This window comes from Nicotiana tomentosiformis, chromosome 7 (assembly GCF_000390325.3).
Source record: "Nicotiana tomentosiformis chromosome 7, ASM39032v3, whole genome shotgun sequence".
NCBI classification, from domain to species: domain Eukaryota; kingdom Viridiplantae; phylum Streptophyta; class Magnoliopsida; order Solanales; family Solanaceae; genus Nicotiana; species Nicotiana tomentosiformis.
Window position 1 is genome coordinate 56,118,797 of NC_090818.1, and position 72,089 is coordinate 56,190,885.

The 72,089-nt window shown below is 37.9% G+C and overlaps 3 protein-coding genes across 5 annotated transcripts; 1 reads left to right on the forward strand and 2 right to left on the reverse strand.

Moving 5' to 3' along the window:
- Nucleotides 1-2,930: 2,930 nt before the first annotated feature.
- LOC104114030 (uncharacterized) lies at nt 2,931-7,189 on the forward strand. The gene is made up of 4 exons (XM_009624372.4): nt 2,931-3,282; nt 3,404-3,518; nt 4,259-4,442; nt 6,686-7,189. Exons 1-4 carry the CDS (start codon nt 3,088-3,090, stop codon nt 6,903-6,905), a joined length of 714 nt encoding a protein of 237 aa, XP_009622667.1. The 5' UTR covers nt 2,931-3,087; the 3' UTR covers nt 6,906-7,189.
- A 1,307-nt stretch (nt 7,190-8,496) lies between these two features.
- On the reverse strand, nt 8,497-16,339 carry LOC104114029 (protein LNK1-like). Of its 3 annotated transcripts, XM_070181559.1 has the most exons (9): nt 16,197-16,337; nt 14,293-14,869; nt 13,838-14,174; nt 12,719-13,324; nt 11,957-12,105; nt 11,657-11,851; nt 9,796-9,930; nt 9,528-9,715; nt 8,497-8,910 (listed from the first exon to the last, which is right to left on the reverse strand). In XM_070181559.1, exons 2-6 carry the CDS (start codon nt 14,628-14,630, stop codon nt 11,746-11,748), a joined length of 1,536 nt encoding a protein of 511 aa, XP_070037660.1. In that variant the 5' UTR covers nt 14,631-14,869; nt 16,197-16,337; the 3' UTR covers nt 8,497-8,910; nt 9,528-9,715; nt 9,796-9,930; nt 11,657-11,745. The 3 variants fall into 3 exon arrangements, with proteins under 3 accessions (XP_070037660.1, XP_009622666.1, XP_009622664.1); XM_009624371.4 differs by lacking the exon at nt 11,657-11,851 and having other exon boundaries at nt 13,838-14,171; nt 16,197-16,339; XM_009624369.4 differs by lacking the exon at nt 11,657-11,851.
- A 14,511-nt stretch (nt 16,340-30,850) lies between these two features.
- On the reverse strand, nt 30,851-31,734 carry LOC138895632 (uncharacterized). The gene is made up of 2 exons (XM_070180342.1): nt 31,513-31,734; nt 30,851-31,396 (listed from the first exon to the last, which is right to left on the reverse strand). Exons 1-2 carry the CDS (start codon nt 31,732-31,734, stop codon nt 30,851-30,853), a joined length of 768 nt encoding a protein of 255 aa, XP_070036443.1.
- Nucleotides 31,735-72,089: the final 40,355 nt, after the last annotated feature.

Sequence of the window (72,089 nt, forward strand, 5' to 3'; positions counted from 1 at the left end):
TATCGTGTTATCACATGCTTACACTTTGTTGCCATTTATTGATTATATTTTTCGTTGTTAGTTTTATATTTATATTCTGCACAGGTTATATGTCTAGTGAGTATCTTAGCTTGAACCCTGTCACTACTCCATCGATGTTAGTCTTGATACTTACTGGGTACTCTTTGTTGTGTACTCATACTACGCTTTTGCATATTTTGTGCAGATTCAGGTACCTCCGATCGTGTCGATCGCTAGTGAGTTGAGCCAGATATTGTGGAGACTTCAAGGTATACCTATTGTTCTCACTCACAGGCCTCGGAGTCACCTTCTGTTGATTTTTCCTTACTACTATCTACTTTATTCCAAAACAGTGTGTATTTGAGATTTCTAGTGTACTCTCAGTAAAGCTTAAGACTCTATACTACCGATTTTAGGATGTATGACTGTTGATCATTTTTCGGCTATGTTATGTCTTTTGTTAGTTTTTAGTTAATAACTGAGTTGTTTTATTTTGTTAATCTCATTATGTGTTAGGCTTACCTAGTCTTGGAGACTAGGTGCCATCACGATCCTAAAAGTGGGATTTTGTGCCGTAACAGTTATCATCTACATCATACAGTAAATCCGACTCTCAAGATTCCTGATCAATATAAGATTCTGATGTTTGAAGGTTATAGGATGAGAAGTTATTACCTTCACCTCATCTTGTTCTTCTATATCTCTATTTATAGTTGTCTTCTTACCTTTATCTTCGTCATTATTAGTCTTATTTATATCATTGGTGTGAGGTGACACATCAGCCCTAGCATTTAACCCACTTGCATGCTCATGTGTTTGTAGAGTGGGGTACACCAATTAAGTTATGTCCTCAACAAGAATATGATTACTAATTACATGGACAATACAAACATTAACAAAGTCACCACTCTCAATGTGTTAAGAAACTTTAACACATCAGCATCTGTTTTTAAGATATAATAGCCACCCTTTTTGTTAATTTTCCATCCAAAAAAATCAACTTCTAAAAAACCTAAGTCCCTAGCAAACTTGTGAAATAATATAATATGAAGCTCATGAACATCAACTGTAGCCAAATGAGGACAAGTTAGTCCATTAGCATATCTTAGCTCAGAGTCTGAAACAAAATTATCGTTGTGGTAAACTTGTAGCTTAACTATGCTTGAAGCCATTTTCTTATCATACTTGCAAAGTGGCAAAAAACAGTATTAGCAACGAATATTGGTTGTCAAAATTTTTACCTTTACATAACTCCATAAACAAACCAACAAAAAATAATAATTTTTTGAGTAAAGAAGCTTCCAAAATTTCTTTTTCTTCTCCAAAATACCCTATAATATTCAGATAGACACTAGTGGACCATTAACAAGAACGAGACCCAACAAACTTCACAAAAAATGCATAAATTTTAGATAAAATTTGATTTACAAAAGAACCTAGAAATTAAATGGAATAACCAAATATGCCATTGTATGCATGACACTGCATCAAAGGGGTTTTACACTTCAAAAGGTAACAAAATAGAGCAAAAGCCCCATATATTCAAGAAAATTAAACAAAAAATGCAACCTAATGCAGCCTTTCCATAAACCCTAAATCAAAGAGAAAAATAAAGATAAATAAGAAAAATAATTTATGAACAGATGAAGGAACTTACCCCAGAAATTTAGGTGACACAATTGATGATCGCAAATGCCGGCAACGACGACGGAGAAGAGAGACAGATAAAAGAGGTTCGAGAAGTTTCAAGCCCTAATCTAATCGGCAAAGTATAAAATGATGGGAAATATTGGGTTTGGGTGGTCAGTCCTATTTTTCAATCTTTTATTTTCCTATGTGGTACTAGTAATGACATAGAGTCCTACGTGTAGCCGACTGTATTACACGCATCCTCAGCCTCTAGTCATAAGCATTTATTATACAGGGTTTGAACGAGTGTAAGTATTCACTTGGAAAAATCACAAAGTACGGGGACTAAGATGACAAAATAAAACAAGTAGAAGTGCCACTTAGGCTGTTGTACCTATTTTTATATGTCTTTTTTTCATCTGTTTTTATATGTTTATAAATGTATAAAGTTTACTAAATTTTTTATTATAGTCATACATAAAAACTTAGATAATAAATCTGATATTTCAAAAAGGAGTTAATCTTAACAACATTAAAATTATTGACTATTGCTATTATCACCAATCCCTTTTCATTAACTAAAAATTTCGGGTTTGAGCTATGAATGAATTCACTTTTGGTACGAAACCCTTATCCCCGAAAAGGGAGGCGTTTGGCCATTAGATTTTGTCAAAATAAACTTAAATTTTATTTGGCAAACACATGTTTGGCCATAGATTTTGCCTACATTTTGGCCAAATCCCAAATCACAAATCCCAATGGGCCAAAATATCACTATTATATTTTTTAAAAATTGCCCCAAATTTTTATATTTTATAAAAGAGCCCACCATTTATTATTTTGTAATGATATTGCTTCGTCTTCTCGGTCATCTGATAGTATATAGTGTAGTTCATTATAAAAATGATAATTTTGTATCAAATTTATTTATGTTCAGGACTATGATTTGCGATAATATAATGAATGTTATTGATAATGGTACTGTTGGGTATTTGTGATAGTTTTTAGAACTTGTGAGTATAAGTCATATTTCATGTTTTTTTCCAAATCAAACTTTACCCAAAACAGATGTCCAAACATATTTTATCTTCAAACCAAACTTCACCAAAATCAGATTTTTCAGAATAAATTTGAAAATCTATGGCCAAACGCTAGCTAAATTAATGAGATTCTAAAATGGATACCAAAAAACTTGGAAAACCAAAAAATAAAATAAAAAAGAAATACATTATTGAACAATGTTTTAAGCAAAACTAGCTTGGTACAAAAACAGCTTTGATTATAGTTTGAGGACAATTTTGCAAATTTATTCGTACTTTCTGTGACTTTTGAAGGGGCAAAACGATAATTGGCAGCTACTGCAGCCTCCTACCAGTGTCTCAACTCAAAACTCAAAACTCGAAGCTCGAGTTCGGGTCTGTAGTTCGGATCTTTTTCGGATCCTGCCGACCGGTAACGATGAGTTTGTCTCTCATACAAGGCTACTCCTCGGCGGCGGAGGAAGAAGAACAAGAAGAACCTCAGTACCAGAAATCATCCTCCGACGAGGAAAACGACGACGTTGTTCCACACAAAAATCGATACAAACCCATATTTGACCCTAACCCTGTTTCATCTTCTTCGCTTCCTTCAGCTCTTGCTGCCTTTTCCGAAGTAAAATTTCCTTAAATTCCTTTTATTATTATTACTATTACTATTAGTATTATCTTTTTTATGTTATTTTGTTGTAATGTGAAGTGCGGTGTGAAACATTTATGTTTGGAAATTATTGGAGATTTCAGGGCCGCCGCAGTTTTTGAACAACAGTGTTGAAGAAGCTGGAAAGGAGGTGGAGGGGCAGCGACACGGTCGCCGTAAGTACAGCAGAAACAAGAATGATTTACCAGCTGGTACTTTTCTAGCTCCTAACACTTCTTTTTATTCTATATATGATGGTATTTATTGGTGCTGTAATTATACAATGTCCCTTGAACAATTTATCATTTAACATCAGCTATTAGTATGGCTTGGTAACAAAGGGTGTAGCCTAATGATCAATGAGGTGGGTGAAAACCTAAAAAATCGGGGTTCACATTCCAGCGGAGATAAGAAACCCTAGGTAATTTCTTTCCATCTATCTAAGCCTTGTCGGGGAGAGTTATCCGGTAGCTATAACATAGGTAACCCAAAGTGAATGCAACTTAAATAGCTTATAGATATAGTCTGCAGTCCAATGTTTCTACTTTTTCACGAACACGGCGTTTAATAATCTAAGATAGAGAAACAAATCCTATCTCTAAAGGGGTTCAACTCAATATGTGTATCCTTTGGCCACCAATATAGCCTTCAAGTCGTCGACTGCTCCATCAACTTTTGTTGACTTTATAGACCCACTTGTAGCCCACTATTGATTTCCCTAGAGGCAAGAAAAGCTCTGTTTCTCTGATAGTGATATGCTGACAATCTTTTCTTTAAAATGGGGCATGTCAATTTTTTGCACTAGGAAGTATCTTTAATTGAACAATTGTGTCGACTACCACCACGCTATTTGTTCCTATTCTTTTGTTTAGTCATCTTTGTGACAATAAAGGAGAATCTCTAATGGTCAGACGGTTTGTACATTTTCCTTTTTTATCTTTCACCCTTATAGGTGCTGTAGTGGAGTCAAAGGCTCAGTTAGTAGGGATACATGAGAGGGTCAGAAGTGATGTTGATGGGAGCATCCCAAGGACAGCCACTGGTCAAGCAAATGTTTCTGTTGGCACTGTACAAGGAGGCAAACCTGTGCCAACTGCGAGCTATCCTGGTGCAGAAGATGCGGCAGAGCTTCTGAGGTAGGGATTATCATTTCGATTGAGCGGTCCATTATCTGAATCTCAACTTTGTGAGCTGGATTAATGTCAGTATTATCGTAAATTGAATGCTAGAATTAGTTATATATGTTTGGTATTTTTAATTTTCTGTATCTTGTGCGGTTCACTTTAGTGAAGCGTGGGCTTCACCTCTTGTTTTACACTTCAAACTCCATGGACCTTGTCATTTTGGCGGTTTTCACTTTTAAAAACAACAATTTATTTTTAAGAATGTCATTAATATTTGAAATACGTGTACGACTAGATAATTTTGATAGTTGACACCCTACTAAAGGTTTTAATATTTCATACGCCTTTCACTATCTCGAGATTTCAAATGCATTTAACGCTTAAGTTTGAATTACAATGTCATGTGTTTTCCTTTCCTAACCTTATAAACAAGCTCTAGTACTTAATTTTATACTTTTATACTATTACTAACACATTGTATAAGTATAAGTCAAACTAAGTTATTAAGCCGTGCGATGGTGAAAATTAAAGACATAAAAGGCAATGGAGGGGGTTTACTAAATAAGATAAACAATCCTACCATAGAGACCAGATTTATAGCTGCTGTATCCATTTGAATCATAAGTAAAAAAAAGATGCTTTTTACAAAGGCGCAGCTGTTGGATCCAGTGAGGAGCATGGTTTGTTTTTGGTTGGTTTATTGTTGTGAACCTTTGAAGTAGATGCAGAAGATATTGGACATAACATATTGGTGAAGATTTAGAGACCACCTTTTATTAGCTTGACTGCCTGAGAAGGATGAACATAAAAATAGTAGATTTGAAAAAATAGCATCCATGTAAAACTTCCTGCATGCATTTTCATGTATAGTATGTGGTTGCAGAAGTGTTTAGTATTGATATCCTTTGAATCTCAGTTTTGTCAATCTAGCTATTAAAAACTCTCGCCTATGTTTTTCCTGTGGCTGACCCCACCTGCCTGTAAAGAAGGGCAGGAAGGGGACTGAGAACGATTGAAGTCAAGCTCTAAAGTCCAGACAATTTTTTTTGCTGTCTGGAATAATCACTTCGCACTAACGTTAATCATTTGCTTTGTTAGTTGTACTAAGTTCACATTTTGCTTTAACGCTGTGACGAGACTAATTTATGATGCAATTTCTGTTATCATTGAAAGAGAACATCGCTGCTGTTTAATTATTTTCCTTGATTCAGCTTTTAATGTATCTCTCCTTTTATTAAGTGGTGATGACTTGTGAGATTTTATCTTTGTGTTGTTAAGCTGAAAACTTCCCTCTTGTTTTCAATTTGGACTCTTGGCGCCAAGAGAAATCAGCAAAAAGGAAAAAGAAAAGGATCATGCTTGATGGTTGGACTGGATCTGTTAAACCAATACTCAGTTCATTTGTTTAATTCTATAGTTGTTGATAAGTTTGGAACCAAAGTTAGGTTGACAACTTATAGAGGAGCAGCTACTGATTCTGCAAGAAGTATTTTTTGTTTTTTTTCATCGGTGGTGTATATAAGATTATCAATTGCTAGCATGCAGAGAGTGTTCGGGAAAACATAAATACATAACCATTGGATACATAATATCCTATCCTAGCATGATTATATCCTGCAAAGTAATTATTTTTTTTTTGGGATAGGTTATCCTGCAAGTAAGTTTTTGCTTTTCAACACTTCTATTTATCTCGAATCCTCTGAGAGGTGATAGATTTTAGTGATTAATATGGCTATTCCTATATGTGGTACCTGCAATTCAAGCGTCATGAGTTCAGGCCTCCCATCTTGGCTACCGTACTTATGTTTCCCTAACCAAAAATGGCATAGAAAATATGTCAAGGAGTGGGCTCATTCTTTTCTCATCCTGCTTCACCCTTTGTTGGGTTGCACTAGTGATGAATTTAATTGTAGACGCCTAGATGCATTAGCTTGAATTTTTCTAGAAGTGTTCATTGCCATGGCAACACTGTGAACCCCACTATAATTTCTGTTCCCTCCAGGGTAGGGCAGTCCCTGCAAAGTAAGAACCGCACCTCTATTTAACCTAGTACGTATTAGTTCTTTTTCTAGAGACTGCTGAATGAACTTTCTTTTTCTTTTTTCTATTGGATGAAGTATATGCCGCATTAGGATGTGATTAGGATTATATATCATTATATGACAATGTGACTATGTGTGCTAGTTCTTTTATTGAGAGTATTGATTGCAGTTTCATTTATATACTATCTTTTGATGAAATGCATCTTGTATTAGGATGTGCTTGAGGTGTGGAATTCCCAAAACATACACGCACGCAAGAGGGATGGTGTGCCCAGCTTGCAGTGATCGGCCTGTAGACACTGATGAAGAGCCAGTCAAGAAGAAGGGCTCTACCATCAAAGACAAGGAGAAGAATAAGAGGATGAAGGGGCAGTCGTCCCATGCATCATGGAAAAGCGAGACAGAAATGCATCTCCGCCAGCAATTTGACTAGTCAAGTCTACAACAAGTGGGTCGAATTATATGTAGGTCCTCCAGTGGCATAATCAATCAACTCTGTACTTTTAACAGATCTACCCGGCTGAAGTGAATTTAGGAATTGTGCATAACCTGTGATGTAGATTCTGGTTGGTGTTAAAGCTAAAGTGCCACCACTTTGTTCTTTTTTGGCCTCTTTGTTCGTTTTCCTCAAGATGTATCACATTTCAACTGAAATTGGGTTTTAGATACTTTTTGTTTGGAAGAAGTCGTGCAGTCAACAAGTGCTTCAGATAGAAAGGATTGCGTCTGTTAATGATCACTTGTTTTAGTTTCGATATAGCTAATGATTGTTTGGCCTTTTATTCCATCATATCCAACGTATGCATTAGTGTCTAAGCAGACAACAGTGCCAGTGATTTCTTGGCAGTGTTAAATGATGATATAAGCTTAACGAAAAACCGTTTAATTTATCTAAGGTAACTCATGATATGGTGAGGTGACATACCTCTGTTCTACAGTTATCAAGAAAAAACAGCTGCTTAGAAAAGACTCTTTCTTTCAATAATACATAAAGTAGGCCAGTTTCTCTCCGAGGGATCAAGTGAGAAATCCAGATATCTTATGATTAAATGCAAATAGTTCATTGTATTAGTGGGAGGTGGCAATGCTCGATGGAATTGTAGAAGTGCATTAAAGCTAATCCAGACACCTGGATCACCTCCATCGTAAGAATAAAAATGACAAATAAATCACAAAGCATAAGAAAGAAGGGTAGTTGGGGTTGAGAAAATTCTATGCACAATTACAAATAAAAGTTTGTTTTTTAAATGGTTTGCGGAGATTTAGGAAAGGGGTAAAAATGGTTTCAGAGAAAAGTGGTCGAAGGGAGTTAAGAGTTTTGATGCACAAAAACCAAAGAAAATTTTCTTCTTGGGAAAACTTGACCAGACACTCATTTAGAGGGTTTAGAGTTTGGTCCTACTGTTGACTTCATCATACATCACGTAGATCAATTTCTCGACTTAATGAGGTTTGTTTATGATCATGGGACATTGTTGCCACAGATCCAAGTTTACGACTGAAAATTGGTGAGGGTCAACCAATGCCTTGTAAGATTGTCTAATATTTACCTTTCTTTGTCGGAACCTGATTCACTGGCTGGAAAGCTAATAAGAAATGAGTGTTATGCAGAAGTCCTATTGTAAATTCACCAACGGTCATCACATTTTTAGTTTACTGTACCAAAATCACTAAAAGTTTTTGTCACTTAAAAAATAAATAAACTTTTTCTACACTGCTCAGAAAATCAAAATGCTAGAAAAACACATCAACCGACATAAAAAAACAAATAGACATGCCAAAATACCACCATGCGAATTTCAATTAGTCCCTAAACTTAGGATTTAATGCAGTATACTCATAAAATTCCATAAATTATTTTTTCATTGTAAAAAGTTACCGCCTCCCCTATCTATCCGATAAATTTCTAGCGAAAATATTTTATCGAGTAAGTTTTGCTAGATAAATATTAGTACATTACAAAAATGTATCTCATATGATGGCATGGCATAGACATATATATTAAAAACAATTGTAAATGATAATAGGAAAAAAGAATTTACATATCACATAAATTCTTTTACATGTTACGACAATGTTTCTTTCTCATATAATGACAAAACATAGCCATATACACAAAAAATAAAAATTATCGTGTAAGTTATATCAGGCAAATGTATTGATAACATCATTTTACCCTAACAATGTTTCTCATAGGCCAATTATAACCCCCAAGATCCTATCACTAGACTGTTCAAGAGAGTATACTCTAAGCCATCAATCGAGTAGAATTTACAATTGTTTGAGTCGCGGTTGCCAAGTATATTCAACCCTTTATTTCTCCACCCCTACCTGACCCAAAAAGGAAAGACGTAGAACCACTGTTTAGGTCGACTCCACTATGCTGTCACTCTTTGATATGTTGGCAATTGTCCTTTGTACATTCATACTCTTATTCACTGCAGAAAGAAAAGAAACACATTCACCTATTAGAACCAATAAAGCATGTTCAGCAGCTTCCCCAGCTACATTATCTTCTTCCTGAATCCTGATGAAACAGCTACTGAGCTCACTATCTACGTGGAAATTAATATAAGCCCACCAATAGAAGAGGAAGGATAAAAACAAGCAATCTTGGATTTCGCTTGCAGGTTGCAGAATTTGCACAATCAAATACTTCAACAATTTTCAGCAAACAATGTCTAAATCTGTTTGTTGTTTTCATGTAAGCAAAATCACATCCCCAATTTAAAGAAGGAAAAAGAAAAGAGGAACTATTTATATAAAAGCCCCGCCTACACTCCAGAAAAAGGAAAGGCATGTAATGAACTAATTCAAGGCTTGAAGATATCAGAATTATAGAAAATGCTCAGTTCTCAGATGGAATTAGGTGTTCAAAATCTGCATACAGAAGAATGGATTATTGTGCATGGATCCTGTGAGTTAAAGTGGTAGTCACAAAGATGGATTGCAAAGTGAAGATAAAAAGAAACTGATTGTGAAAGCCCATTCAAAGAGATGCAACAAAATGGACTGGAAACATCTCCAATAAAACATCCAAAAACATGTAAAATACCTTGTAACATATTGTTGATAGGCCCTATACATGGCCAGCATAATGATTGAATGTAGACACCACCATCGGTCTTGAAGTAAGTATTTAAGGTCAGTTATCGGCAACTTTTCGCTCTCGTTTAGCTGCATTTCTCCACGACAAATCAAGTTCTCAGACATCACCAGCTGGCAACTCAGAGAACCATGGATCTGTTCATTGATTTATCAGGATAAGGTCTGATCCGCCAGAATGTCAAACATGAATGTTGTTTAATATTAGAAAAGCTTACTGTGGAAGGGGACCTCAAGCCAAGGAATCAGGGGCAGGTGTTACAGATGAGCCTGAAGACCGAAGGAAGAGCAAATGTGCAATAGATCGATCTAAAGAATTGGTGTCTCTTTCCATGTCCATATACCCTTGCCATCTGCAATACAAGCCATTAGAATCTAGGAAAAATTACGCGACACAACAAACATATACACTGTATTTATCATTCGTAGCTTTACTTTCAGAAAATTACCATTCTTAGCTATATTTGAATTTTATAGCAAATACAGGTAGATCAATCGTTTTAAACTGAAACAAGAGCACAACAAGCTCTTGTAGCTCAATTGGTTCGAGCACCTGTTTAGTAAGCGGAGGTCTTGAGTTCGACTCTCTACGAGTGCATTGTAATTTTCTGTATTATTGTATTTCGCCTTGGTTGTAATCGTTTGTGCGACGAATACAGTCGATACATATTGTATTCTTTGTATACACCCATGTATTTCGATGAAGTAATGAGTTTTATAGAAAAAGGCATCAAGAAGATGCAAGAAGTACCCATGTATTTCGCCTCAGTTGTGTTCATTGCGCGAACGAATACAATTGATACAACTTATATTCGTTACGCGAACAAATACAATTGACACATGTTGTATTCGTTGCGCGTCTAAATACAAGTGATACAAGCTGGTAAGAATTGAACAGTAGCTAAGAACATTAATTAGGCAAACTATAGTTACGTATGGTAATTAGGCTTTAAGTTGTAATGCTTTATAAAAATTTCACCTCTGATGTCCGCCAACTGACCCTCAACCTCCCCACTTCCCCCTCCCCCCATCCAGCCAAACAGAAAAAATGAAGACCCCCTAACTTGCTGGCTTAGTTTTTCACTAACTTGACCACCTACCTCCCCCTTCTCTTTCTGAAACCCCCCTCCCCCTAAAGAGGAATGTCTAATTTCCGCAATCGCCACTAACATAACCTAACAGTCCTATTCCTTCGCCTGGTAAGATTGAGCATAATACTATGATTTGGTCGTCAACCAAACAAGCACAAATGTGATCTACCAACATTATTTGGCAGAAAAAACATGCTCCTACAGTACCATCCTGTCCATTGAGATGCCTTGCTAAACTTGTGAACATGAGGTTTCTTAAGATACCAGAAACAGGAAAAAGGGGAAAACAAAAAAGATCAGGAACTGCATTCTAAGGATTTAGAAAGACACTCGTTACCTCGAGAGAAATGTAAAATGATCAAATTTTGAAAAAGAATGATGGAAGATTAGAGATATATTGGAAACTTGATAATTTGAAAATACAAGACATACCTATTAAAGGTGTCAAACACTAAACGTGATATCTTTCCAATAAACAGCAGTATCTTAATAAGAACTTAACAATTCTAGACTCCTAATTCCAACGACATGTATATTAATTTCAACAATCGATAAGCTTTCGAGGTTCTAACTGTCTATCCTTTTCTTTTTCCCCAAGCAATAACTTCTTGCACAGAAAACCCTGCTTCAGTCATCTTAGGATGGGGAGGGGTAGTGGAGACTTGAGAGCACTGTCTACTTATCAACCATAGGGTGCAATCTTTGGAAACTAGAAACGGTAATTTAAAATCCACCTTCCTGCTTATTTCTCTAGATTGTTGTGCACAGTTTAATGTTTATAATAGAACCTGAACAGTTCTACTCTGTACTATTGGGCTCCTTAATCACAAGACTTAGTACTGTACGTACTGTCTATCGTCCTGAAGAAGCCCAGGGGTGACCAGCCAATGGCAAACCTGGTACAAACTCTGTTTTCTAGCAAAATGCATAAATGATCAACGAGAAACCCTAATGGATAAAAAGAAATTGAGCAGAGTTCTGAACTTACACTACTAAACAGATGCCACTTTAAATTCGGGATACTATTCAGGCATTCACACAAAAGACCTCGCATCTGTGAGGTAAGCTAAATTAAGCTCAAGCATGATGCCAAAATACACATTTAACTGGCTGCTCACAGAAAGCTTGTAGTACTAAATGCATTAGAACTTGTGCAATGCAAGAACCAAGATCACGCGCTATCCTGAGAAAATATTATGCATGCACATTAAAACAATTGTAATACGAGAGTCAAGATTATGAGATGTTTTGAGAAGAATGGCCCTTAGCGCTCAAGAAATACTCATACTTGTTTGTCCTTTTGAAAGTCAATGCTTGGCTTCTATCTCTATCATCTCCAGAGTCATTAATGACATTAGCATCTCTATGCCTTTGTTCAGCACTCCGAGCCAACCGGTACAAGCTATCCCTTATGCATAGCTTTGTCCTTATATCCAACTAAACCAACAAAGTAAAACATAATTAGTTTTATAAAAACGAAAATACCGCGAATCAGTCAATTTTTCAGCAGGACTGCTAACTGCTACACCTCAACCATTCAGATTTGAATAATCAAGCAAGCAAAAAACAAAATTTCAAAAAATAAAACAAAAGCTTTTAAGGTGTTACCCCATAAAGAAGCAACATATGTGTGCAACTAGATGATGAGAAATGAAACAGTTTAGCTTTAGTAGATCTCCAACAGTAACATGCCCATAAGTGTGTATAACTGCAAGCCTATAATATACTATATCCATCTAAACCACAGCAACATGTAAAATATTTCTAGCACATAATATGATGCTAGAGCAATAAATATATTTGCTTCAGATTCGAACCATCAAATCTAAGGTCGGTTGGACATGTAAGGTTAAATAAAATATTCCAGCTTAAAGTAATGAACTCGCATCAAACAAGTTTGAACACATACTACTTCCATAGAGGGACACTCGGACCAAAAAAATAAGGCTTGCTTGACATGTAATTTTGAATTAATTTTCCAACTCAATTAAATAAATTCATCACCAAACAAGATTGAAACACATGTGAATTTTGTAGAGATTCTGTTTACCTGTTCTGTGACATGTTGAAGCTGATGAAATCCAGCAGTTTCTTCTGCTACTTCATCCAACCCAGAACTAATGGAAGTGCTCTCTGCTATAATTGAGGAACCTAATTCTGGTGGAATTCTCGTGCTAATGCCTTCAGGATCACTGCTATTTTCAAACTTAATTCCAGAATGCTGAAGTAGCTTCTCCTCCTCCTTTTCACTTGTTGTGATAGTACCCATCTGAAAAGAAGGATCAGGAGAGCTCTGCCTACACTGCAGATGATTTGGTGCATAGCAGTCCTTGGGAGAAAGGGACATGGAACCATTATTTCCAGATTTGGTAATCGATGAAGTTGGGTGATGGACAATTTGATCTGAACAACTGTAATCAGACATGTAAGAAACACTACTATGTAAGTAACCAGTCTCATGTTCATGAGCTTCATTTTGCTGAGGAATACCCGATGATATCAAATTGCCTTTAGGTCCAGTGGCCTCAGTAGAATGTCTTCTCTCTTCTGAAAGGCCATCAATATTACGCAAGGCATCACCATTTTCTATAAAAACACATTTTCTCTTTCCTTCCGATTGGTTCTGGTGATTTGCGTGCTTCTTATTTATATTATTCTGTGGAGAACCACACAAGCAAAATTAATAAAAAGAGGGGGAATCATTGTTGACTATCTTTATGCAACAGCAGTCAAGATGAATACACCCAATTCTTTTTGACAAGATGACTCAACAATCAACCTAATTTACAATTAGAAAGTCCACGTATCACAAATTAAGTAACGAAGAATGATATAAATTTTCAAAACAAGTTACCACACCCTAGGAAGAATTTAAATTAATATTGGTATCGCACTTTCAGGATGAACTGAGCCCATGCTAAGGTTATGAGATCTCATTTTACATTAACGCGCGCACGCAGAGAAAGATCATGAATCGTGGAACTACCATCATTTTTAAAATTTACCATTACACTACCGCTGATCCTCGGTTGACTGTTATTCAACATCTCAACTTGGAGTCTATCAAAAAATTCTACTTTCTCCAAACGCCCACCTCAGAAATAACCCAACACGGAACGCAAAGTAAGAGAGAAGAATTTGAAGTACACCAAGACAGAATTATACTTACTTTCTTTTGAGGTACTAGTTTGCACTCTGAATTACTTGATCCATTCACAAAAGACAGATGGCTCAGATTGGCCAATTCATCTTTCTGTGAGGGCCACAAATTTCTGTTATAGCAAACTGGTTGACTTTTAATGCCAGAATCACTAATTGAACTGCCCATTTCCTCTGTTCTTGAAACTTCAAGACTGCCGTTATTTTTCAGTGCACTGGATGTTGAGTTTTGACACTGAATATCTGACCTCAATCGATCTCTAGATCCTTCAATAGCATCTGATGATGCAAACCAACCAAGGCCATCCTCATTGCTGGCTCCAAGTCCAAATGTCGAATCACAACTGCTGGAGAACATCACAATAGTGAGTACTAGTTTAACTAGAATTCCTCCATTTAAACATGAAAAAAAAAACATAGGACAATTGAAAGCTTCACCTCACTGAATATGAAGAAAGCAATTACCTGAACATCATGTCAATATCCTCAAAGTTCCCCATCTCAGACCAGTTATAATACAAGAGATCATTAGTGTCTTTATCCACCCGGTTGTTGTCAAAACAACTCAGATCATTATCTACCAGAGAAATGGGACCAAGTGGAAAGCTACATGAGTTTTCCCCAATGGCAGCTTTCTTGTTGTCCAAAATGGGGCCATTTTGGCAGAAGTCACTGTCAATGGAGTCTACGTTTTTACGTTTGAAGCAATGATGCAATGTCCCAACATTTAATGAGCTTTTTCCACAGGTATTAGGCAACACAAAATCAGGTGCATCCGCCCATAAGTCCTCTTCTAACATCATGCTGCTGCTACTATTTAGTGGAGGAACTTATTCTTGCTCCTATCGCTGACTAGAATATTTAACTGTAGATTAATTTCCCACAATACTTGATTAAACCACCTCCTTGCACAGTTATCACTCTTGGAAGGAATTCACCAACACATCCACAATAGGATATTGCACTATATGATTATCACTATCGCAAAACTTGTCCCCCTCTTTAGCTTCTAGCTGTAATACCTGAATTTTAGCTGTAGAAACTGCAGAGAACATTTGTCAAAATGAGTTCACCAAGAGTAGAATTTAATAAAGTTCAATTTGAAAAATGAAAAAAGCCAGATGAAAGTAGAATGATGATCCATGCCAATCTAGAAGATACTAAAAGTCTAACCCGTAAGTCCTGAGAGATTATGAGTAGTCACAGCTACTGAAAGACAATTTCATGGTATATTAACCTATTTTCAAAAATAAAATAAAAAAATTACTGTATATTAACTAGGCCTCCATACCAATTTGGCAAAGAACATTTACTGTATTGAGAGAAAATCAAGAAATTAAAACTAAAGAATAAATTTAGGGGGGGGGGGGTGCAAGTTGTAAAAGGAGAAGGTGAAATAATTCAGATTCCAGAAACCACAACAACATCAATCCAGTATAGTCCCACAAGTTGGGTCTGGAGAGGATAGATAGTATGTAGACCTTGCCCCTATAGAGAGGTTGTTTCTAGTAGACCCGTGACACGAGAAAAAATGAGAAAAGAGCAGTAGCAACAAGCATGTCAAGCAATAACGGGAACAAAACAAAAGAAAACAAGGCGAAAGGAACAACATGAAGATAGAAATCTACAATATTAGAATACAAGACTGCCACTAATAATGAGATTCCAGACACAATGGTCTCTTTTTCTCATTTGGTCTCTCTTTTGGCTGGAGGGAAAAGAATAAATGTGAGTTTCACAGTATCTATTATCTTAAAAACACGCAGACATAATATAAAAGATGGTTGAACAAACAGAAAAATAAGCAAATATCAGCTTAACAAGAAAAAGAGCAAACAGTGTTCATAAATCACTGGTATTTGCTAACTCAATTGACGAGTAGTAACGGGACGTGGATATGAAGTTGGTAACGCTACCCTTTTTTATTTATTAATTAGAGGTACGCCTCTTTATTATGGACAAAAAACTAGCTAAATTATCACAATAAGATTAACAAAAGAATCTAGTATACAGTAATTAATCGTTTATTATCTTCATAAAAATTATCATTTCTTTTACACTGAGAACTTGTTATACGAGCCAAATTTCCTTTTTTCTTTCTTTTTTGGGGCCAATCCGTGTAGAAAGGGAAACTATATATATATATATAGGTAACGCATGTTATTAGTATTTCTCAATCAAGTGCTAAATCGGGTTCAACTAAGTGAAATCATCAGTTAAAGAGGTATCACACAGAAACATTCAAAACAATAATTTCCAGATTAAAAAATTTCGCAATCTTTTCAGCAACAAATCAATTCACAAGCTGGAAACACTGAAAATACAGCAAAATTAAAAGGGTAAGATAATTTTACTGTCGGAAAGCTCACCAGACAACCGATAAATCTCCAAAAGAACGAACTTTGCCGGAAAATCAATACTGTAATTCCAGAAACCCTAATTTGATTCTCAGGAAACACAGATCTTGGAAGTTCTGTATAGGGAGAGAGGAAAGAAGCTTTTTGTTTGCTTTGAAATTTTCTCGTATTTTTAAATATAAGTACGTGGAAAGCCAAGTGGGCAATGAGATCAAATTTGTGGCCTTAAAACTTCTAGGGGTTTTTGGGGTATCAAAATTCGTGGACGAGAGGAGAGGGCTAAGAAACGATCTGTTTTCAGTAGTTCATTGGTCCACGTAAGAGGAACAGACACGTGTCAGCTGCTTGCCATTATGAACAGTTGAACAACGTGAGACGCGTACATTTCAGTCAATATAAAGTTGATTTCTTTTTCACATTTATTCTCTCTCTCTCTCTCTCTCTCTGAATAGAAGAAATAAATCAATATAATAATGCTAAGTATCACAACAAAAATTAACAAGTATCAAATTTTAGAGCAAAATTAGTTAGGTTAGTTAATATTTAGTTATTCCTTTTTTAATGAATAAAAAATAATTAAATATCTATATATTTTAAAGAAAACTATTATAAAAAAGAAGAAAAAAATATAGATAAATAACTTGAATGTAAAGATATATAAAATGATAAAGACTAATGTAACGATTCGACCGGTCGTTTTGAGAATTAGCGTCCCGTTCAGTGACCTAAGGTCCCGAGCAGTTTCGTAACGTGTATTATAACTTGCGTGTGTGGTCGAGATTGATTTTCAGATGATTCGGGATTAAATTGAAAGAACAATTCTTATTTTTGAAGTTTAAATGAAAAGAGTTGATCGGAATTTGACCTTTGAGCAAACGACTCCGAAATGGCATTTTGATGATTCCAACGGCTTCGTATGGTAATTTTGGACTTAGGCGTGCGTCCGGATTTGGATTTGGAGGCCCGTAGGGTAATTTGAAGCATTTCGTCGAAAATTGGAAAGTTGAAGTTTTGGAAGGTTAAGAGGTTTGGCCGAGAGTTGACTTTGGTGATATCGGGGTCGGAATGCGATTCCGAGAGTTTGACTAGCTCCGTTATGTCATTTGGAACTGGCATGCAAAATTTGACGTCATTCCGAGTTGATTTGGTATGTTTCGGCACGAGTTTCGGAAGTTGAAAGATTTGAAAGTTCATGAGTTCTATTCATGGTGTAATTCGTAGTTTCGACGTTGTTTGATGTGATTTGAGATCTCGAGTGGGTCCGTGTTATGTTATGAAACTTGTTGGCATGTTTCGACGGGGTCCCGGGGGTCTCGATCGTGTTTCGAATGGTCTACGGGCCATTTCTCCATGTTGTTGGACCATTGTGTTGCTGGTATCTAATGTTCTTCATCGCGTTCGCGAGGAGACAGCCGCATTCGCGTAGTGTAATTTGGAGGCAGGCAGAAAATGTTCTTCGCGTTCGCAGCTAAGGCTTCGCGATCGCGAAAGTGGGAGTTCTGCTTCATCGCGTTCGCATTCGTTGCTTCGCAATCGCGTAGTGGGCGACCAGGCTAGGGAAGGCCATGGGTGTTAGCCTTCGCGTTCGCGGGAGTGCCATCGCGTTCGCGTAGCTTTAGATCCTTAGTGCACCGTGTTTGCACCTCTCTATTCGCATTTGCGTAGCACAATTTTTGGCAGGTGATATTTTTCTTCTTCGCGATCGCATATTCGCGATCGCGATTCATGTTACCTCGGCATAACATAAAATTACTCTAAGTCGAGGGTTTGGCCATTTTCTTCATATTTTGGGTTGTAGACCTCAGATTTGAGCGATTCTTCGTGGGTTTTTCAAGCAAATCAGTGGGGTACGTGTTCTTCACCCGAAATTTATTATATTCCATGATTCTATCTTTATTTTTATCTTATAATTAGTGTTTTGAGTTTGAAAAAAATGGGAATTTTTGAAGAAATCGTTTAAAATGTAAAATGATAATTTGAAGGATGAATTGATGTCGGAAATTGATAATTTTGGTATGGTTGAACTCGTATCGGAATGGGTGTTCGGGTTTTATAAATTTTATCGGGTTCTGATGTGCGGGCCCATAAGTTGACTTTTGGGTTGACTTTTTAGTTCTTGTTAAATATTGAAGTTTTATTATCCGGAAATGTTTTCGACGGGTTTTATTTATGAATTGAAGTTATTTTGGCTTGATTTGAGCCGTTCGGAGGTTGTTTCACTCGAGAAGTTTATTTTAGAGTAACGGTCTAGCTTCCTTGAGGTAAGTATCTTGCCTAACTTTGTGGGGGAACTACCCATTAAGATTTGAGTCTTTGGTGCTAATTGTGTCATGTGAATCTCGTGTACGCGAGGTGACGAGTATGTGCTCGGGCTTATTTGGGGAATTTGACTGTTTAGGGCTCTTAGATTCTTATGTTCATTAGGTATGAAGTTGTTTTGTTATGTTAAATCCCCCATTCACTAAATTCACCTTACGTGTCTTAATTGGAATTAATTACTCCATGTTTTACCCTTATTGTCGATTAAACTCTTATGTGCCTTAACTGAAGTAGTTGCTTCTTTTATTGCTATGCTATCATTTCCGTAATTGCTTATCCTTGATTGAAGTTATTATTATCCTCCCCATAATCTGCTATCCTTAATTGAGTTTGTTGAATCTCTTCCGTAATTGCTCAACCCTAATTGAAGTTTTGTTATCCCCTATCATTGTTGACTTACCCTTAATTGGAGTCATTGATTCACGTTATCCCTCTTATCGTTGAATTGTACTTATGCGGAATCTTTGCTACACAGTATCTCTTCCTTGTTGAGTTATTGCTATGTTGTACCATTATTTCCTGTTGTGTCTTTCCTTGTGAGCTCGTTCTTCCGTCTCTTTGTATTTTGGAGTTTCTGAGTTGATTTACTTGTCGTATTCTTGTGTTGTATTCAGGGTTGTGTTATTGTGGCACGAGGTTTCTGCCATGCGGTTGCTATTGTGGCACGAGGTTTCTACCGTGTGGTTGTTGTTGTGGCACGAGATTTCTACCATGCGGTTGTTATTGTGGCACGAAGTTTCTGTCGTGCGGTTGTTATTGTGGCACGAGGTCTTTGCCGTGCGATTGTTATTGTTGCACGAGATTTCTGTCGTGCCGTTGTGATTCATTTACGATTTGAGACTACGATGCGGTACCTCGGGAGGGCTCAGTTGTCATTTCCCCTTTTCTGTGCACTTGTCCTTGATTGTTGTTTTCCTTAGCATACTACTAATTGATTTCCTCCGTGTTGCTCTATTTGCTCTATTTTATGTAGCTAATTTTGTTATGCTTGTCATAAATTCCATTTAATTGTTGTCTTATTTACACTGTACATTTCGTGGTGATCGTTTTATATGTGTCATTCCTTATCTCCACTCTTAATTGTGGACTTGAATTGTGGTAGAACACTTGCACAAGTATACACGTAAATGAATCATCCATATCGGTTTAAGGAGATGAGTTCTGACGTTATTGACCATTACATGTACTCTTGTCTACTTGCCTTCTGTGTGAGAGTTTTCCTCTTCGCATGTGAGTCGTCCATGATGTTATGGATTGAAATGAGGGCACAAGGTGCTAAGTGATTAGGGTTCAAGAATTGGGATCCGTGAGTTGTGATTATGAGGTTTGGTACCTCGTGAAAATGCTTGAACAAATCTGGTGTGAGAGTGGTGGTTCTTATTGAGTTGTTGCTGTTTTTCTTTTATTTGGTTTCACTGACTTAGACTGTTCAGTTTAGTCTATAACATTATTACATGACTGTTTTCTATTAAATATTGTTGTTATTAATGTATCATTGCAAGTATTAATTTGTGTCCCTTATCCTCCTTAGTTTTATATTAATATTATTTCCTATGTTAGTTCACCTTCACACTTGTTCAGGTTGTTTAGTCCGGTAGGTGTCTTGGTTGTCCCTACTGTCCCTGGTCACTACTTCACCGAGGTTAGTCTTGATATTTACTGGGTACCGCTGTGGTGTACTCATACTACGCTTCTGCACATTTTCGTGCAGATCCAGGTGCCACGGTTGTTGTTGATTATTAGCTGGCTGGTCGAGTTGTGGAGACTCAAGGTAAACTTGTCGTCGCGTTCGCAGGCCTTGGAGTCACCCTCTGATTTTGTATTTGTATTGTTTAACATCCATTTCAAACAGTTGTATTTAGGTATTTTTCTAGTAAACTCAGTAGAGCTTATGATTTGTACTACCGGTTTTGGGGATTGTAATTTGTATAAGATTTTATCTCGTATTTTTCATCTAATAGTCGAATTCTTCTGTTTATTTAGTAAGTGTTAGGCTTACCTAGTTTTAAAGACTAGGTGCCATCACGACATCCTACGGAGCATCGTGACAACTAAACTACAGGTGCCAAGTGCATGTGTGCTATGTGACTCAGGATTGGAGGAAACTGCTGACCATCTGTTCTTCTCTTGTGCCGACTCCAAATGCTTATGGACATCTCTACTAATGTGGTTAGGTGAAAAGAGACAACTAGGAATATGGGATGATGAAGTTCACTGGATGACCAAGCGAACAAAGAATAGCCAAGCTAGAGATGGAATTCACAGCTTCTTATTTGCGGCTCCTGTCTACCACATATGGCAGGACAGAAATGCGAGACGATTTCAAAGCCACAAAAGAGAAATAGCTCATCGAATATTGTATTACAGCTACACATTAGAGGACAACAAAATCATCACTGGAGCAAGCTGTTAAGTAGTTTAAATAGTTTCCCTATCTTCATGTAAATCGATACAAGGCTTAGTTTGGCTTTATAGATAGATAGATAGGCAAGAAAGAGTTGTTTTTTTGGAGCGCTAGTTCGAGTGTTAAAAAGAATTGATGTACATAATTATACTCGATTGAATAAAAATTTTCAGTACGACCAAAAAAAGATAAGACTAATTTATTTTTTGAGATGAGAATTGAATAACAATAATTCATATGGCCATGCTATATGGATAAGATCATGTAACTAAAAAATATTATAATAGATAATACAAACGGGAAGAAGAATTCAATTTCATTTCTTATTGAAAATAATACAGAAATAATAATTATTACAATTATTAGTAGATTTATGACAAATCCACACTTTAAAAATATATATACAAAATTAAGTAAATAAATAATACTCGAAAATATTATTGCTAAATTTAAATTTCAACATAATTAGAGAAAGTCATACATGATAAAGTCAAGTTAAATTTCAAGAGTAATACAAAAAATAAATATTGTATTATATTAAACTGGTAATTTATCAAAAATTCATATGTAAATTTAATAATAATAAGTAACGGATAATACAAATAGATAGTCAAGGAACAAAAAAAAATAAAAAAAATATAAATTTATGAAAAAAATAAAAATATAAGACTTATAATTAGAATTATGCTAAGAAAAGTCGTATATATACACATAACTAATATCATAATAAACAAATAGTCATAAAGGAAGAATACTAATAAAAAAATCAAGCGATAATGTAAAAATATATATACTAATTAAATTTCTCATTTAGGAAATTTTAGTTAATAAATAGAACTCATAATTTCATAATGAAAAATACAAAACAATTATAAAGATATTATTAGGATATTATACATAAGATAAATATATTATACATAAGATAAATATATTATACATACATATATACATACATATATATATATATATATATATATATATATATATATATATATATATTGGTAGGTCTTTTATAAAAATAATAAAAGACTTATCTCTTTATACTTTTGATAAATTAAAAATTATAAGTTAGTAAAAAATATTACATTATTTACATTTTCAATAAATAAAAATTCATATGCCAATTTAATAATATTAAGTACTGGATAATACAATTAGATAAGAAAGGAAAAAAAAACAGAAATAAAATATAAATTTGTGAGAAAATATAAAAATATAAGACTTATAATTAGAATTATGATGAGAAAAGTCTTACATATATGCATAACTAAAATTATAATAAACAAATAGTCATAAAGGAAGAATACTAAAAAAAAAAAAATCAAGCGATAGCGTAAAAATATATATTCTAATAAATTTCTCATGTAGGAAATTTTAGTTAATAAATAGAACTCATAACTTTATAATAAATAATAATAAAATATAAAGATACTATTACGATATTATGCATAAGATAAGTGTGTGTGTATATATAACACAAATTAATAATTACTAAAACTATTGGTATGTTTTTTATAAAAATAATGAAAGGCTAATCTCTTTATACTTTTGATGAATTCAAAATTATAATTTAGTTAAAAAAATTACATTATTTAAATTTTCAGTAACATACAAAATGAGAAAACTAATCAAATATTACCGTAATAAAGAATGTACGAAAATAGAGGGATAACGATAATTTTATGATATTTATATTTTGAATTAATTAATAAATACAAGATAAATAAATAACACTCAAAAAAAGTATTGATAAATTTAGACAACAACAACTCAGTATAATCCCACTAGTGGGGTCTGAGGAAAGTAGTTTGTATGCAGGCCTTACCCCTACCCTAGAGTAGATAGGCTGTTTCCGATAGACCCTAGGCTCCCTCCCTCCAAGAACTCCCCATCTTGCTCTTGGGGTGACTCGAACTCACAATCTCTTGGTTGGAAGTGGAGGGTGCTCACCACTAGAGCAAACCACTCTTGTCCATAAATTTAGACAATTGAAACTTTTTAAACAGAATAACATAAGTTAAAAATAAATAAATATATATTCAGAGTAAGAAATACATATCTATATTATATTAAAAGAGAAATAATAACAAAATATTAAGCCAATTGACAAGTTAATAAAAAGTTATAAGTAAATGTATAGTACTAAGTACTTGATAATTTAATAATAATAAAGAATAAATAAGGAACAAATAATTTATTTGATTACTATATAATGTGTATCTCTTTTGACTTTGTATGGATTATGTTATATTTCTATATGCTATATTAAATAATAAAATAATAACTAATATTTATTAAAATAATATAATATATTAAATCATAATTTAATAAGATTAATACTAATATATTAAATCCGGGTTTTAACACTAATATAAAGAATAGAGAACTTCAATTAAGAATGATTATCTAGATCATCGAGTAGTCTCTTGTAGTCATTTTTTCAATATGTAATTTATCACATGTTGTCCTAAAAAACATAAAAAATTGTACCCGACACTAGTAATACACCAAAAATAGCAGAAAACGCACCTGAAAAATTACATTGAATATCATAAATAAATCAAATCTTAGTTATTGTTTAAAAAAATTCTCTCATTTTTTTGCTAAATCTAGCAACCAAAGTTTTTATTATCCTTGATTAATGACCCTCTTCCCAATCGAACAACAGCAAAAAGACACAACAGTCGCGAAAATATTCTAAACCCCACAGCAAGCAACTAGATGTTTCTTTAGTCTAGCCTAATTTGATTCTTTATTATAAATATACATTTCTGTGTTCGCAAACTTAGCCCACTATCCGGTGATAAGCTACGATTATAACATCACTTGTCTTCCCTCTAGTTGTTATATATATACTGGCTACTGCAGTGTCATTATCACATCACGAATATAATGAACCTTTCAGGTTTGGTCTTCAACTTTTCTACTTTACCGCTGTTGGATACCACAATCCCTCTTAATATAGTGTGTATATATATATATATATATATATTTTCTCAGTGAATTTAGCAGAAGCTGTTGAAGTAACGCATATTTAATGCAAGGAGAAATGTGTGAGCTTTGCGATAGGTAGAAGACAGAAGGAGATGAGTTTTACACCACAACCTTTATTTTAATGTGTTAGCGTCGTCACGCAAAGGAAAACAAAAAACTAATAAAAACACAATATATCAAAAATAGTACTCTTGACGTCTGTGTGTAGTTAAAAGCCGTTCTTTATCCGATTTTATTGATTTCTGTACATGCTAGTGTACAAACGCGTAATATATCATATCTTGAACAAAGCAACCTGCTACTGAGATATTACATCACCTAGGGAGACGATATCCTAATTGGTATGTAGTTGCCAAAATTTTGACCACCGCAAAACACAATTTTAAATTTATACTCGCTAATCAAAAATATTATAGTATAATATTATTTCATGACGATTCAATTTAAATAATTTTTGATTAATTTCAGGTTTAATTGCTATTCAGGAGGATCAACACTTGAATTAAATAATTATAAACTAATATTAACTACTAAAATAAAGCAATTGACAATTGACAATAAGAAATTAGAAATTCGCAAAGCTGGGTTATTATCAATGTGAGGAATAACGGTTTGACATGATAGGTGCAAGATAGCTATTTGGGATGTAACTCTAGTTTAATTCACTTTAATGCTCTAATGATTCTCACGAATTCACTAGATGATTAGTTCAAACGTGTAGTCAAAACTCCTCTCTTGATTAAATCTTAACTCTATGAGGTGAACTAATATAAGCATTGTGAAGTATGCAAGCATGTGTTAATAGATTGGTCCTTAGAAAAACGTCTCTCGAATATTCTTTTAACTCGATTTAATCAACTATTCAACAAGCTCTTTCGATTACTCAAGAGAATCAATGAATTAAATAAAACAAAACAATGCAAAGATAATCACGAAGATTGTCACGACCACAAAATTACCAACCATCGTGATGGCGCCTATCGTGGAACTAGGCAAGCCAACTACTCAACCAGATCACCAAGTAAAAACTTTGAAAATAAAACGGAAATAATTAATATTTAGGAAAACCATTTAAAAACCGAAATAAAACAACAACGCAATACAAATCTCTCCCAAAAATTGGGGTGTCACCGAGTAAATGAGCATCTATACAAGAATATAGTCTACTACAATGTCTGAGGAAATAAGAACTGAAATACAGATAAGGAAAATGAAGGAGAGTCAAGGCCTGCGAACGCCATGCAGCTACCTCGATAGTCTCCGAGATCTCGACTCCTCACTCAGCAGCCGCCGTAACCAGAAGTACCTGGATCTGCACACGAGGTGCAGGGTGTAGCGTGAGTACAACCAACTCAGTAAGTAACAAGCCCAAACTGTGGGCTGAAAGTAGTGACGAACTCAACCGGCACAACATAATATAGAAATAATAGTGCAAAAACGTAGGCATGCTTCCAAGTTAATTAGATAGCTCAAAACAGGAAAAAATAGACCAAATCTGAACGATATGAAGCATAAAAATTCCTCTACTTCTATATGTCAATGCACATGCTGTATGTGATGCACCATACTGACAACCTTATGTGCTCACGCTCTCAAATGCTCAATCACTCGGTACTGTATATGGCCCAAACGGCCCAGGGAAGATCTATCCCGGAATATATACATCATTGACCATCAGTCACCCAGTATCGAGTAGGGCAAACTCAGCCCGCGGAGAAGATCCATCCCTCAATAATATCAACCGCGCTCACTGAGGGTGTGTACAGACTCCGGAGGGGCTCCTTTAGCCCAAGCGCTATCATAATTTAGTATAACCACTGCGGCGTGCAGCCCGATCCCATAAATGCCACTCATAATCAGGCACTCGGCCTCACTTAATAATCAATCTCTCCAGTCTCTCTCTCACGGGCTCACAGTGTCATGATACTAGCCCGAAAACAATGTTATGATACATCGATAAATAACAACAGAGACTGAGATAAGATATGAAATAAATTAATATGACTGAGTACGAAATATCAATGAAATCAGTAAGACAACATCAAGAAACGACCACTATGGGTCCCAACAATACCAACATAAAGCCTAAACATGATATCTAGAATGAGTGACAGCTCAATTACTTTATCACATGATGAAAACACGGATATCAACAAGATAGAACCACTATACAGTGCCATGGAGTCAACCAGGTCACAATTCTCATGGTGCACGCCAGCACACCCGTCTCTTGGCATGTGCGTCCTCAATACCAATCACATAACACATAATTCTGGGTTTTGAACCCTCAGAACCAAGTTTGAAAGTGTTACTTACCTCAATGCGGGCTAAACTCTACTCCAAAATGCCCCTGCCTCTCAAATTGGTCTCCAAACGTCCCGAATCTAGCCACAAGCAGTACAATACAATCAATATAGGCTAAAGGAATCAACTCCACAAGAAAAATATGAAATTATAGCCAAAATCCAAAATCGGCCCAAACCTGACCCCCGGTCCCATGTCTCGAAATTCGACAAAAGTCACAAAATTCAAAAGCCCATTCACTCACGAGTCTAACCATACCAAATTAACCAAACTTCGACCCCAAATGGTTCATTCAAATCCCCAAAATTCACGCTCTAAATCCCCAGTCTCAAACCCCCAATTTACACCTAAAAAACTCACCAACTAGGTATAAATATGAGTGGGGAAACGTAATCATTGAAGAAAATGGACACAAGGATCTTACCTCAAGAATTCCCCTTGAAAAGCCCTCTCAAAATCTCTAGAATCTGAGCTCAAAATGTTAGAAATGGTGAAAAATCTCGAAGTCTCGCATTTATGGGTTCTGACCAGGTCTTCCACACCTGCGGCAACTTGGCCGCTTCTGCAGTCTCGCAGGTGCGGCCTAGATCCCTCTTCTGCGCAAACCGAAGGTGCGCAACAACCCTCTCACCTGCGCCATTCTCTGCATCTGCACCCACAGTCCGCTTCTGTGCAAACCGCTTCTGCGCGCACATGTCTGCATCTGTGGCCTCTGCCCAAAGCATCCCTGGCCGCTTCTGCGGTCCCTTTTTTCGCTTCTGCGAGCTCGCATTTGCGATTCCCAGTCCGCAGATGCGATTACACTAGCAACCCTCAAACTTCAACAGCTCTTCAACTTCAAACCTTGATCCGTTAACCACCTGAAATTAACCCGAGGCCCTCGGGACCTAAACCAAACATACCAACAAGTCTTATATCCCAATACGAACTTAGTTGAACCCTCAAATCACCTCAAACAACGTCAAAAACATGAATTACACACGGATTCAAGCCTAATGAACTTCGAAATTTCTAAATTCTACAAACGACGCCGAAACCTATCAAATCACGTCCGATTGACCTAAAATTTTGCACATAAGTTATAAATGATATAACGGACCTATTCAAATTTTCAGAATCAGATTCCGACCCTGATATCAAAAAGTCACTCCCCTGATCAAACTTCCCAAAAATTTAACTTTCACCATTTCAAGCCTAATTCCACTACGGACCTCCAAATCATAATCTGGACGCGCTCCTAAGTCCAAAATCACCTAACGGAGCTAACGGAATCACTAAAATTCAAATTCGAGGTCGTTTACACATAAATTAACATCCGGTCAACTTTTCCAACTTAAGCTTTCAATTTAGACACTAAGTGTCTCCATTCATCCCGAAATCTCTCCGGATCCGAACTAACTAACTCGATAGGTCATATAACAGCTAGAAAGCACAAATAGAGCAGTAAATGGTGAAGCTGGGCTACAACTCTCGAAACGATCGGCCGGGTCGTTACATCCTCCCCCTTTTAAGCAAATGTTCGTCCTCGAACGAGTCTAGAAACACACCTGGAGTCTCAAATAGGTGTGGGTATCTACTCCGCATCTCCCGCTCGGTCTCCCAAGTAGCCTTCTCAATTGACTGATCTCTCCACTATACTTTCACTGAAGCTATATCCTTTGGCCACCAGCTCCACATCATAAGTCAAATCACCATCCAACTAAACCGTGCTGAAATGCAAAACATGAGATGAATCGCGGATATACTTCCGGAGCATAGAAACATGAAATACTGGATACACACTCAACAAGCTAGGTGGAAAGGCAAGCTTGTAAGCCACCTCCCCAATCCTCTGAAGTACCTCAAAAGGCCCAATGAACCGAGGGCTCGACTTGTCCTTCTTCCCGAACCTCATAACACCCTTCATGGGTAAAACCTTCAGTAGAGCCTTCTCCCCAACCATGTAAGACACATCATAAACTTTCCTGTCGGCATGGCTCTTTTGCCTAGACTGCGCCGTACGAAGCCGTTCCTGAATCAATTTAACCTTGTCCAAAGCATCCTGAACCAAGTCGGTACCCAATAGTCTAGCCTCTCCCATCTCAAACCAACCCACCAGAGATCTACACAGTATCCCATACAAAGCCTCATACGAAGCCATCTGAATGCTTGACTGGTAGATGTTGTTGTAGGCAAACTCCGCGAGTGGCAAAAACTGATCCCAAGAACCCCCAAAATCAATGACACAAGCGCGTAGCATGTACTCCGATATCTGAATAGTGTGCTCGGACTGTCCGTCTGTCTGAGGGTGAGATGTCGTGCTCAACTCAACCTAAGTGCCCAACTCTCACTGCACGGCTCTCCAAAAATGCGATGTAAATTGCGTGCCTCTATCTGAGATGATGGAAACTGGCACACCGTGAAGGCGCACAATCTCTCGAATGTAAATCTCAGCCAACCGCTCTAAAGAATAAGTAGTACCAACTGGAATGAAGTGCGCGGACTTGGTCAGCCGATCCACAATCACCCAAATAGCATCGAACTTCCTCGGAGTCTGTGGGAGCCCAACTACAAAATCCATGGTGGTCCGCTCCCACTTCCACTCTGGAATCTCTAACCTCTGAAGCAATCCACCCGGTCTCTGATGCTCATACTTCACCTGCTGACAGTTAAGGCACTGAGCTACAAACCCCACTATATCCTTCTTCATTCACCTCCACCAATAGTGCTGTCTCAAGTCCTGATACATCTTCGTGGCACCCGGATGAATGGAATACAACAAGCTATGGTCCTCCTTAAGAATAAATTCACGTAGCCCATCCACATTGGGCACACAAATCCGACCATGCATCCTCAACACCCCATCATCCCCAATAGTCACATCCCTGGCATCACCGTGCTGAACCATGTCCTTAAGGACAAGCAAATGGGGATCATCATACTGGCGCTCTCTGATGCGATCATATAAGGAAGATCGAGAAACCACACAAGCTAGAACCCGACTAGGCTCCGAAATATCCAATCTTACGAATCGGTTGGCCAAAGCCTGAACATCAACTACAAGAGGTCTCTCTCCAACAGGAATGAATGCAAGACTACCCATACTCACCGCCTTCCTACTCAAGGCATCAACCACCACATTGGCCTTTCCGGGATGATACAGAATGGTGATATCATAGTCCTTTAGCAGCTCCAACCATCTCCGCTGCCTCAAATTTAGATCCTTTTGTTTGAACAAGTGCTGGAGACTCCGATGATCCATAAACACCGCACAAGACACACCGTAGAGATAATGCCTCCAAATCTTTAATGCATGAACGATGGCAGCTAACTTCAAATCATGAACAAGGTAGTTCTTCTCATGAGGCTTCAACTGGCACGAAGCATAAACAATCACTCTACCCTCCTGCATCAAGACACGCCCAATACCGACCCGTGAAGCATCACAATATACTGTATAAGAGCCTGAAGATAAAGGCAAAACTAGAACTAGAGTTGTGGTCAAGACAGTCTTGAGCTTATGAAAGCTCTCCTCACACTCATTCGACCCCCTGAAAGGAGCACCCTTTTGGGTCAATTTGGTCAAGGGCGACGCAATAGACGAGAAGCCCTCCACGAAGCAATGATAATAACTTGCCAAGCCAAGAAAGCTCCGAATCTCTATAGCTAAGGATGACCTGGGCCAACTCTGAACCGCCTCTATCTTCTTCAGATCCACCTGAATACCCTCACTGGACACCACGTGCCCCAAGAACGCCACTGAACTGAGCCAAAACTCACACTTGGAGAACTTTGCATAAAGCTTCTCCTCCTTCAACTGCTGCAACACAATCCTCAAATGATGGGCATGCTCCTCTTGGCTACGAGAGTACACCAGGATGTCATCAATGAACACTATGACGAATGACTCGAGATAAGGCTTGAACACACTGTTCATCAGATACATGAATGCTGCTGGGGCGTTGGTCAGCCCAAAAGACATCACAAGGAACTCATAATGACTGTAACGGGTCCTAAAGGCTGTCTTCAGAATGTCCGAGTCCCGAATCTTCAATTGGTGATACCCTGACCTTAAATCAATCTTGGAGAACACCCTCGCTCCCTGAAGCTGGTAAAATAGATCATCAATATACGGCAAAAGATACTTGTTCTTGATTGTGACTTTGTTCAACTGCCTATAATCAATGCACACTCTTATAGTATCATCCTTCTTCTTCACAAACAGAACCGGTGCACCCCAGGATGACACACTAGGCCTAATAAACCTCTTATCAAGGAGTTCCTGAAGCTGATACTTTAATTCCTTCAATTCGGTCGGCGCCATACGGCATAGAGGAATAGAAATGGGCTGAGTATCCGGCACCAATTCAATATCGAAGTCAATATCCCTATCGGGCGGCATGCCCGATAAGTCTGCAGGAAATACATCCGAAAATTCCCGCACCACCGGAACAGAATCAATAGTAGGAGCATCGGCACTAACATCCCTTACAAAGGCCAAATAAGATAAACAACCCTTCCCAATCACCCGCTGGGCCTTCAAATATGAAATCACTCAACTGGGAACATAGTTTAGAGAACCTCTCCACTCAATCCTAGGCGACCCCGGCATCACCAACGTCACAGTCTTAGCGTGACAATCTAGAACAGCATGACATGGAGACAGCTAATCCATACCCAATATCATGTCAAAATCAACCATGCTAAGCAATAAGAGATCAACTTTAGTATCCAGACTCCCAATGGTCACTACACACGACGGATATACACGGTCCACAATAATAGTATCGCCCACTGGCGTAGAGACATGAACATATGAAACTAAGGACTCACGGGGCATATCCAAATGATGAGTGAAATACGATGATACATATGAATAAGTGGAACCAGGGTCAAATCGTACAGAGGCCTCCCTGTGGAAAACTGAGATAATACTTGTGATCATTGCGTTTGAAGCAACAACATCTGGTCTGGCAGGAATAACATATAATCGGGCCTGACTGCCATCTGATCGGCCTCCCCCTCTAGGGCGACCCCTAACTGACTGAGCTCCACCCCGAGCTGGCTGAGCGAGTGGTAAAGTAACGGGAGTTGGAGTCGTAGGCTGAATCCTCTGCTGAGCTGGACCTCTTGTAAGGCGGGTACAATACCTCTTGATGTGACCCATATCTCCACACTTGAAATAACCCCTCCCTGCGAATGGCGGTGGGGACTGGAGGGAGCCCCGAGCACCAGAATACCCCCTAGAAGAACCCAGTGTCGATGAGACCTGAACTGAAGGTGCACGGGATGAACTCTGAGCTGGTAGGGCACTGAGAGATGACTAACCCTGATAATAGCTATATTTTCATGGCCGGATGATGCACCACGGTGAACTGGACGACCCGTCTGAGCATGCATGTAAGGACGACCCCTACCGATGAAATCACCTGGTCCACGAGGCCTCTTGGCCTCCCTATCTCCACGCTCTTTTCTACGAACCATCTCTATCTGCCGAGCAATATGGACTACCTCATCAAAAGAAGCACCAGATACCCTCTCCCTAGTCATAAGCAACCGCAACTAATATGTGAGGCCAGCGATGAATCTTTGAATCCTCTCCCTATCAGTGGGAACTAGCCAAACTCCGTGATGAGCCAACTCATAAAACCTTATCTCGTACTACGTCACAGATATACCATCCTGACGAAGCTGCTCAAACTATCTACGCAGCTCCTCTTTGTGAGACTGCGGCACGAACTTCTCCAAGAAGAGAACGAAGAACTATAGCCATGTAGGTGGTGCGGCACCGACCGGCCTGCACCTCTCACAAGCCTCCCACCATCTGAAGGCAGCCCCAGAAAATTGAAAAGTAGTAAACAAGACCCCACCGGTCTCCAGAATACCCGCTGTCTGAAGCATCCGCTCGTACCTATCTAGAAATCCCTGAGCATCCTCTAACTCAGCACCACTAAATGATGGAGGTCGAAGCCTCCCAAATCTCTCAAGTCTCCTCTACTCATCGTCTGCCATAACGGGGACTACCGGGGCCTGAGCAGCTGTAGCCGGATGGGCTGGTAATGCCCCCGGTATCTGAAGTCTCTGCACTACCTGATCTGGAGTATGGGCAACAGGGGTATGAGTACCTCCCCCCGCCTGAGAAGTGGCAGTTGCTTCCTGAGCTGAAACCACCTGAGCAAGGCCAGTACAAACTGTCATATCTGAGCTAAGGCCTGGAATCACAATGGTCACCCGTGATGCTTGAGCTAGTCCCACAGGCTCATCCACAACTGGAACCTGCTCCTGAACTAGGGAAACTGGTGTATCTGCAGGTGCTGCCCTAGCTGCTGTGCGAGCTGCACATCTTCCCCTACCATGACCTCGGCCTCTCGCGGCCCTAGCTGGTGGTACTGGTGGCTGTCCATCCTGCCCAGTAGTACGTGTTCTCACTATCTGTGAGAGAATAGAATGGCAGAAGTTTAGTTATCAGAATCAATAAATCCGCATGACAAGAATACAAGAATGTGTAATTTCCTAAGGGTTCGACAGCCTCTCGAAGATAAGTATAAATGTTTTCGTACCGATCCGCAAGACTCTACTAAACCTGCTTATGACTGGTGAGACCTATGTAACCTAGGCTCTGATACCAACTTGTCACGACTCCAAAACCAACCGTCGTGATGGCGCCTATCGTGGAACTAGGCAAGCCAACTATTATACCAGATCACCAAGTAAAAACTTTGAAAATAGAATGGAAACAATTAATATTTAGGAAAACCATTTAAAAACCGAAATAAAACCACAACGCAATACAAATCTCTCCCAAAAAATTTGGGTGTCACCGAGTACATGAGCATCTATACAAGGATACAGTCTACTACAATGTCTGAGGAAATAAGAACTAAAATACAGATAAGGAAAATGAAGGAGAGTCAAGGCCTGCGAACGCCATGCAGCTACCTCGATAGTCTCCGAGATCTCGACTCCTCACTCAGCAGCCGCTGTAACTAGAAGTACATGGATCAATATATGAGGTGCATGGTGAAGCGTGAGTACAACCAACTCAGTAAGTAACAAGCCCAAACTGTGGGCTGAAAGTAGTGACGAACTCAACCGGCACAACATAATATAGAAATAATAGTGCAGAAACGTAGGCATGCTTCCAAGTTAATTAGATAGCTCAAAACAGAAAACAAATTGACCAAATCTGAACTATATGAAGCATAAAAATTCCTCTACTTCTACATGTCAATGCACATGCTGTATGTGATGCACCATACCGACAACCTCATGGGCTCACACTCTCAAATGCTCAATCACTCGATACGGTATATGGCCCAAACGGCCCAGGAAAGATCCATCCCGGAATATATACATCACTGACCATCAGTCACCCGGTACCGAGTAGGGCAAATCCAGCCTATGGAGAAGAACTATCTCCAGGTATAAAATACTTCGGACAAGATCCATGTTCTGGGAAGATCCATCCCTCAATAATATCAACCGCGCTCAATGGGGGTGTGTGCAGACTCCGGAGGGACTCCTTTAGCCCAAGCGCTATCATAAATCAGTATAACCACTGCGGCGTGCAGTCCGATCCCATAAATGTCACTCATAATCAGGCACTTGCCCTCACTGAGTCATCAATCTCTCTAGTCTCTCTCTCTCATAGGCTCACAATGTCATGATACTAGCCCGAAAATAATGATATGATACATCGATAAATAACAACAGAGATTGAGATAAGATATGAAATGAATGAATATGACTGAGTACGAAATATCAATGAAATCAGTAAGACAACAGCAAGAAATGACCACTATGGGTCCTAACAGTACCGGCATAAAGCCTAAACATGATATCTAGCATGAGTGACAACTCAATTACTTTATCACATGATGCAAACACGGATATCAACAAGATAGAACCACTATACAGTGCCATGGAGTCAACCAGGTCATAATTCTCACGGTGCACGCCCGTCACTTGTCATGTGCGTCCTCAATACCAGTCACATAACACATAATTCGGGGTTTCGAACCCTCAGAACCAAGTTTGAAAGTATTACTTACCTCAATCCGGGCTAAACTCTACTCCAAAATGCCCTTGCCTCTCAAATCGGTCTCCAAATGTCCCGAATCTAGCCACAAGCAGTATAATACAATCAATATAGGCTAAAGGAATCAACTCCACAAGAAAAATACGAAATTATAGCCAAAATTGAAAATCGGCCCAAACTCGGCCCCCGGGCTCACGTCTCAAAATCCGATAAAAGTCACAAAATCTGAAAGCCCATTCAATCACGAGTCTAACCATACCAAATTTACCAAAATTTGACCCCAAATAGTCATTCAAATCCCCCAAATTCACCCTATAAATCCCTAGCGTCAAACCCCCAATTTACACCTCAAAAACTCACCACCTAGGTGTACAAATCAATGGGGAAACGTAATCATTGAAGAAAATGGACACAAGGATCTTACCTCAAGAATTCCCCTTGAAATGCCCTCTCAAAATCTCTAGAATCCGAGCTCAAAATGTTAGAAATGGTGAAAAATCTAGAAGCCTTGCATTTATGTGTTCTGACTAGGTCTTCTGCACCTGCAACAACTTGGCTGCTTCAGTCTCGCAGGTGTGCCCCAGAGCCCGTTTCTGTGCAAACCGCAGGTGCGCAAATGCCCTCGCACCTGTGCCATTCTCTGCATCTGCGCCCACAGTCCGCTTCTGCGCAAACCGCTTCTGCGCGCGCATATCCTCATCTGCAGCCTCTGCCCAAAGCATCCCTGACCGCTTATGCGGCCCCTTTTCTCGCTTTTGCGAGCTTGCATCTGCGGTTCCCACTCCGCAGATGCGATTATACCAGCAGCCCTCAAACTTCAACAACTCTTCAACTTCAAACCTTGATCCGTTAACCACCTGAAATCAACCCGAGGCCCCCGGGACCTCAACAAAACATATCAACAAGTCTTATATCCCAATACAAACTTAGTTGAACCCTCAAATCACCTCAAACAACGTCCAAAACACGATTTACATACGGATTCAAGCCTAATGAACTTTAAAATTTCCAAATTTTACAAACAACGTCAAAACCTATCAAATCACGTCCGATTGATCTTAAATTTTGTACACAAGTCATAAATGATATAACTGACCTATTCAAATTTTCAGAATCGGATTCCGACCCCGATATCAAAAAGTCAACCCCCAGGTCAAACTTCCCAAAAATTTGACTTTCGCCATTTCAAGCTTAATTCCACTACGGACCTCCAAATCACAATCCAGATGCGCTCCTAAGTCCAAAATCACCTAACGGAGCTAACAGAACCACCAAAATTCAAATCCGAGGTCGTTTACACATAAATCAACATCCGATCAACTTTTTCAACTTAAGCTTTCAATTTAGAGACTAAGTGTCTCCATTCATCTCGAAATCTCTCCGGATACGAACTAACTAACCCGATAGGTCATATAACAGCTAGAAAGCACAAGTAGTGCAGTAAATGAGGAAACGAGGCTACAACTCTCGAAACGACCGGCCGGGTCGTTACAAAGATATTCCTCTTCCGATTAAATAAACTGATGAATAGAGTTGCAATAATTCAAAACTCCATAAATGAAATCAAGCAAGAACTAGAGTTAAAATCCACAAATATTTATCAAAGAACCTTGTCCGTCAAACCCTAAGGTAAACTACTCCATAATTATGGAGGAAGTCATCACAATTATAATTGAAGAATAAGAAAACATCAATCTAACTTTACAATCCAAACTCTCGTATTGAATTGACGGCAAGATGATGAAATCCCGTGTCTTGTCGCCTCCAATGCTCTCCCAAGGCTTCCAAGGTCAAAGGTCCCTTCAAAAATATCTTGTTTGGTGTATTTATACCCTGTAGGAGTGGTCCAGGAAAAATTACCTTTTTCAAGCCGAAACAGGACAACTACTATGAGAAAATTACACAAGCGTGTCGCGCCTCGTGCCGCCCCATGCGGGGCGCTAGTGGGGAAGTTCAGAGAGCATGTTCTGACGGGCAACAACAGTGCAGTTTTTACAGAGTAATTTGTTTTGTTCGCATTTTGACATCTATACTTGGCCCCCGACCCCCGAACGCGATCCCGGTTTAATCCCTTGGGCTTTTACTAAAACTTCAAAGCTCCAACTCATTCAATTTAGCTCCTGAATATCTTTTTAACTCGAAATCATTTCCTGCAAGGCATAAAACACATAATAAGTGCAATACACTAACATTTAAGCTCAAACACAAGAAAAATACAGTAATTAGAGTGCAAACTAAGACTAAAACACGTGATTCTAGCCTACCATCAACTTTTAACTCCAGACATCTCCCATATGGCTCAAATTCTAATATATACCAAACTCAAGAACTTCGCCTAAATTAGAGAGAAGAAAATCCTTCTTTGACATCGTTATTATTATGGTTTGGTCAGTTATCTCAATATTCCTTCTAGTATTCACCCACCACATTATTCCATCTTTTAATGAAAATGCCTTGGCAAAAAAAAAGATAACAGGATGACGAGCAGCAAAACAAGCGTGTAAACAACACCGGTTGCAAGTGAGCACTTACAGGGTGGAAGGCAACTGCCCAAGGGGAATTATGCAAGTGTCCTCATAATTACTGATGATTTCATTATTCTCTTGAGTATAACTTACGAGAGCTTACCTTATTGCATATCGCGTATATAACATCCATGTTACCATCCAAAATTTAGAAAATCATGCATCCCATCAAAGAAATTCTGCACAATAAAATAAACGTTGTACATGCATTCCCCCTGCAGATTTGAGTATAGAACTTGATGATTGGGTTGACCACCACTGAAAATGGCAAAAGAAGACGCTGCAGGCACTACTCAAATACTGCCCTTTTTTGGGAGGAGGGAAGGGATCGTTTCTTTAAGCTCAACAAACAAAGTACTAATGTCACACCCCATGTTTTCGTATGTAAAAGTACATCATAAGTCAATTGATGTAAGCTCGAAAATGAGATCCTCTTTGAAAGTATATGAAGTGATTTAATTTTATTACACCCCGTACTTCAGACGTCACTGTCATTATAAGATTATATAATGTAAGCTCAAAAAGGATGAAATCCTTCTACAAGGATAAGAAAGGTTTACCGAAGTTTTATGTAAGTTAAGATGAACAAGAGACTTATTAATCATGACTTAAATAAGTTTAAAGTCATGATATGACTATATATGATGTTTGGATATAAAATATAAAGTTTGAAAAAAATCGGATTTAAGTTGCGAAAGATTGAGCTAAGATTTGCCTTGTAACGGGCCATTTTGAGAAATTAAATTTGTAAGCTTTATGATGTCATTTTGGGACATATATCATACCAAAATGAAGGTATTTGAATATAGTTTCCAATGGTCTAAACCATTTATTCATACGATATCGGGGTAGATAAATATGGATTTTTAAATTTTAGGGTTGTCAAGTCACGTCGCCGCACTTCGGAGAAACTGGCAGGTTTATAGGCCAGGTTGCGAGGCAATTTTCTCCCAATATATTGAGAGTTTCAAGGAGATATTTATATGTAATCAAATCCCCATGCATCTAGTTTCTAAAGCTATAAACCGTTCGTCAATACGACATTGGGGTAGAGAGATATTTGCATTTTTGCGAAACTGCGTAGGAAGCCCCTATGGGACCCACTTGGTTGGGGCCTGACCATCACTTATTCTTATACCCTTTTTGGGATGAGCTTTGCTCAGTTTTCGTCCTCCTTCCAGCCTCAAACTTTCCAAACCCTCCCAAACAGTTCCCCAAAGGCTCCAAACAAATTCCAAAGAAATACACCATAATCAAACATCAAAGTTAGCCTAAGTGAAGAAGAGAGTCTCTATGGTGTTGTGATGTGATTAAGGTGCTTATAAGATAAGGGAAGCTTTGGTTCGAGGTTTTCCAGATTATTTAAAGTATGTATAATACCTTAATTCTTGGGATTAATCTTATCTATGCGTTGGTTAAGTTATTTGGATGAAAATTACAAGATAACACTTGAAAGGGGAAGAGATGTTGTTATCTTTTATTGGGTTGTTTTAACACTATTTATGTGTGTGTATATATATATATATATATATATATATATATATATATATATATATATATATATATATATATATATATATATATATGTTGTTATGGCTGGAAAATGGTGAAAATAATTTTATTATGATATGGTTTCTGTTGTTATGCATGTATATATGTTGATCAAGTGAATTGATGAAAAAACATATAACACTTGAGATTGCAAGTGAAGATTAGCTTAAGTCACTTCTATGATGTTGTATTAACATTGAGGGATGTTATAAGCTAAATATAACTTGGATTTCGACTTGAAGCTACTGCAGGAGGTATGTATATTGTGTTCTTGTATGTTCTTAAGGTTATCTTGATATTGATTAAGTTAAATGGATGGACTAGACATGAACTAGTGAATAAAGTTTCTAATTGAGGATAATTGGAATTGTGGATTGTTTACTTGGTTATAAATATATGGTATAAGGCCGGAATCATTGATGAATGACTTCATTATCATGTTAGTGATACTATTAAGTTAAAGTAAGAAGTCTATAAGGGGTGATATAGGGTATACAGATTCCAATTGGACCTTGCCGCTCGTCGTGAATTAGTTGTGACTTGTTGTTGTTGTTGTTGTTATACGGTGTCTTGTTATTGATAATTATGTATTTATGGATTTCTCTGGTCATTGTTGTTGGTATATGGTATTAGAGGAGGCTCTTGTTACAGAGGAGATGCTGCCCAAATTTACGTAAACAAGCTACTAGTTTAAGTTGCGGAGTTAGCCTTTACTCAACACTGATTTTGAATCTCCTTATGCTATGGTAGATTAAGTTGAGTTGTCTGAAGAATTGCTTTGAAGGTATTAAGGACTTAATGGAGTTAAGGTATGTTAATGCTATCCCTTCTTTCCTTTTGGCATGATCCATACGATACAAACAAAAGGAGCAAACACACAACTTTCATAAATGCCTCTATTCATAGAAGAACTAGGAGTGCCTATGTTGTTGATTCCCCATGTGTCTTATTATTATATCTTCTATTCATGGGTCTCAAAAAAATACGTAAGTTGATAAAGTTTATCCGAGAGATTTTATTGACTTACTTCATTATGCATTACTTTCATTTATACATGTATATTGACCCATGAGCAGATGGCATTATATACGCGTATATTATATATATGGGATATGGGGAAAGCTTATGGCGTTAGATACACACCACCACCTGATCAACTGGTATACGTTGATGATTTCGCCCACAATGGCTTAGATGATATGATGGGATGCCCTCATAGGCTTGATGATATTATGCTCGCATATACCTATGCATGGTATGACATTTATATGCACATGCATGATATTATAATTTTTTCATGATTTATAGAGATATTCAGAATTATAGGTTGAGTTCTTTACTCCATGTTTCTTTCATGTCTTTTATATACTACTTTCATGCCTTACACACTCGGTACTTTATTTGTAATGATGTCCCTTTTGCCTGGGGACGCTTTCATGCCCGCAGGTCCTAATAGACAGGTTGAGAGTTCTCCTAGTAGGCTATCAACTCAGCGGAAGATGTTTGTACACTCCATTTGCTCCGGAGTTGTCTATTTGGTCAGTATGATTTGGACATGTACTGATTGGCATGGCGGGGCCCTGTTCTGACATTTATGATATTTATGTACTCTTAGAGGCTTGTAGATAGATGTCATGTATATGGATACTTGTATGGCCTTATCGACCTATGTGTTGAGTATACAAATGATCATGTCGGCCTTATAGGCCTGTATGTCACATGTATAAGTTTGTTTTCTATGTTGGGTCGTCCTATGTCCAGTATTCCCTTATATTTTATTCTGTTATCTCATGACGTCACTTATGGACAATTTACCCATGATGGTATGATAATAAATATACGTTACGTTGGTTCTCGGTTAGGCAAGGCACCGGGTGCCCGTCGCAGCCCATCGGTTTGGGTCATGAAAAAAGTGGTATTAGAGCAGTTTTGTCCTAGAGAGTCTACAAGCCGTATCTAGCAGAGTCTTGTTTATGGGTGTGTTGTGCACCACACTTATAAGCAGGAGGCTACATGGCATTTATGACAGTCACTCTTTCTTCTTACTCTAGATCGTGTGGTAGAGCTCAGTTGTAAGAATTCAAACTCCTAATTATTTTTTGTAATACAATGATACCTACATTTAGAAAGACAGTTGGTAAGAGATTGAATGTGGTTGTGGAAGAGTTAAGTCAGAGGAACTCGATTTTGCATGATGCTTATGATGAGTAAATGTGAGGTCTTCAGTAGATCATGTGTATACTAAGATATGTAAGCTTCTTGATAAGGAGCCCTAAGGCAAGAATATCTATCCACTCATATGGTAAAAAGGAATAAGAGAATCGGAAGGTAGACACAAGTATCAGCAAGTAAAAGAATCAAGATGAAGAAGGGTACGAGGTACCTAGTTAATGAAGATTATGAGTATTTACAATTCAGGCAGAGAAATATAAGCATTTTGAGTTACCTTCAACGGTAACAGAGGTATATACAAGTGACCACACCCATCTCAATTATGCCCTATGGGAGCCAACATATATAGTTTAAGAGAAGGATATGATACAAGGATTCAGCTGGGGTTAGAGTAACCCAAAAATGGTAGATGGATTGTTATCATTAGCTAATATTTCTGAAGGATAGTGCAATATATGGTAATAGTTCTCCTTGTGAGACATCCAGATGGTGCACTCCAGAATTGCATAGTCAAATATGAATACCGGAATGTTCAGAAATTTCAGAAGATAGGCAGTGGAATCCTAGAAGAGATAAATATTTACCTTAGTATGACTCCAACCCCTAGTAAAAAAAAGGAGAATGTTAGTTGTCCCGAAGAGCCAGTGAGATGAAGCAAGGGGAGCTAAAAGTGAAAGAACATTTTGTTGAAGTTTTCGGAATAAAGTGATGGACAAAAATATTAGCCGGAGAATAAGAAGAGAGTAAATGAAGAATCATGAGTAATATGTGATAAATCAGTGATAACAGTAAATCAAAATATGACAGGATGATAAAGTGTATAGTCAAGTGAAGGAAAAGACAAGAGATGACAGGCCTTGAGGCAATAAAAGAGTATAAGCCATAAATTCATATCCCTATTTCGAGAAATGAGTTGGTGACTCTAACGTGATTATCAGAAGGAAAAGTTAGACCTCCAGAGTAATAGAAATCAGTATGGGCTGGTGAACAAGATAACCTGAACATGAATTAGGGACCAAAGGATTTTATAATAGTCGACATCGTGAGAATTTTAGATATAGCATTCCGACAATAATATAATGGACAACAAAAGAAAAACCTTTAAAGCTCATTCAGGAAGACGCTTTCCAAAAGCAAGCACGGTGCACAGAGTTAAGCTTAAGGGATTAAGTGTGCCAGTTACACTAAGTGTCACCCTTGTGCGTAAGAAATTCAATTATCCCTGGTATAGAAGGGTTACCGCAAGGCGAATAAGATGTCAGTGAAGATGTGAAAAGAATAATGCCAAAGATGAAGAGGTAACTATGGAATAGTAAAGGAAGAATGCAGTAAAAAGGTGAAAGGAATGAGATTGCATTTATTCAGATTCTAGAGATATGACATGACTCCAGAACATTATGCAAGCATGACGCCGGGAGAAGCAGTAAGGGTTCTGCACCCGTTGTTATTGATATATAAGTACAAATGAACACTTGATACATAAGGAGCCAGTGCGAGAGGTAAGTTCAAACAAAGGACATAACCCAAGTGAGATTACACGGAATATAGATATGAGAATAGACCAACTAGTAGTTAGTAGTTGATTCACGAAGAGTCTAGTTAAGGCTAGACAAGAGGATACAGACAAATCAGCAGATTGTGCAAGATAAACATAGTGAAACCCAACATAGGGAATTCAGTCTCGCAAATATGATGACATCGTGATCCTTGGGAAATATTCAGATAGGAGTTGGGGTTGTTAAAGGTACCGTATAAGTGTTACGAAAATAAAAGACGGTGCCACTGAGAAGACAGTCAAAAATTTCAGTTCAAAAGCAACCCTACAAGCACAAGAACACAGAGGTAAGTAACTAAGGATAATTACAGGCGAGTAAGAATATCAAAAATTCTTTCGAGTATACGATGTAATAAGCTCGCAACTTTACATGAGTCAAAGGGTCTCCCTTAAGTACTACAAAGAAATACTAGCTGAGAAAATAAGGAAGAAGGCTTCAACTTAAGCATAATGACATAAAGAAGAAATGGTCTTGTAACAACAGTCTCACTACAACATTGTATGCACTTCATAAGAAAGTAGCACCTATTGCGGCTAATGAACGAGAAAAAAAAATCAAAAGGTGATATTCAAGATTATATGGGTTGCATGAAATTCCAATATCTATGGGCACTAAGATAAGTCAAGTATTCATGCAACAAGTGACAGAACAACCAGGAAAAGTCATTGCTTACATTTAAAGACAACTAAGAAGGCACAAAAGGAAATCTATGGTGCTAGCAATTTAAAGGAAGATTGCGAGTAGTATAAATAGATATGTGTAGGTCGTAAGCTAAAGTATGATAGAGCGACAAGGTTTTAGGTAGATAAGAGTAAGGATATGAAAAGGTGAGTGAGAAGGCGACGAGAACAGGTAAGGCCTCGAGATTAAGCCCATCAAAACAAGAGAGTTGATGGTTTCCGTAAGTTATAGAAAGCTCAGTATAGCCTTAATGAATGCAAAGGAGTCTAAGACTAGTTGTAGTTAGAAGAGATGAAATGATGCCCAGGTATTAGAATAAGGGTGTAATGGTGATAGATAAAATGATGATGTTTAGTCCTTGATTGAGTAACAATTTTGAGAAAAAAGATTTCATGAGTTGCACGAGATTAGAACCCATATGATGAATCACGTTGGGATGCTATGAAATATTGTTATTGAAGTATAGTATCGTCTGTAGGTGGATCAGGCAAATCACTTCAAATGTTCCCCGATGAGACGTGAGCCTTAGTGACAATGTATTATGTAAGAAGGTTCAAGTTATCAGTGATAGATTATAGATCAATATTAAGGTGAATCAAAAATGGATGGATAAAAGTTACAAAGTATGAGATGATATTAGGCCGTCATTCTTAAGATGAACAGTAATGAGGAAGAACTAAAGGACTTACATTTATACATATAGGATAAGCAACGAGAGAGTAACATATTGTTGGGTAGCAGACCTAGGTAGTAATAAACCGAAGTACGTGTTATGGTATAGTATAACCTACCTAGATGTAGTAAAGCAGTAAGCATAGATAACTGAGGCTATGAAACGAAATATAGCAATAGTCGTAAGTTCGGCAAAGTACCAAGCAAAGAACTTCAATACACCTATATATGCCCCGAGGGACATCTTGTCATAGTTATGTATATGTTCACAAAGTAAGGCCAAGAGATTGGAAAAAAGTTGGAGAAAAAAGGAGAGAAGATCCGCGCATAAAAGGACAGAGTCATACAGGCTGCATCACAGAAGGTTGTCAAAGTTACGAGATTGGGAGAATTTCGACCACAAGTCGTGATGTGGGAAGAGGCCTAAAGGGGGGAATGCCCTGGTCTTTGAATTTATTCACAGAACAATTGCCTAGATGGTAAGGATAATATTAAATTATTCACAAGATCTATATGTTATGAGACCGATAAGCACATCAGTCAACATTCGAGGACGAATGTTCCAAAGGGGGGAATAATGTTACTCCCCATATTTTCATATGTAAAAGTACATCGTAAGTCAATTGATGTAAGCTCGGAAATGAGATCCTCTTTGAAAGTATATGAAGTGATTTAATATTGTTACACCCCGTACTTCAGACATCACTATCATTATAAGATTATCTAATGTAAGCTCTAAAAGGATGAAATCCTTCTACAAGGATAAGAAAGGTTTACCGAATTTTTAACTAAGTTAAGATGAATAAGAAACTTGTTAATCATGATTTAAATGAATTTAAAGTCATGATATAACTATATATGATTTTTGGATATAAAATATAAAGTTTGGAAAAAATCGGATTTAAGTTGCGGAAAAATCGAGCTAAGATTTTCCTTGTAACGAGCCATTTTGAGAAATTAAATTCGTAAGCTTTATAATGTCATTTTGGGACATATATCATACCAAAATGAAGGTATTTGATCCTAGGTTTCAACGGTGCAAACCATTAATTCATATGATATCAGGGTAGAGAAATATGGATTTTTAAAGTGGGGTTGCCAAGTCACATCGCCCAGGTTTATAGGCCAGGTTGCGAGGCAGTTTTCTTCCAATATATTAAGGGTTCCAGGGTGATCTTTATATGTAATTAAATTTCCATGTATCTAGTTTCTAACGCTACAAATTGTTCGTCAATACAACATTGGTGTAGAGAGATATGTGCATTTTTTCGAGACTGCCATTACTAGAAATCCGGTAAAAACCGACAAAAAAAACCGACCAACGTTGGTCGGTAATGGCCAAAAACCGACCAAAACACGACCATTTACGTGTGAACGGTATTTTTGTGGTCGAAAAGGTATACCGACCAAAGTTGGTCGGAAATTACCGACCAACTTTGGTCGGTCAATTAAATTTTAAAAAAAAATATTGCAAAAAAACCCGACCAAAGTTGGTCGGTTTTTTCCGACCAATTAGGTCGGTATTTTAATTGTGTAATAAAAAAATTCACCATCTGGGAATCGAACCGGGGTTTGTACTGTGGCAGGATACTATTCTACTACTAGACCATTGGTACATTTTATTTTAAGACTATCTTTTATTTGATTTCGACTTTTTAATTGTATTTTTGCACGAAAATAACCGACCAAAGTTGGTCGGTTTTATTAAAAAGTAAAATTACCGACCAAAGTTGGTCGTTTTTTTTAAATGACCAGCCAAATTAACCGACCAATTTTGGTCTTTTTTTTAATAATAATTTTATTTATTTTAATTGAAAAACCGACCAAAGTTGGTCGGTTTCTTGAAACATAAATTTCGCGGGACTCAAAAATAGTTTCCCGCATTTTTGCGCCAAAGAAAATCGACCAAAGTTGGTCGGTTTCGTAAAAAAAAAATTAAAAAAAAAATATTTTGAAAAACCAACCAACTTTGGTCGATTTTTTGACCGACCAAAGTTGGTCAGTCGACCTTGGTCGGTTTTTGCCGAATTTCTACTAGTGTGCGTAGGAAGCCCCTATGGGACCCACTTGGTCGGGGCCCGACCTTTACTTATTCTTATCTCATTTTTGCGATGAGCTTTGCTCATTTTTCGTCCTCCTTCTAGCCTCACACTCTCCAAACCCTCCCAAACAGTTCCCCAAAGGCTCCAAACAAATTCCAAAAAAATACACCATAATCAAACATCAAAGTTAGCCTAAGTGAAGAAGAGAGTCTCTATGTTGTTGTGATGTGATTAAGGGTGCTTGTAAGCTAAGGGAAGCTTTGGTTTGCAGTTTTACAAATTATTTAAGGTATGTATAACACCCTATTTATTGGGATTAATCTTATCTATATTTTGATTAAGTTATTTGGATGAAGATTACAAGATAACACTTGAAAGGGGAAGAGATGTTGTTATCTTTTATTGGGTTGTTTTAAGTCTATATATATATATATATATATATATATATATATATATATATGTGTTGTTATGGCTAGAAAATGGTGAAAATAATTTTATTATAATATGGTGTCTATTGTTATGCATGTATATATGTTGATCAAGTGAATTGATGAAAGAAACATATAAAACTTGAGATTGCAAGTGAAGATTAGCTTAAGTCACTTCTATGGTGTTGTATTGACATTGAGGCATGTTATAAGCTAAATGTAACTTAGATTTCGACTTGAAGTTACTGTAGGAGGTATGTATATTGTGTTATTGTATGTGCTTAAGGTTATCTTGGCATTAATTAAGTTAAATGGATGGACTAGACATGAACTAGTGAATAAAGTTCCTAATTAAGGATAATTGGAGTTGTGGATTATTTTCTTGGTTATAAATATATGGTATAAGGCTAAAATCATTGATGAATGACTTCATTATCATGTTAATGATACTATTAAGTTAAAGTAAGAAGTCTATAAGGGGTGATATGGGGTATACAGATTCCAATTGGAGCTTGCCGCTCGTCGTGAAGTAGTTGTGACTTCTGTTGTTGTTGTTGTTGTTGTTGTTGTTGTTGTTGTTGTTGTTGTTGTTGTTGTTGTTGTTGTTGTTGTTGTTGTTGTTGTTGTTGTTGTTGTCATTGTCGTTGTCGTTGTCGTTGTCGTTGTCGTTGTCTTTGTCGTTGTGGTTGTTATTGTTGTCATTGTCGTTGTCATTGTCATTGTCGTTATCATTGTCGTTGTCGTTGTTATTGTCGTTGTCGTTGTCGTTGTCGTTATCGTTGTCATTGTCATTGTCGTTATCGTTGTCGTTGTCATTGTCGTTGTCGTAGTTGTAGTTGTCATTGTCGTTGTCGTTGTCGTTGTCATTGTTGTTGTTGTTGTTGTTGTTGTTGTTGTTATTGTGGTTGTTGTTGTGATTGTGGTTGTTGTTGTGGTTGTGGTTGTTGTTGTTGTCATTGTTTTTGTCGTTGTCGTTGTCGTTGTCGTTGTCGTTGTCGTTGTCGTCGTTGTCGTTGTCGTTATCGTTGTTGTTGTTGTTGTTGTTGTTGTTGTTGTCGTTGTCGTCATCATTGTTGTTGTTGTTATTGTTGTTGTTGTTGTTGTTGTTGTTGTTGTTATTGTTGTTGTTGTTGTGGTTGTTGTTGTTGTGGTTGTTGTTGTTGTTGTTGTTGTTGTTGTTGTTGTGGTTGTTGTTGTTGTTGTTGTTGTTGTGGTTGTGGTTGTGGTTGTGGTTGTGGTTGTCGTTGTCGTTGTCGTTGTCGTTGTCGTTGTTGTTGTCGTCGTTGTCGTTGTCGTTGTCGTTGTCGTTGTTGTCGTTGTTGTTGTCATCGTTGTCGTTGTCGTTGTCGTTGTCATTGTTGTTGTTGTTATGTGGTGTCTTGTTATTGATAATTATGTATTGATGGATTGCTCTGGTCATTGTTGTTGGTATATGGTATTGGAGGAGGCTCTTGTTACAGGGGACATGCTGCCCAAATTTACGTAAACAAGCTACTAGATTAAGTTGCAGACTTAGCCTTTACTCAATACTGATTTTGAATCTCCTTATGCTATGGTAGATTGAGTTGAGTTGTTTGAAGAATTGCTTTGAAGGTATTAAGGACTCAATGGAGTTAAGGTATGTTAAGGCTATCCCTTCTTTCCTTTTGGCATGTTCCATACAATACAAACAAAACGAGTAAACACACAACTTTCATAAATGCCTCTATTCATAGAAGTACTAGGAGTGCCTATGTGTATTGATTGATGATGTTATGTACATATATACCTATGCATGGTATGACATTTATATGCACATGCATGATATTATAATTTTTTCGTGATTTACAGAGCTATTTAGAATTACAGGTAGAGTTCTTTACTCCGTGTTTCTTTAATGTCTTTTATATACTACTTTCATGCCTTACATACTCGGTACTTTATTTGTACTGACGTCTCTTTTGCCTGGGGACGCTGCGTTTCATGCCCGCATGTCCCGACAAACAGGTTGAGAGTTCTCCTAGTAGGCTATCAGCTCAACGAAAGGTGTTTGTGCACTCCAATTGCTCCGGAGTTGCCTATTTGGTCAGTATGATTTGGACATGTATTGATTGGTATGGCGGGGACCTGTCCCGACATTTATGACATTTATGTACTCTTAGAGGCTTGTAGACAGATGTCATACATATGGAAACTTGTATGGCCTTATTGGCCTATGTTTTGAGTATTCAAATGATCATGTCGGCCTTATAGGCCCGTATGTCACATGTATAAGTTTGTATTCCATGTTGGGTCGTCTTATGTCTAGTATTCCCTTATGTTTTGTTCTGGTTATCTTATGACGTCACTTCTGACCCATTTACCCATGATGGTATGATAAGAAATATACGTTACGTTGGTTCTCGGTTAGGTAAGGTACCGGGTGACCGTCACGGCCCATCGATTTGGGTCATGAAAACTAGAACCCCCCAATATATCACCTCCATATATATTCATTCCCTAGCTTCAAACAGGTTGAAAACACGTCCGAGAGTAGCACTTAAATAACTAGATATGGTTTTTTTTCTAAGCGATCTAATCTAGATAACATATGCAACTAAAGATGATATCCAAAAACTAAATTATGGTGAAAAATACCATCCAAAAGTTGCAAACTAAAACTTAAGGACGTAAAAGAGGGTGTTCAAGCTCAGACCAATACATCCTTGCGGTTGCAGTATCTTGAATAAATCATAAAGAGAAATCAGTAGTTAATTTGGCCTCGTTAAGGGAAGAGTGACAAAATCTAGATATGAATCCAACAAAGAACAACTTGACAATAAAGAACACCTATGTGATTAATGAATGCAACAGAAAATGGAAAAAAAAGAACTTGAATTGTAATCACGACTACACGAGGTATAAAATCTCAACAAAAGTACCAACAGGAATCAACATTGCAAGTCTCATATTACTTGATGGACAACCAACTAAAAATATCAAGCAACTCTTGCAACTGCTCCTTTAACTCCTTTAACTCCGCTGGGGCCATACGATATGGTGGAATAGAAATGGCTGAGTGCCCGGTAATAAGTCAATGCCAAAATCGATATCCCTATCGGGTGGCAGACCCGAAAGATCTGCTGGAAATATATCTGGGAAGTCTCTAACTACCGGAACTGACTCAACAGTAGGAGTATCATCACTCACATCTCTCACAAAGGCTAGATAAGCATCACGCCCCTTCTCAACCATCCATTGAGCCTTTAGAAATGACACTACCATGCTAGGAACATACCTGTAATGACTGCGTCTGAAGCCACTGCCTCCGTTCTACCCGAAAAAGCATAGAATCTTGCCTGACTGTCCCCCACCCTTAGCTGGTTGTGCGAGTGGAGTGCCAACTGGGGCATCAACCATGGCCTGAGAAGTTTGTGGACATGACTAAATCCGTGGAGCTGTAGTCTGTGGAGGTGCACCCCTCCTGAGTCTAGGGAAGTCTTCAACCGTGTAATGTGTATCACCATACTCAAAGCAAGTTCTTGGTTTGCATGGATGTTGGACTGACTCGGGCCTGGTCGGCTAGACTGACCGCTAAAGGCACCCCAAGTAAGAGGTGCACTAGAATGTTGCTGGGCAAAATGTGCAACTTGAGACCTCGGAACAACCGGAGCACCACTAGAAGCTAGAAGTGCTGAGTGAACGGGACGAATCACATAGCCTCTACCATGACGGGCTGTAGCTACAGTGTGGCCACTACTAAATCGTCTAATACCTCGAGGTCTCTTGTCCTCTCTGTCCTCTTTCTCCCATAGCCCTGCATACCCTCCAACCTCCGTGCAATCTCTATCACCTGCTGATATGGGTTATCTGTCTCCAACTCTTGAGCCATGATGAATCTAATACCATAGTTAAGCCCCTCAATGAATCGACGGACTCGCTTTCTGATTGTGGAAACCAAAGCAGTTTCATGTCTGGACAAATCACTGAATTAGAAGTAGTTGAGACCTAGAAGTAGCTGGAGCACCACTAGAAGCTGGAGGTGCTGAATGAACTGGATAACTCACATAGCCTCTATCATGGCGGGCTGCAGCTGGGTGCGGGCACCACTATATCCATCAGAATCTCGAGGCTTCTTGGCCTCCCTGTCCTCTCTCTCATGGCCTTGCATACACTCCATCCTCCGTGCGACCTCTACCACCTGCTGATATGGGGTATCTGTCTCCAACTCTCAAGCCATGCTAAATCTAATACCATAGTTGAGCCCCTAGATGAATCGACGGACTCACTATCTGACTGTGAAAACCAAGGCAGGTGCATGTCTGGACAACTCACTGAATCAGACAACATACTTTGATATTGTCATAGCACCCTGGCGCACCTGCTCAGACTCCGCGCTCCATGCATCTGGAAGGGTCTGAAGAACAAACTCTCTCAAGAACATCTCTGAAACTGAGTCCATGTACGTGAAGCTGCATCGACTGACTACCCTCCGAGGAAGCCTGCCACCATTGATATGATGCTCCAAACACCTGGAATGTAGTAAAAGAAACCCCGCTCGTCTCCACAGTACCCATGATGCGGAGAATTCAGTGGAACTTCTCTAAAAAGCTCGGTGCATCCTCTGTAGCTAGGCCATTGAAAGTAGGAGGATGATACTTCTTGAACCTCTAAAGTTTAAGTTGCTCCTCCTCAGATGCCACTGCCCTAACCTCGGGTTGAACCAGAACAATAGGCTGCACTAGTATAACCTCTACGACCTGATCAACATGGACCCGCTGCTCTGGAGTACGGGCCGCAGGAGTCTGAAGAACTCTTCTTTCTAATAAAAATGACTAACCAATGTAATATGGATGTTGAGGCTCATGTGCTCTCGTGTAAAAGAATGGACATCTAGCATACTTCTCGCTAATCTTTGGTATCATTTAGTTTGCGTCTATCATTCAGTGATTTGCTCTTATTAGGAATCACGTGTTAAGAATATTTAGTTGTTGTCCATATTGGGTCCATCCCATGGCTCATGTGAAAGAAGACAAAGCTTCCTTCTGGTTTTGTCAAGCCAACTAATTTAGAAAAGATTTGGGCAGTTGACTTTTACAGTAAATATTGATGTCATTGCATACATCAATATGGGCATCCTGCAACTATAAATAGGTACCTTCATTTGTAAGACACACCAAAACAAAGAGAAAAATAGTGATTTACATAGTAAGAAATAAAATACTCTCTGAGGAAATATATAGAGAGTGTGAGCGGTATTGTAGTGAGCATGAAAAATCAAAAGAGGGTTATTTCTTTTGAGTGCTTAGTGGTCTTGGAGTATTTTACTCGCGACCTACAAAGTCTAAAATCCTTGCTATAGTGAAATCAGTTGCTCCTCTCGGGTTAAGGGTGACAAGTGGGCCGTCTGGGACCGGCCCAGGCCCGCGGGCTAAGTGGGCCGGGACCGATAGGACCAATAGAGGTGGACTTGGACCGGTCTCATGGGCCGGTTCTTGCCTAGGAACCGTTAGGACCGAGCTCGTTTGGCCTGCCAAGGGACCGGGATCGGTCCCTTGGCGGGCCAAACGGGGCCAACAAATAATTTTTTTTTTAAAAAACTAGCCATTTGGCTATTTACAAAAAGAGCTGTTGGGCTTTAAAAATAGCCGTTGGCTATTTAAAAAATAGCCATTTAACCCCCCAACTTAGTTTTAACCCTAAATGTTTTATAATTACACTTTTTCCCTATTTTCAACTATAAATACCCCCTCATTCTTTTATTTTCTTACAAAAATTAATATCAATCTATCACAATCTCTATCTAATTTTCTTCTATACTTGCTACTATTGCTTATTCCAAACAATAGTCAAAAAATATTGAGGTTGTTACAATTTGTGAAGTTGGTGAATTTTAGTTTTTCAAGTCTTCAACGATAATCAATTTTCAATAATTTGTTCGTCAATTCGGTAAACTCGTTCCAACTCTTAAGTCTTAATATTATAGTTTTGTTTGTTTTATTTATTTGTTATTACTTGATTAATTAAGATGTCTTTCCTAAGAAATATCTTTGGTAAAAATAAGAATAAAGGAAAATCCAAGATTGACGCATCTAGTGTTACTGATGTTCCTCCTCCCCTGCCTCCGGCTCCCCGTACACCTGTTATTCTTGATACCGATAATAGTTTATTACAATTTACCGAGACTGAATTTTGCGATAATATTGCACCCGGTGAACATTTAGACCATGAATTAATGAATTCTCTCTATTCTAATAATTATAATACTATTGATGAAAATGACGATGAGGAAATTGATCTTGATAAAACTCAGCCGGATGATGATATACCCACTAGTCCTGCTCCTGATTTTAACCCAACTAGTGATAACACTGCTAATCCAAATGATGACCCAATTGATACTCTCGTTACTGCCCCTATTTTTTCTAGACAACTTACCAAACGGCAGGAAACATCTCATGTTTGGCCACTTTTTATTCAACTAGTTCCACAAAATAAGGCTAACTGTAAAAGTTGTGGTATGAAGTTAGCTTTTAATTATTTTGGATCTCGGGGTGGGACGAGATCTTTGGCTAGACACATAAAATAACACCCTAAAGATAACATTAGATATCAACGTCTGAAAGCTTTGGCCAAGGGGAAAAGTGTACCTAGTCCTAGTCAGGCTGACCCTAATACCGGTTCAAATCAATTTCAACCGGTAATTAACATTGTTACTGGTGGTATTTTATATTATGATCCAAAAAAAGATCGGGAAGAATTGACAAAAATGGTAACTGTTATGTGCTTACCCTATAGTTTTCCTTCTGACCCTGCGTTTGTGCATTATATTAGAAATATTTTTAACCCTACTTATAAATGTTTTCCTTGCACAACCGTAAAGAGCAATATTTATAAATATAAGCATGAATAAGAACAATATTTGTATTATTTATTTACTTATATAAATTATCGTGTTGCTATTACAACTGATATTGGTAGAAGTTGTTACACTTAAGTTTCAATGATGATAATAAGGCAAATCTAATTCATTCACTTTGTCTTGTTATTTACAGTAACTCAAAGAAGATTGAGAAACAAAGTGAAATAACATAATAGAAGATATACTTGCAGTAAAACAGGAGATTCAAAATGGAAGGGAAACACAACATAATGGGAGACAATTTGAGTGTTGCCCCTTTCTTTAATAAAGCATGGAGCACGACAATTTGAGTGGAAAACACAACATAATGGGAGATAATTTGAGTGCTGCCCCTTTCTTCATTAAAGCATGGAGCACTCTCTGGATTTCGGGCATGGAGCACTTAAATGAATCCATCTCATCTCTCATGAAGGAATTAAAGGCACCTCTCTTGAGCCAAATATCAGTAAAATATTGTGGGCATCAATCAAAGACCAATCTACAACAGCTCTCAAAACTCGCCTATAAGAAGATTGGCAAGCTTAAGGATTAGACACACAACTACAACATCTGTTTCTAAGCCTTTCTATTCCTTAGCACAAACACTGTACTCCTTAGTCTATAAGTGTCTCAAAAGATAGGAAGAAATAAAATACAAAAAGAAAGTTGTGTTAACTCTACAAAGAATCATAGTTGTTGTACAACGTCGGTAGCGAACGTTCACAAAATCATCACTACTGTAAATATTTATCAAGCTCAAAGAGAACCCTTGTGACCCAAGAGAAATGGATATAGATACCACACTAGTACTGAACCAGTATAAAAACTGTTGTGTCTCTTTTTACCTTATGCTCTTTTCATTTATCTCTACTAAAGTCGAATAGTATATACAACCTAGTCGAGTAAATCCACACTTAGTCAACTAAGTTTTTAAAATCAGCCACAATTCACCCCCCTCTTGTATTTTCAATTGGTATAAGAGCTTAACTCACGAACTCTGCTTAACAACACATGAGGAAATGATCATGGGATCAAGCACAGTAGTCAGAGCGCTATTCCAAGAAGGAACCTCTCAAGTACGACCCCCATACTTCAATGGTCAACACTTCTCTCACTGGAAAGTACGCATGGATACTTACACTATGTCATATGACATTAAAGTTTGGCGCATCATCAAAAAGGGAAATTTTCCAATTCCACCAAAGAAAGATGTAAATGGTCAAGTTATAGTTTCATCTGATTCTCTTGAATTAGATGATTACACTGAAGAACAATCAGCTGTCATAACAGTTAATGCCAAAGCAAAAAATCTTCTGTATGATGTTATCAGTGGAGAAAAATATATCAAGCTATGAAACTGCAAAGGAAAGGTAGGATAAATTAGAAGTCACATATGAAGGAACCAACAAAGTGAAAGAAACAAGAATCAATCTTCTAGTTCGAGATTATGAACTATTTCATATGAAGGATGGAGAATCAACAGAAGAAATATTTTCCAGGTTCAAAAAAATCATTGGAGACCTAAAATCATTTGGCAGACCAATCAAAAGCGGGGAACAGGTCAGAAGAATTCTGAGAAGTCTTCCCACGATTTGGCAACCCAAAGTCATTGCCTTGGAATGTCAGGATCTTGACAAAATGTCATATGATGAACTAAGAGGTGATCTAATTGTATTTGAAAAAAATACATTTAGACAGGCAAGTTCAACAAGAAAAAAGAAAGACAGTCGCATTCAAAGCAACTATGGCTGAATCACAAAATGAAGAAGAAGAAGAAGAAAAAGGAGGAGAAGAACAAGCTATGAACATAGCTGCTTTCCAAAGTGGTAACAAACATGATGAAGAGGAACAAATACAACATGAGAGGCAAATCAAACTTCAGAAAAGATAAGATGAATAATGATAACTACAAAAGATGCTATGAGTGTGGGAAACATGGACACATCCAAGCAGAATGTCTTGAAATGAAAAAGAAACTTAGCAGTAACTTTCAAAAGAAGAAATCTTTTGGAGCTTGGAGTGATGAAGAAGAATCTGATCAAGAAGAAATCGCCAACATATGCTTCATGGCCATCAATGATGATAGAGATGAAGACCCAAGTGAACTTGGTCTCAAGGTCGACGAAGGTACAACTGAGGTACGTCTTCCTGCATGTCCCAATTATCATGAACTTCAAGAATTTATCGATATTTCTCTTACAGATATTGAAAAAGTTCTAAATGAACTTCAAAAAATCCAAAGAGAAAATAAAGATTGGGCGTTGAAATTAGAAGTATGTGAAATTGAGAGGGATATGCTTCAAGAGGAAGTTAACGAACTTCAACTTCAATTAAGTGGATTACAAAAATCCACCAATCATAGCTCTGTTAAATCAAATCAATCTGTTCCCCATAAATTTCCAACTAAAAATCCTTCTTCATGTATTTACTGTGGTAAAAGTGGGCGCAAATCAAATTATTGCAGGTTTAGAATCAAAGCAGAGAAAGGCTATGCAAATTCTAATAACCCCTCATGCTTTTATTGTGGAAAATTTGGTCACTTCTCTAACCATTACAGGTTTAAAGACAACAAGAAATGGGTCTGGCGACCCAAGACCTCAAACCAAGCTAACACTTAGAATACTATCCATTCAGGATCCAAGCAAGCTTGGATACCTAAAAACAAGTAACTTCTTATTGCAGGAACAACGCAAGCGGAATAGAAAAGGAAAATAGTATCTTGATAGCGCATGTTCCAGACACACGACTGGTGAAAAATAACTGTTCAAAATAGTCACCAAATTAGATGGAGGAACTGTCACATTTGGAGATAAATCAAAAGGAAATGTAATTGGAGTTGGAAGAGTCCCTCTTAGCTCAACATGTGATGTAGACGAAGTATACCTAGTTGATGAACTTGGTTACAATCTTCTCAATATCAGTCAACTATGCGACAATGACTATGAGGTTTATTTTAAAAAATCTTGTTGGCTTATTGAAGACAAATCAGGTAAAGTTATTCTTTCTGGAAACAGAGACAAAAATGTCTATACTATAAGCAACATAGACAGTCTTGGTAATCAAATTTGTCTAGCCTCTATGATTGATGATCCTTGGATTTGGCACAGAAAGCTTGGCCATGCTAGCATGCATACTATTCAAAAAATCTTTAACCTCGATCTTGTCCTTGGTCTTCCAAAACTAGATTTTTCAAAAGATCATATTTGTGATGCATGTCAATTAGGAAAACAAACTCGTTCTTCCTTTAAAACCAAAAACATTGTATCTACTACTAAACTCCTTCAACTCCTGCATATGGATCTATTTGTTCCAACTAGAACTGCCAGTATTAATGGTAGAAAATATGCCTTTGTTATCGTAGATGATTTCTCTCATTTCAGTTAGGTTATGTTTCTGAGTCATAAAGATGACGCTCTAAAGAATTTTGAAGTTTTTTGTAAGAAGATACATCTTGAAAAAGGATATTACATTTCTACTATCAGAAGTGACCATGGAGGAGAGTTTGAAAGTAGAGCCTTTGAAAAATTTTGTAATGATCAAGGAATATCTCATAACTTCTCTTCGCCAAGATCACCTCAACAGAATGGAGTGGTAGAACGTAGGAACAAAACTTTACAGGATATGGAAAGAACCATGATTGTGGAAAATTCTCTGCCTCACCACTTTTGGGCAGAAGTTGTAAGTACTGCATGTCATATTATCAATAGATGTCTGATTCGACCCCTTCTAAAAAAAACTCCATATGAACTGTGGAATGGTAAGAAACCCAACATCAGTTACTTCCACCCATTTGGATGTAAATGTTTCATTCACAATGATGGTAAAGATAACTTGGGTAAATTTGATCCAACAAGTTACGAGGCATCTTTCTTGGTTCTTCTCCTTCAAGTAGAGCATATAGAGTCATTAATAAAGAACCCTATGCATTGAACAATCCATTCATGTTGTTTTGTAGATACTAACACTCACTTAAGGAATGTAAAACTTCCTGAAGATGAGGAAATATCTTTTGTTCCAAAGTCTGTTGTTGCAGGAATAGACAGTCAATATCAGTCGACTGAGTAGCAAAATCAGTCAACTGAAAAAATCACTGATTTTCAGGAACCATCTTCTGCTGAACATGCGATCACAAATATTCCAAATGAATGGAAAAGTAAACCTGGATATCCTCACAAGTTCATCATTGGAAATCCACAAGAAGGTATTACTACCAGAAGATCTCAGAAAATCAACTCTCACATGGCCTTAATATCGCAACTTGAGCCAAAAAAGGTTGACGAGTCCCTTAAGGATGTCAACTGGGTCAAAGCTAAGAAGGATGAACTTGATCAATTCGAAAGAAATAAAGTGTGAGAATTGGTTCTAAATGGGTCTTCAGAAATAAACTAAATGAGTCTAGTCAGGTGGTTCGTAATAAGGCAAGGCTAGTTGCTCAAGGTTACTCTCAGCAAGAAGGAATCAACTACGATGAAACTTTTGCACCTGTAGCAAGATTAGAATCCATTCGAATACTACTTTCTTTTGCTGCTCATAAAGGATTCAAGCTATTTCAAATGGATGTAAAACGTGCGTCCTTAAATGGATATATCTCTGAAGAAGTATATGTGAAACAACCTCCTGATTTTGTAAGTTCCAGCTTCCCAAATCATGCATTCAAGTTGTCTAAAGCTCTATACGAACTCAAGCACTTTCCTAGAGCCTAGTATGAAAGACTAAGCTCCTTCCTTCTAAATAAAGGCTTCAAAAGAGGTAATATCGACACAACCTTGTTTATTAAACACTCAAATTCAGGTAATCTTATTACTCAAATTTATGTTGACGATATTATCTTAGGAAGTCCTGACCCTATATTATGTGAAGAATTCCCTCATATTATGAAAGGAGAATTTGAAATGAGCATGATGGGAGAACTAACATTCTTTCTTGGATTACAAATCTAACAATTTTCAAAAGGGATTTTCATTAGCAAAACCAAGTATACCAAGGAACTCGCAAAAAAGTTTGGCATGGAAAATGCAAAGTCTATTGGAACTCCAATGAGGCCAACAACTTTGCTTGAAGAAGATAAAAATGGAAAAAGTGTGGATGAAACGATGTATAGAGGAATGATTGGATTACTATTATATCTCACTGCTAGTCGACCAGACATAATGTCCAATGTATGTAAGTGTGCAAGATTCCAATCGGCTCCAAAGGAATCTCATCTTACTGCAGTTAAACATATTATTAGATATCTCATTGGGACCACTGAATTAGGACTATGGTATGCTCATTCTAACAATTTCTCCTTAAAAGGTTTTTCAGATGTAGATTTTGCAGGTGATAGGATTGATAGGAAATGTACTAGTGGCACATGCCAATTGATGGGAAATGCTCTAATTTTCTAGCATAGCAAGAAACAAAATTGCGTTGCTCTGTCAACTACTGAAGCAGAATATTTAGCTGTAGGGAGTTGTTGTACACAAATCCTTTGGATTATGCATCAGCTTCTCGACTATGATCTATCTCTTACCTCTACTCCTATATTCTGTGATACTACAAGTGCTATATGTCTTTCAAAAAATTCTGTGCATCATTCTAGGGCAAAACACATTGAAATTAAACATCATTTTATTCGTGATCATGTTACAAAAGGTGATCTTTTGTTAGAATTCATTGGTACTGAATCGCAACTTGCTGATATTTTTACAAAACCTCTTTTGGAAGAAAGATTTTGTCTACTGCGTAAAAAGATTGGTATTATATCTATTTTGTAAAGAAATCTTTATAAAATATTTTTTTAAATTAATAGATGTAAGTGTTATTATTACACTGTGTCGCCGAAGCAACTCCCTAGAAGAGTTATTTCCATCTGAATCCACCTTTTCCTCTAACCGGTGCACCTCTTCAATCTCCCAAGAGTTTAGATAAACACCCCTTTTTCTCTCTCATTTTTCATCACTTCACACAAAATTTCTCTACCATGGCGAAAAGAAATCTCTCATCCACTGCCACAAGACGAAGCAAACAATTTCAGAAATCCCAAAATGCTGAAGAAACTGTTGACCTTGAATCATCCCTTGATTCAGACTTTCTCAAAACTGATAATGAAAGTAGTGAATCATTAGAGGAACTTCCTATTAGTCAAAAAAGGGCAGAAAAAATACTAATGGAGAAAACCCCCAAAGGGCCTGCATGCAAGAAAGTGAAAATGGAAAGCTCAGATTTTGGGCCAGCAAATAAACTAATCTTCTATGGACCAAGTGAAAAATCAAGGTTTGAGTCTTATAAGTCTAAATCTATGACCTATGGACGCTCTGTAAGTTTTTATCTTATGAAAAGTTTACACTGTGATGTAATTGCTATCTTTGATTTTCAACACCTCTCCTCTATGTTTGATACTATTGGAGCCTCTGTATATGAAGAGCCTATGAGGACGTTTTATGCAAATATGTTTGTTAATGACAAAGATGATTTAGAATCAATGGTGTTAGGCCTCAGATTGTTCTTCATCCCTATCAATTTGAAAAGATCTTCTCTACTAAGTTTAATGGTTATGATGTCTTTGTACAAAATTCTTGGCCTAAAGATTTTAAAGTTTCTTTAGAAGAAGCGAAAGTCTTTCTCTCTAAAACCCCTCCTGACATTGAACCTAAAAATCTCAAGTTTGAACACCGTATTCTAGCCCATATGATAGCCACTACTCTGCTTCCTAGGATTGGGTCTCGCAGCACCCAGACTACTAGAGAAATTTTTGTTCTTTACTGTCTTGTGAATAATAAAAGACTTGACTGGTTTGTATGGATTCGTCAGGTTATGCTCGAAAGTATCAGGGATATATCCTCCTATGCCGCTTTCTTACCTTATGGCTTGCTCATTTCATACATCCTTAAAGTCATGAAGGTTGATTTGGCACCTTTCTCACCTAAGCACATTACAAGCACTTATGATAAAACAACCTTTACTATGATGGGTTACACCTTAGGTGAAAACGGATGGGTCAGACGTGTCAAGGTTGAAAATATTTCAGTACAGGTTGAAGCACCCACTGAACCAACAGAGCCTCAGTCGACTGCCACCATTAAACCACATCAGATTCAGCAAACTCTAGATGAGGTAAAAATCATGCTCACCACCATGAAAGAACAAGTGGACACGATCAGGTAAATCACCAAAGAAACAGGCACAGATGTGGCTACGCTCAGGATTGACATAAGAGCTACAAGGAGGCAAGGAATCAGGGCTTTCAACTCCATGACAGAAAAGATGAACAAAATCACCAAAGAAATCGATACCTCTTATGTCTCTTTCTGCAGAAAAATCACAAGAGAAACTAAGGCAGTGTGTGTGTGTGTGTTTTAAAAAAAACAATCTTTTTCTCTCTACTTGTATTTAGGGTGTATATTTGGTAATGTTTTTGCGCTGGTCTGTACGAACCATCACAATATGCCTCTGTTGAAGGCATAAACGTTACTATCCTAACCAGTTTGCTTGTGACCTATATTATTATGATTGTTCTATCTGCACTCATTTTTTCTCTCTCTTCTTTTTGATTAATGCCAAAGGGGGAGAAAGGAGGGCAAGTAAAACAAAGCAACCAAAGAAACAACTCAGGGGAAGTAACAGAACCAGAGCAACAACTCAGGGGAGCATGCATCTTAAGCTATGAAAGGGAAGTACAATCTATTTTCACTATGTTTTATTTGTACAATCTGTTTTTACTCTATTTTATTCGTTTGTCTTGTCATCATCAAAAAAGAGGAGATTGTTACACTTAAGTTTCAATAATGACAATAAGGAAAATCTAATTCATTCACTTTGTCTTGTTATTTACAGTAACTCAAAGAAGATCCAGAAATAAAGTGAAGTAACATAATGAAAGATATACTTGCAGTAAAACGGGAGATTCAAAATGGAAGGGAAACACAACATAATGGGAGACAATTTGAGTATTGCCCCTTTCTTTAATAAAGCATGGAGCATGACCATTTGAGTGGAAAACACAACATAATGGGAGACAATTTGAGTGATGCCCCTTTCTTCAATAAAGCATGGAGCACTCCCTGGATTTCGGGCGTGGAGCACTTAAATGAATCCAGCTCATCTCTCGTGAAGGAATTAGAGGCACCTCTCTTGAGTCAAATATCAGTAAAATATTGTGGGCATCAATCAAAGACCAATCTACAACAGCTATCAAAACTCGCCTATAAGAAGATTGGCAAGCTCAAGTATGAGACACGCAACTACAACATCTGTTTCTAAGCCTTTCTAGTCCTTAGCACAGACATTGTATTCCTTAGTCTATAAGTGTCTCAAAAGATAGGAAGAAATAGAATACAAAAAGAAAGTTGTGTCAACTCTACAAAGAATCATAGTTGCTATACAACGTCGGTATTGAACGTTCACAAAATCATCACTACTGTAAATATTTATTAAGCTCAAAGAGAACCCTTGTGACCCAAAGGAACTGGATGTAGGTACCACACCGGTACTAAACTAGTATAAAAACTGCTGTGTCTCTTTTTACCTTATGCCCTTTTCATTTATCTCTACTAAAGTCGAATACTGTATACAACCTAGTCGACTAAATCCACACTTAGTCAACTAAGTTTTTAAAATCAGCCACAATTCACCCCCCTCTTGTATTTTCATAAGTAACAACGACGATGATTACCTTACTATTACATGTCATTGGATGGATGAGGATTGGATAATGCAAAAGCGCATAATTGCTTATAGAATAATTGCTTCACGTCACACAAGGAAGTTTATTGCTAGTACAATCACGGATATTTGCATATTTTTTTGTATTATTGATAAAATAATGTCAGTTTCAATGGATAATGCTACTAATAACACAAATACTATAGACTTGCTTACCACTACGCTAAATCCTTCATTTAGTAACATTTTTCATATTAGATGTATTTGTCATATTTACCATTTAATTGTGGGTGATGGTATGAGAATTTTAAATATTCAAATTGAAAAGGTTAAAATGGCTCTTAACTGGCTTTTTCATTCAAACCGCAGAAGTAGACTTAGAGAATATTTTAAAAGATGCGATGAATGTGGCTTAAGAGAAAGAAAGGTTCCTAAACCTTTTCCAACTAGATGGAATTATTTGTATGAAAGTTTGGTTGTTGTATATGAATATTGAAACCCCATAAACTCAACGTTTAATGCACATGTAAGTGATGATGACGAACATCTTACGAATGAGGATTGGGCTAATGTTAAAATGCTTGTTGATTTTTTAGAAAAATTTTATATTGCTACAAATGAATTTTCTAGGCAATATTAACCTATTATTTCTAACTGTTTAGTTTATATTACAGAACTTCCAAATTTGTTTGCTCATTTTTCAAAGGGTGGAGAAATTTATAAACTTGCTATTGATTCTATGAGAAAAAAGTTTAAAAAATATTTTTCCCTATTCCCCCTATTTATGATGTTGCTGCTTTGTTAAATCCTTATATGAAATTAAGAGATCCTCAATTTTGGTATGAAACTGCTTATAATGGTTTAGCACTTGAAGATGATGAGTTGCCTAAACTTCCGGAAGCAATAACCTCAATTAGAATAAATACTCAAACTATTTATAATGCTTATAAAGTTGCATTAAATTATGCTAGACCAAATATTCCAACTCCTTCTTCTTCTGATTCTCAATCATCTAAAAGAACTGCGGGGGTAAGAGCACTTAGTGCTTGGGCGGGGTTTAGGGGTTCTTTTGGTTCTAGTAGTAATGATTTTTCACAATTAAATAAGTTTGAAGTTTATTTGTCGCAGCAAATTGAGGAAGTGAATTCCGGCGGCTCCTTTAATATTTTGCAATGATGGAAGGACAAAGAAAAATACTTTCCGATTCTTTCAAAGATGGCCCGAGATATTTTAACTATGCAAGCTTCAACAGTGGCATCAGAGAGAGCTTTCAGTCAAGTAAGACTTCAAATCGGTGATTATAAAGCGTCTATGAGGGAGAGCTTGGAAAAATCAGTACTTTTCAGAGATTGGATCCGTTCGGAAAGAAGAAATTTTGGACTTGCTGAATCACAACCAGAGGAAGACGAAACTTATGAAGAAATGCTAGCTGAACTTGCTGTGGATGCTGCTTCGCCAACAATGGAAGCGGCGATGACCAAGCTACTTTTCTGCCACCACTAATGGAAATTTCTCCGAACCTTGAAGGATTTAAGAAGTTTGTGAGAGATAACATGTAACTTGTATGAACAAAAATAAGTTTGTATTATGTAACTTGTATTTTGGCACATCTTGATTAGTTCCTTTTTCTTCTCAATGGTGGTATTAACACCTTGTTGTGCTCATTCCACAGGGGGGAGGAAGACTAAGAAAGATATTGCCATTTTTTTTATTGCTATAATAAAATTACAAGGCTTTGCTTTGAATATCTTTTTACAATATTTTTGTCTTTAAATTTGAATTAAAAAATTAGGTCACAATTCTATAAAATATTTAAAAGGCATTGACTTAGATATTTTTTTAATATCTTTTTGTCTATAATTTTTATTTAATTTTTTTAAAAAAATCGCAACTTAGCCGTTGGGCCCACTTAGCCTGCAGGCCCAGCCCATTTAGCCCGGGATCATGAGTTCGTAGTTCCGGTCCCAGGCCGGTTCCTACAAAAAGACCGTTTAGCCCGGGACCGCTAAGCTCGTTTACTTAAGGATCGGGACCGGCCCGGGACCGTGGCCCACGAGAGCGGCCCACTTGACCCGTTTAGCCGGACAGGCCCACTTGCCACCCCTATCTCGAGCCGTGATTTTTCCCTTATTCAGAAGGATTTTTCACGTAAAAATTTCGGTGTTCTTGTTTCTCTTATTATTATCGTTGGTTACAGTATTTTAGTAATCCGCATTTATTATAGTCGTATACCGTGAATATTATTTCTGTGGGGGTTTATTCCCAACAGTCCACACTTTAGGATTCATGGGCTTATATTTCCGTTGTGATGTTTAGAATTCACTTTTAGCTTAGTTAAACTCTTAGGGGTCGTTTGGTATGAGGTATAAGTACAAATAGTGTTGGGATAAAAATTTAATACCACCTTAATACTTTGGTTGGTTAGCAAACCTGGTATATGTTATCCCGGGATTAAAATTAATATCGGTATAACTTATACCTTGTAGAGGGTGGAGTAATTAGTGCCGGGATAACTTATATCTTATTCTTAGAAATTATACAAATGTCATTTTTAATACAACATACCAAACAATGGATAAAAAAATAATCCCAGCATAACCTATATTCAAACCAAACGACCAAACGAGCCCTTAAGGTGAATTTGATCAAGCGGGTTTGTAATGATACATATAGTTTTTTTAATGTGCATATTTATTATTTATCTTTATTTGAAACTAATACTCTGTTTACACGCCTAATTGCTGAAGAAGAAGCATACTTTGCTAAATGTTTGATTTGTTCTCTGAAACATAACTTTATCCCTATTTGAAGCTAAATAACTATAACTAAGCTGTTTAACTTACAGTTGGTAGTGATAGGTAATTTTTGGGTTTAAAATTAAAGATAGCATGATTCTTTAGGAACCTCATGAAGAAGGTTCAGTAATGTGAGTTTATTTGCTGACATAGTCACGTTTGATTACTTGGATTCTGCATTTCTTTAGTTCTTTACTTTTCTGTTGAACACAAGATTTCCCCTCTAATATTTTCTCTATTCTTTGTCTTGCATATGCACTTGGAGCAGAAATGGAGTCTCCCTCGAGACTCAACACTACCAAGTATGGAGTCATCACATCCCATACCATCCTCCTTAGCATGCACCAGATAGCAAAAAAAAGAAACAAGCGAAACGCTTGGGGTGCCTATGGCATCCTTTTCTTTTATTTGTATCTAATCTTTTAATGATTGTTGATCTATTTAACTGTTTGTTGTTTATCTCAACTGTGGATTAAATCATCTAGGTTCTCTGCTCTCTAGTAATTTATATAATCTTTAGGCATTTAAGATCACTAATTTAGTAATCCTTTTCATCTATTTACCATTGGCAAATATATTTTCTACGAAGCTTAATACTATACCTCTAATATTTTTTAAAAAAGAAGTCAATTTATTAAATGACGCTTCTGAAAACTTTCGTCAAAGCCCATTTCTAATTGTATATGGTTAAAATCGGTCCCACCCAATTTTATTATTTGACCGAGACTGGGAGGTCGCATCGAAGGATGGCCTCGTAGCGGAACAAATCACGAAGATAAGGTGTCGAGTTCAGAATCGAGGTATCTGTCGAGATCGAGGCTAGTAGTGATCGAAGCCAAATGAGACAGACATCGAGCATGATCGAAGAAAGTACAATAACAGAAAGGCGAGGTATCCGTGACTGGTCGAGGATTGTAACGACCCGGCCGGTTGTTTCGAGAGTTATAGCCCCATTTTCCCCATTTCTACTTCTTTTGTGTCCTTCAGCTATATTGTGTTATACCGGGTTAGTTGGTTTGGGCCCGAAGTGATTTCGGAGTGAATTGAGACACTTAGTCTCTAAAGTAGAAGCTTAAGTTGAAAAAGTTAACCGGATACTGAATTATGTGTAAACGATCTCAGATTTGAACTTTGATGGTTCCTTTAGCTACGTTAGGTGATTTTGGACTTAGGAATGCGTCCGAAATGTGATTTGGAGGTCCGTAGTGGAATTAGACTTGAATTGGCGAAAGTTGAAAATTTGGCGATTTTTGGTCGGCAGTGAAAAATTTGATATCAGGGTCGAAATGGATTCCGGAAATTGGAGTAGGTTCGTGGTGTCATTTGTGGCGTGTATGTAAAATATGAGGTCATTCGGACATGGTTTGGTAGGTTTCGGCATCGTTGGTGAAATTTGGAAATTTAGAAGTTCTTAGGCTTGAATCCGAGGGTAATTTAGTGTTTTGATGTTGTTTTGAGTAATTCGAAGGCTCAACTAAGTTCGTATGATATCATGGGGTGTGTTGGTATATTTGGTTGAGGTCCCGAGGGGCTCGGGGTGATTCCGGATGGCTAACGAGAGATTTGGAATTTGGAAATGCAGCTCAACTGCTGCTGCTGGTGTTTTTCCGCACCTACGAAAGGGGAGCCGCAGAAAAAAATAAAGAAGAGAAAGAAAGGGAAGTTAATGCGGAGATAGAGGGCCTGGGATGGATCCACAGGTGCGTAAGAGTGGTCGCATCTGCGAGCCCGCAGATGCGAGGCTGAGTCACTGATGCGGAAGTGAGGAGATTGGCCTTTTCCGCAGAAGCGGAGGGAGATGCGCAGGTGCGCAACCGCAGGTGCGTGAGGTTGGCCGCAGACGCGGAACCTGGAGTTTTAAGTGAGTTCCGCACCTGCAATGGGAATTCCGCAGGTGCGGTGTCGCAGAAGCGGGCAAGTGGACCGCAGATGCGGTTTCGCTGGGCAGAAGGTATAAAAAGGGGACTTCGTGATTTTTGCTAATTTCCACCATTTTCAAGTCGGACCTTGGAGCTTTTGGAGCGATATTTGAAGGGGATTCACGGTTATTCACTGAGGTAAGTTGCTTGAGCTCTATTATCATTAGCCATGGTATTTTCCCATTGATTTCCCACCTAATTAGTAGGATTTTTGAAGAGAAATAAGGGGTTAGGGCTTGGGATTATGGAGAGTGTAAATTGATTATTTGAGGGACCAAATAATATCGGAATTTGATGAATTTTGCATGGTTAGACTCGTGAGTGAATGGGCTTTTGGATTTTTCAACTTTTGTCGGATTTCGATACATGGGATCGGGGGCCGAATTTGAGTCGATTTCGGGTTTTGAGTCTAATTTATTAGTTTTCTTGTGGAATTGATTCCTTTAGCATATATTAGTGGTATTGTACTTCTTGTGGCTAGATTAGGGATGCTCGGAGGCCGATTCGAGAGGCAAGAGCATTGCGGAGTAGAGATTTGCTCGGATCGAGGTAAGTAACTGTTTTAAATCTGGTCCTGAGGGTATGAAACCCCGAATTTTTATGTCATGTGATTATTTTAGAGGTGACGGGCATGTGGACGTGCACCGAGGGGATTGTGCCTTGGTCCGTCTCGTGGAAACTGTAAAGTTGAATAACTTGTTGATAACTATGTGCTCTCTATGTGTTGTGGAAATATGATTATAAGTCATGTTAGAAACCATGTTTAGAATATATGTTGGTACTGTTGGGACCCACAGAGGTAGTGTACATGTTGAACTATCTGCTTAATTGTTGTTTTGTACTCAGTCACATTTTACTTGATTATTTTATCCCAGTCTCTATTGTTCATTATTGATGCATCATATCATTGTTGTTTGGGCTGATTTCATGATTATTGAGAGCCCGAGAGACTGGAGAGATTTATGACTGAGCGAGGAATAGGGCTTGATTATGAGATATTATTATAGCACGTGAGTTGTCCGTGCAGCACGCGAGTTGTTTGTGTGGATCCAGATATTATACTATAGCACGTGAGTTGTCCGTGCAACACGTGAGTAGTCCGTGCAACACGTGAGTAATCCGTGCGGATTATAGCGCTTGGGCTGTAGGATCCCCTCCGGAGTTTGAACACCCCAGTGAGCGCGGGTACCCATTGAGTGTGAGTGCTGAGGGCTAAGAGCCGAGTGGTTGAGTTGTTGTGACGAGTGGAGTGACTGTTGCCCTGAGATGCTGTACTTGCTTTCATTTGTTGTTTCACTTAATTGCTATCTGTCATTGTTGGAAAATTCTCTAAAAGATTTTATATCGGGGTTACATGAACTTGAGTTGTATAAAAATTCACTTGACTTAAACTACTGGATTTGAAAGCATGTCTATTCTTTGCTAGAATTACTGAAAGTGAACTATAACTGTGTAGCTCGTCATTATCTTCAGTTCCTTAGTTATTATTATTACTTTCTGAGTTGGTTGTACTCATATTATACCCTGCACTTCGTGTGTAGATCCAGGTGCTTCTGGATATAGCGGGTGTTGATTTTCTCGCACAGTTGATTTTCTGGAGATTCAAAGGTAGCTGCCTTATTTCGCAGACCTTGTCTCTCCTTCCCTATCTCCTTGTTTACTGTATTAGGTCTTAGACTATTATAGACCGTATTTTTTAGACTTATATTCATATGAGATGTTCATGTACTCAGTGACAATAGGTTTTTGGGAGTGTTCGTATCAGTATTTGTGGGATTTTGTATTGTATTCAAATAATATATTTTAAACTTAAGAGAAATTGTGCTTTATTGAGATTATCGACTTGCCTAGTATCGAAATAGGCGCCATCACTACATGTTAGAATTTTGAGTCGTGACAAGTTGGTATCAGAGCTCTAGGTAACATAGGTCTCACGAGTCATGAGCAGGTTTAGTAGAGTCTTGCGGATCGGTCCGGAGACATCTATACTTATCTTTGAGAGGCTGATGAACCCTTAGGAAAATTTTCACTTTCTTGTATTCTATCGTGTGGAATTGATTCAGCTTGATACATAACTCTTGAATTCCTTCCATGCATTTCGTATGCGCATATGAGTGCTCGGTATCAGTTGTGCATCACCGACTTGTGATTCTATGAACGAGGTTCAAGAGGTGTATTATGTGTTTTGGTGATGGGCCAGTCTGGAGGACTTGAGGCCAGGTTTAGACCACAACTTAGGCACGGTAGCTTCAGTTGTAATCTGTACATTTGGACTTATATGTCCGGTAATGTCCCTACGAGTGAAATTTGTGGGTCGATGAGCGGTGGAATGGCTTTGTGATGGGTATGACGTAACTGTGGGATGTTTTACGATGATTTGAATGTGACGAGAAGTGTTTCCTTGAAATATAAAGGAAGGCCATTGGGTGCTTGATTTTTGTTTTGATGTGACGTACGGTCTCGAGTGTGAATGTTTTGAAGGATCTTTCACGTTGTTAAATTTTGAGACAAATTAAGTTCTCATGTCTTGTCAATGAGTTTGGACTCAAGAAGAGTAAGTGATTGTGTAGTACTTGTGGTTGCGAATGGGTATTTCTGATGTTGATGGCTCGAGAAAGATGATCTTCAAAGAGATTTAGAGTTGGTAACATTTTATTGGTTCAGGTGCGACAAAGATGCATTTCGATTTGATGCAATAGTTGGGCAGCAAAGTATGAGGGAAGACATGACGGGAAGTATTTCGCGGTGGTTGAAGTACTAGAAGGTCAAGTAGGAGAAGTGGAGGTTGAGAAATCTCTTAAAGAAGATGATTTAACCGAAGTAAGAGTGGCAGATTAGCATATGAATTCAATGGTAGGGTAGTCGTGCGCCTTGTGAAAGTGTAAAATGGTTTGGAATCGTGATAGAATGTGATTTGGCCTACAGACTTTATTTGGAGTGATGGTTACTGTACAAAGAAAGATTGATTATGGCAGAAAGGAGTTTGTTTGAAATGAAGAGGGATGTGAAGATCTGATTATCGTTTCAGGCGCAATATGACTTGAGTTTAGAATATATTGTTAAACTTTCAGTTGATGTCAATAGGGAAAGTGCAGACTTATACAAATGGTGGGCGAGCATGAGCTAAGGAGAATTTACTGATTACGTAGTCATTGCACCCAGTGCATCGTCGTCGAAAGATGTCGGTAAGGAATTCCACAGATGGGTTACCTCCTATGAGCAGTTAGTGGTGGCGTGATGTTGATGAAGCTTTTGTGAGGAATATTACTTTCTACCCGGTAAGAGGTCGAGTGTGTAACTGTGGCTGGTGATTCGGAATGTTCATGAAAATCTTAACAAAGGATTTCGAGAAGTCTGGCGGGTTAACAGTGCGAGATCTTGGTTATTGAGAAGGAGAAATCCTTGCGGGTTCTAATTTTATATAATTGCAGCTTAAAGCTAAGTGGGGGAGCTTGCTATTGACAATTTGATTTCATGGTTATTTGTTAAATTTTAGTTTTGGTACGAGGCATACTTGTGGATTAGTTATAACTTGCAGAGGTTGAGATCGAGGATGATTCGAGTAAAGAAATTCCTGAATGCAAGTTATATTGCACTTTATGAGTATATGAAAATCATGGGATGATCAAGTTATTATTGTTGGATGTAGTACGCACGAAGTATGAATTTGATTGGTGATGTTAAGGCAGGGTTACTTCTTTAAGTGTGGTCAAGCTAAGGGAGCACGTGTCTTTCGGCCCGTTCGGATGGTGCAATTTAGATTTGTGCATAGTGGAGGACTCTCTAGAAGGTTCTAATGGGTTCAAGATTTATATATAGCAATTAAGAATTTCTCCGGACTTGTGCATGGATAAAATCTGAGATTTGCATTTGATGGTGCCTAGACTTACAGAAATTCTGTATGACCATGGATTCTACACTTTAGTGTAAGGAAGGTAAGAAGAACAATTTTAAATTCACATAAGGTATTTTCAGAGTGAGTGTTACAGTCGGGGTATTTATGAAGGTGCTTAAGAAGAATACAACTACTTAAGGGTCGTAGGACATTGTGGTTCTATGCTAAGGTTTGTGGGGTGAGTTGTGGCTAAAGATCGTGGCGATTAGAAGTATCAATCTGAAGACAAATTCGGAAGGGACTCGGAGAAATAGGATAGCATGGTAATAGATATGATCGGTTCTTTTGGGTGCTTATGATGTGGGGGTTTTCTACAGGTGCTTTGTGGCAATACTCTTGGATTTGGCAACCTGCATGACTGGGTTGAGATAGAGAGATTCGGTTCTAATAGCTTGGTTGTGTGCAAATGGGTTTCGAAGAGTTCTCAATGGTTTTTACCACGGTTCGAGGAGTATATTTCCTGCCGACGTGAGGAATATGTTGCGTATTAGGATTTGCTCTAGGAGGAGATCAAATGGAAGGTTTTTGATTGATCGGGTATGTATTCTGCCTGTGACTCAGAGTGATTATGAGATTCTTGTACTCTTCACAGGATGGCATGGTAGACACGGTGTATTGTGTGGGATTGAGATTTGTAGGTGAAAGGTCACAGTTCAGTTTTGAAGGGAAGGAAATAAACTCGTAGGCAGCATGGACGGTTTGAAATGACTAGGTAAATGATATTATTAATCGGTATGTCCTGATGAGAGTATACATTTCAGAAGGGGCAATGTGTTTTGATTCATCGATACTTCATTGGTATTGTGGCACTCTCTTGGTTGATCGACTGCTGATATTCAAATTTTTCTATATGGTACGGGAGAATTATAGAAGTATTTCTCGTGGGATGATCGTGTATGAAAGATGTGTTAGACATTCGACAGTGGAGTTGGGATCAGATATGGTGATTCGTGTGTTCTATGGATTTGGAGTCTGGGAGTCCTCAGAAGCAGATTGTTTCATGGCTGTGGACTGTGAAGTCATGGCCAAAGCTAGCCAGATGATAGTATGTGTTATGATTAAGTCATTGTTGACTTTCAGAGGATTATTTATCTATTTGTGGGCGGCCAGAGTTGATTTGGGGTCCATTGGTAGGCCCAATTAGGATGTGTATTCTACACCGAGTCTGACTGGTTGGCTCCCTACTGCTATTGTTGAGTGATGTTCCATTCGATTGATGTTGAACTTATTCGTGGTCTGAAATGATCTGTGAGTTACTCTTCTATGCTATGAGAAGTTGTGTTTTATTGGTTATATGCACACATGGTGCAGATCTATTGGGGGCCTTATTGCAGAATTTGAGTGAGATGAGTATTTGGGTATTGCATGATCGATTGCGTATTGGTTATGTTCTTTCAGGTTTTGTGTGGCATTTTTGTCATTTACCTCTCTGTCGTTATTGATTTTGAGCAGGGTGGCTCGAGATAGATAATATGGACCAATATTTAGATGGGGGCACGCATTGCAACGGAGTTATGTTAAGGTATGAACCTTGCATTAGAATCGTGTGATGGTTCTTCGGTGTGTGATGGATTTTCAGCATTTCTTTGTGGCGGTAATTATTAATCTGGCGGAGCAGTTCTCTCATTTGAGTCATTTTCTATGACCGAATACATATGAATTATTGCGTATTAGCGCACGGATGGCACGGTCTGTGGCTCTGAGTTATATTGGTATGGCACGTCTGTGGGATAGTTGTGTTTAATAATATAAGGTCATTGGACCCATAATGGGTACTGTCAGGTTTGATTACGGTATATTTGGGAAGATGACATTGAAAGTCGGCTAAGAAAGGGATTATGGTTCTGGGTGGGGCGAGAAACCTCCATGACGTGATGATCTGATAAGAGATTACGAGATTCTGCGTTTTCTTTTATTATTGACAGTGTACGAAGTTTTTGACTGATGTTTGGTTCGATATGGAGTTTAATACTAGTACTTGGTTGGTTTTGGAGTAGTTACTATGATTAGGAATGGTGCCACGAGCATACGAGTTGTGTAAAATATTAGTTGATTATATCCGTGGTTATAGTTATGGCTCGATGCAGCTCGTTTAGTCTTATACAGTGTGTGGATGTGAGATTCGGGTC

Bases quoted from the DNA above. Each gene is read 5' to 3' on its own strand.
- LOC138895632 (XM_070180342.1), bottom strand. From the start codon at position 31,734: ATGACTAGGGAGAGGGTATCTGGTGCTTCTTTTGATGAGGTAGTCCAT. The intron at 31,397-31,512 runs GTTAGTCATCTC...GGCTCCCTCCAG, and splicing joins AAAATATAGCTATTATCAGG to TCCCCACCGCCATTCGCAGG.
- LOC104114030 (XM_009624372.4), top strand. From the start codon at position 3,088: ATGAGTTTGTCTCTCATACAAGGCTACTCCTCGGCGGCGGAGGAAGAA. The intron at 3,519-4,258 runs GTACTTTTCTAG...TCACCCTTATAG, and splicing joins CAAGAATGATTTACCAGCTG to GTGCTGTAGTGGAGTCAAAG. The intron at 4,443-6,685 runs GTAGGGATTATC...ATCTTGTATTAG, and splicing joins GATGCGGCAGAGCTTCTGAG to GATGTGCTTGAGGTGTGGAA.
- LOC104114029 (XM_009624369.4), bottom strand. From the start codon at position 14,630: ATGATGTTAGAAGAGGACTTATGGGCGGATGCACCTGATTTTGTGTTG. The intron at 13,325-13,837 runs GTAAGTATAATT...GGTTCTCCACAG, and splicing joins AACTAGTACCTCAAAAGAAA to AATAATATAAATAAGAAGCA. The intron at 9,931-11,956 runs GTATGAGTATTT...CTTGTATTGCAG, and splicing joins ACTTTCAAAAGGACAAACAA to ATGGCAAGGGTATATGGACA.